Source organism: Canis aureus, chromosome 12, assembly GCF_053574225.1.
Source record: "Canis aureus isolate CA01 chromosome 12, VMU_Caureus_v.1.0, whole genome shotgun sequence".
Classification (NCBI taxonomy): Eukaryota; Metazoa; Chordata; class Mammalia; order Carnivora; family Canidae; genus Canis; species Canis aureus.
This window is the reverse complement of record NC_135622.1, coordinates 55,110,479-55,182,567: the sequence shown is the minus strand read 5'-3', so window position 1 is coordinate 55,182,567 and position 72,089 is coordinate 55,110,479. Positions and strand designations below refer to the sequence as shown.

The window sequence follows — 72,089 nt, the reverse complement described above, 5'->3', positions numbered from 1 at the left end:
TGAATGCAAAATGTTCCAGCTACATTAGAAAATGTTTGACAGTTTTTCATAAATCTAAAAATACATTTACCATCCCTCTCGCATTTCCACTTCCAGCTATTTACTTAAAATGAAAACACAGGCTTACACCAAGACTTCAGGTGAATATCCAGGTTATTTTTGTTGTTGTTTTGTTTTTTTTTTTTTGTTTGTTTGTTTTGTTTTGTTTTTTATAGCCCCAAACTGGAAACAACCCAATAGTTCCTCACATAGGCAATGGTTAAATTTTGACATATTCATTCAATGGGCTAGACTCCACAATAAAAAGAAAAAAAAAAACAAACTAAGATATGCAGTAACAGGGATGATTTCCAAAGTGTGAAGGGTGAGAAGCAGACATGAAGGCTTCATATTATATAATTCCATTATATGAATTCTCCAAAAGTCAAAAATAAAAAAAAAAAGATGAAGATATAGATCATAGGTTGTTGTGGGCTCAGTCTAGAGGTAAGGGGCTTAGGGAACTTTGTGATGTGAAGGAAATGATCCATGTGCTGAGTTTAGCACTCACTGTATATATTTATTAAAAGTATTTGAATTGTTCACCTAAAAGATTCGATTTTATGGCATGTAAAGGATGACTTAAATTACTTAAGAATTTGCTTTAATATTAAAGAATTACTTTTATCCAGCCTACCATGGTTTTGAACAGAGTAATAGTTTTTATTGAGAAAAAGTTGTATTTACATCAATATTAGTAAGCACATCATAAGGACCATCTTAGAAGAGGATTCTGGAATGGAACAGGTGCCATGCAGGACCATAACTCCACCCCGGTTTTGATGGGTGCCAGTGATGACACTTTTCAGCCCAAAGGTGATTACTCCTGATCCAACCATTCTTTCATTAAATTTAAAATATATCCATATTCGATTAACTTATGAAAGTTCCTTTAATTACAGAAACCTCCAATGAGATAAAATTGTAATGCCTTCATAGGGGAATTTCAAAAGTACATTATCATAGTATATCATAAACAGAAGTCTGATTGGAGAACATGAAATGGTTTCGTATAATATTCAAATCCATACATCAATTTAAACTAAATAAAAATATTCTGTAAGTATACTTGGTGCTTTGTAAAAGAAAAAGAAAGGCTGAGATTTTTCCATTTCAATTTCACTTAGAAATTATATTGTAGGCCTATAAATAATGGCTCTTACTCAGCTGTTTCCAAAGTCTAACAGTAATGTTACTGGAAGCAAAGATAATTTATTTCATTTTTTATGATACACACTCAGGAATATGATTATATAAAAAACCCTCAAGTCTAATATAGTTATAAAAAGTTATTTTTCATCTGACATAATTTATGATGCTAGATGTTACCCCTGTATGTTTCGATGTAAATATGTTTTTACCTCTCTCATACTGTATTCAGTTAAATGCTTTAATTCCTTGATTTGATCTTGAATCAAATATATAACATATCATCTGTTTAATTTTACTCTCTCTAGATTATGAGAATTTATTAAATAAAGCACAGAAAAAAATGTCTTTTATTTTTATTCTTTCAATACTCATGCTGTCTAACTTGAAGGTTTATTTTCAGCTACTTAGGAAAATGCAAAATCACTCCAGAAAAGTCTTAAACCATGAAAGTTAATTGTGAGTCATCATGGAAAAAGGAAAATCACTTCTTGCTTTTGTAAAAGTGGGTAACTTAAAAATGTTAATCCTTAGTCTCATTCTCTAAAATTTTAAGAATTACACTTATCTCACCTACTTGGTATAAGGATGAAATAAACAACTATTAAAAACACCTAGCACAAGGCCTAGAATATATTTTTTCAAAGTTGTAGGAGCTGATTTGTATCTTTTTGGAAAACAGTAGACTTGGCATTTCCTCTAATATCATATGCTAACTATTATATGTGTTACTCATGGACCGGTTCCCTTCAGTTCACAAAAATGAATCATGGAATCCAAACTCTTTTCTACATCATAATCCAGGTCATACTTGTAACGACCCTTTGCAGTTTGGTGGCTCTACACCCGATTGGCTTTCTAATATCAGTTTTGGACAAAGCACTGGCTTTACAGGACAACCTGGTTCTTAATCTGGTGCTAATCCCAGACATAGTTTAAAAATAAAGTTCAGGAAGAGTCTCAAATTGCCAAGGGACAGGCTAGCTGCCAATAATTCTGGGACATTTTCAATGATCCTAATCCTTAGTAGCCTGCCCTAGCAAGGTGTGGCTGCTTCGTACTTGTCTAAATAGTCTTCAGTATCACCAGCTGATACCTCCACCCAGAGGTCAGTAAACAGGCCATACAATTGGGCAGTGGGGTTGGATTGCCTTCTATGCTCCTTAAACAAAGCATCTTGCTGACTGAGATGGCCTTATTACATGTAGGTATAATCTGGTACAGCAGGGGCTACAGTCTCCGCCCTCTCAAGCACCCCTACCCCGCCAAAGGGCATACTTGGGGCAGCCCCTGAGTGGCAGGCTACCAAAAGTGCTATGGTATAGACTCTGTGTGGGGCTGCTACCTACCACGCAGGTGGTCTATCCCAGTAGATGCTGGTAATTGGGAGTTTCTTGAGCTACTGCATCATGCCTGTGAGTACTGGATATCCAAACTCCTTTTCTCCTTCCTTATAAAACTCCAAGATTGTACACAGACTGGCTTGTATGCCTACTGCTCTGGAGATGCCTGGGATAATTAGGAGAGCATGTGGCATGGTATCTCTGGTCTTCAGTGGCTATTTAATCAGTCCAAAGCCAGGATCTATAACTTTATAATTGGGCCACTTGACATTAATAAGGTACTGTCTCAGTTTGTGCAGACAACATTGGAAATAAAATCATTATTAACTGTATGTGGAGTACAGTAGAAATCTTTGCTACATATATAATACCTTGCTTCTGATTTAGAATATTTTTTTTAAAATACAGTGACTTTTAGAGCCTGCATATTTGAAGCCTTAAGTAACTATGATTTAATGACATAAATATTAAGAGATACCCACTAACAAATATCCTGTTCTTTAATTCTATAAGAGAAGACTAATATCATCCATCCACCCACATGAAGAGACAAATGAGTTCAACAATAATAAAAATAACTAACTTAACAGGTAACAGATGGTATTTTGTCCCTTGGGGTAAACTCCGTAGCAATTCAGAACCTCAGCACTGCTGACCTGAATCATATTGCCACCTGTATATGCTATGCATTTGCTATTTGATTTAAAAACAATTACAGTCATACTTCTTTAGGACAAATTATTTTCTTCAGTGTTATATAGGCAAGTAGTTTTTATAATTTTATACTCATTGAATCTTATCATTGGAATGAATTAAAAAATGATCTGGTCCAAAGTCATGCTCATAACTGCAAAAAGTTGTGTTTGATCCTAACAGATGGAGACCCTGCCACTGTTGAAACTTTTCCAGGGTCAATGTGTTCTCTACCCCATACACCAACTTAGCTTCCTTTGGGAGTCATATTTAATTAATTTTTCACCATCTTTCTAACATGCTTTTCATCTAGACTTATACAAGAGAAGTCCTTTCCTTATTAAAAGTTTACCTATCCTGGGATCCCTGGGTAGCGCAGCGGTTTGGCGCCTGCCTTTGGCCCAGGGCGCGATCCTGGAGACCCGGGATCGAATCCCACATCGGGCTCCCGGTGCATGGAGCCTGTGTCTCTGCCTCTCTCTCTCTCTCTCTCTCTCTCTCTGTGTGACTATCATAAATAAATAAATAAATAAATAAATAAATAAATAAAATGTTTACCTATCCCAGAAAATGCTCCAGTGATTTTTAATAGTGGGAACTCCACTTTACAGTAAATTCTGAGGCCAATTAACATGTAATTCATTTTGGCTTTGAAAATGCATTTGAGGGCAGCCCCGGTGGTGCAGCGGTTTAACGCCGCCTGCAGCCCAGGGCGCGATCCTGAAGATCCAGAATTGAATACCACGTCGGGTTCCCTGCATGGACCCTGCTTCTCCCTCTGCCTGTGTCTCTGCCTCTCTCTCTCTCTCTCTCTCTCTGTCTCTGTCTCTCTCTCTCTCTGTGTGTCTCTATGAATAAATAAAATAAAAAATCTTAAAAAAATGCATTTGAAAATTCATTTAAAACTACTATTGAGCAAATCTGTGATAACCATGTGATTTTTTATGTGGTAAAATAAATCTGTGACCAGTTTTATAGGCTAATTACAACTGAGAATAAATTCCAGTTATTAGAAAAGGTCTAGGGCACCTGGGTGGCTCAGTTGGTTAAGCCTCAGACTCTCGATTTCAGCTCAGATCATGATTTTAGGGTCTTGAGATCAAGTCCTGTGTCAGGTGGCATACTATGTGTAAAGCCTGCTTAAGATTCCCTCTCTCCCTTCCCTTCTGCCCGTCTCTCCACCACTCACATGCTCTCTCTCTTAAAAATAAAAATTAAATTTAAAAAGTCTACATTTTAGCATATGTCACTTATTCTGGAAATTATATGGAATTTTGTTACACATAACTCTAGACTTTTTGTCAATAAAGAGTAAAAATTAAATTTGCTATCTTTATTAAGCAATAATCCTTCTGACAAGTAGTCTCTGTTAAAGACTCTTAACAAAACTGATCATTGAGTTCTCTCTAACATATCACTGAATGTCTTCACCTGATTGACTATTGCAATCAAGTTAGATTAAACACTCATATGTGCTAAAGACTATATTTAGAAATACAATATACCAAGCCCAAGTATTCATGGAGAATAATATTTAGATTGATAGCGAAACAACTAATTACATTATAATATTAAGCAAATACTAACAAAACGGGTAATTTAGAAGAAGGTATGAATTATTTTGTTGAGTTTCAACAATTACTTCAATGATAAACAGAGTAAAACTGAAATATTCTCTCACATACACAGAAAGATAAAAATCTCATCAGAGTATAAGACTGGCTACAATCCTTTTGACATTACTAAACTTATTCTACCAAGTAAGAAATCTCATTACATCTTGAGAAAATATGAACAAAATGAAAATGTGTTTGCTTTGTTAAAAAATGTTTATTATGGAACCCTTAGGTATTTTTCAAAAAAATTCAGAATGAATCATTCTGACTATATTTTCCAAGGTTGCTTTCATCCAATAGCCTAAGCATTTTTCTGGGATCTAGGTAGTACCTATAACCCCAAATATCAATACATAAGCATAGAGGCCATTTCTGGAATAGACTCTAGGAAATGGTGACTCATAAGCATCTTTCTTCCCTCTCATTCCCAGCTATAACCCAGCCAGTTTCTGGGTGCTGTGGACAACTGAGGGGGAAGGAGGGCTTTGGCTCTAGGAGAAGCCAACAGAACAAAAGTAGTACAAGGCTCTTGTGGCCATTGCAGGGGCTAGAAGCCACTTTAGGAGAACTATAAAGAAAAACACATAATGTCTATACATCATCTGTATCTTTACCTGTATCTTTATCTTCTAGAAAGAGCCTGGCCAACAGAAGTGTGACAACCATGTTGATCCTGTGTGACTTTGCCTGATCTGTTTGATCTCCAAGTACCCCAAGTATTTGGCCCTTCTACTCATGACTGGGAAAAAGAAGAGCATTCATACTTGGATGAGATTGTGTCCTTTACACAATGACAGGGCACCAACTATCTTTACCTTGCACCATTTACAGAGCCACCATTATTCAGAGCATTCTAACAAGACTTGGGCTCCAGTGAGCTGATAATACCACATATAAGATTCTCAAAGTCACATGTTAAAAAAAAATGAAGAGAAAAATCTTATAAACTCAGGATGGGGAAACATTTTCTTAATAAGGAAAAAGTCAGGGCAGAATTAGATTTCTCATTTGTAACTTCAGAAGCTAAAAGGTGATGGAAAAACTATCAAAAGAATATTATCTGATACAAAAATGTTATACCCAATAGAGCTGTCAATATCTTACTAGGGCAACAGAAGGATATCTGTAGATGTTGAAGAGTTTATCACCCATGAATCTCATTTAAAGGAGATATTTGAGTGAGGACTCTAACCAACATTTTTCTTTAAATCTCTACAATGAGAAAAATTTTGAAAAGAAAAAAATGATGAGTAATGAAGCATGTGAAATATATAGCAATACCTAATTTACATAAATATTTATGAATATACATATAAGCAAATATAAAATAATATTAGCAATATAATTTAATAAAATATAGATTAAGCATTATAAGGGAATTTTAACATTTTATTATTTTTATTCTTATATTTTCACTTTTTGATTATATATTTTTATTTGATTTTATACTTTTTATTTTTAATTGTTTTCATTTAATCAATATACTAGATAAAATATGATCTATGTAAATAAATGATGATAAAAGGAAAAAAGAAAAATAAAATAGAAGCATTTTAAGATCTCATTCTGGGAATAATGGGAAGTGATAGTAGAACATATTTATGGGGGAAAAATAGAGTTTTGATTTTTAATTAAACAAGAAAAACATGTGTTTTATTGTCAGAAATATAGACACTTCTCAGAATTTTCCCAAGCATCATGACTAATGAGACAGTCTTATCAATACACAATCCATTACCTGATTTGTTTTTGTCTTCATAGTACTTATTGTTTGACACTTTATTTTATATTTATTTGCTTTTTTCTTCCCTAGAATAGCTATAATGTAAACTTTACTATCTATTTTGTTCAATGTTTTATTCCCATGACAAGAAGAAACAGTAAATAGAGGGTAATCAATAAATATTCATTGAATAAATGCATGAATTCCAGGTTAAGAAAGTAAAAAATTAATGGAATGGAGAAACACGTTAAATTTTCCAAGTTGGCAATGGGAAATACAGAATCAATAGTAATTTGACCAAACCAGGAAAAAAAGAATCAAAATGCAAAAAAGGATATAACTAACATAAATTCAAATATAAAGTAAAACAACAATAAAAGCCATATTCTTCTTACAAAAAATACATTAGACTTTTGGTTTCCTTTCTAACATGTACAAATCCTGGAAGTTATCATTCTCATTCATTCTTACACTAAGAAATCCTGGACAAACTGAAAGTCAATAGGTATTCTAGAACATATAAGAGAATATAGGCTACAGGATAAATTGCCTCCTAGAAACCTGGACAGACAGGTGGACCCAGAACTGGGAAACCATAAACTGATAGGGACAGGCTTATGGAATTCTTGATCAATTGTTGTGACAAAGAAAAACCCTTGGGACCTCAGTCTTGGGGTGCCCACACTTTCATGGGCTTTATCTCCAGGATCTTACCATGTTCTCATGGTGAAGATCCTGAAGTTTCCATTGTGGATCTGGGGAGGGAGTGGGGATGAAAAGACAGATCACAGACTGGGAGAAAATATTTGCTAAACACATATACAGAACTCCTATCTAAAATATATGAAAAACACCTACAATTCAACAGTGAGTAAACAAATAGCTTACTTGAAACATGCATACAAAACCTGACAGACACCTCATCAAAAACATACGAATAACAAAAAAGCATATGCAAAGATGCTCAAAATTATTGTCCTTAAGGGAATTGCAAATTAAAACAGTGTGTTACCACAATACAACACTCACACAAAAAACAAATTCAAAAAAAAAAAAAGAAAAAACTACACAGCTAACTGCTGACCAGGATGTTAAACAACTATAACTTTCCTCACTGCTGGTGGGATTACGGCCCCTTCAGAATACAGTTTGGTAGTTTTATAAAAAGTTAAACATCATCTAACCATATAATCTAGAAGTCACTTTCCTAAATATTTAAACAATTAATTTGAAAACTTACAGTCACACACAAGAAAACACAAAAACATTGCACCTGAAAGTTTATAGCAGATTTATTTATAATTGTCCAAAACTGGAATCAACTAAGACATCCTTCAGTAGGTAAACAGATGAACTGTGTTATATCCATACCATGGAATGCCATTCAGGATGAAAAAGAATTGGTTCTCAAGCCATGAGAAGACAAGAATAAATCTTAACTGCATATTAGTTAGTGAAAGAAGCCAAGCTGAAAAGATTACATCCAACTATATGCCATTCTGGAAAAGCAAAATTGTAAGATAATAGTTCAGTGGTCGTCAGAGGATGAAGTGGGAGGTTTTTAGTGAGAGGACTGAACAAGTAGGGCACAGGGAACTTTTAGGGTAGTGAACCCTTACGTATGATACTAGAATAGCGGATACATGACACCATGCATTGTCAAAACTTATAGAACTCTATAGTTCAATATTGAATGTTGATGTACACTATGTAGACAAGAGACATTTCAGAGGTCAGGGGGTCTCAGGATGGAATATAGAGTGTGATAAGAGAATCTGTTTTACCAACGTACAAAACAGATGCCGATCTAAGTAACTTTGGAAATGTGCAATCTGTAAAAGTAAAAGTAAAAAGTCTTGTACAAAGCATTATACTTTGACAAAATTGTGTCTCACAGAGATATGGGTTAATAATTTTGGAAACACGCTACATGTGTATTTGTATTGAATAACTGTGGTTATAACTGCAGTTGGGCAGTGGATTGAGGTGCACAGTTTCTCACTGTTGAAGTGGAGTAAACAGGTAGAAATAGAAAACCAAGTAGAAGAGGACAGAATGATCCCTATGGTAATGTATTAGAGGTGGACATGAATATGAACCCTTGTTGAACCAAATATAGATGGCACACATAAGAATATTTATAGATATGTGCATATACATATTCATATCCTGATGGAAGGACAGAACCCATATGGAAGGAAGGAGAAATATATATCAAACTGTGTACCTTCTAAATTCATTGCTGATAATACCAAAACAGGTTCTTTTTTTTTTTTTTTTTTTAATTTATGATAGTCACACAGAGAGAGAGAGAGAGAGAGGCAGAGACACAGGCAGAGGGAGAAGCAGGCTCCATGCACCGGGAGCCCGACGTGGGATTCGATCCCGGGTCTCCAGGATCGCGCCCTGGGCCAAAGGCAGGCGCCAAACCGCTGCGCCACCCAGGGATCCCCCAAAACAGGTTCTGTGTGTGCTGTACACCAGGGAGGGATGAGACGATTTGAGAATTACAGGAGCGGGTATTAAAGTTAGGAAACCCAAAAGTGATTTCAAATCTAAAGGAACCTCAGGCAATAGAAAAGCACCATGCAAGACAGGTCCAGAAAAATGAATGATCGATGCATCCCCACAGAGAACTTCTCCAGGCTGGGTCATCTTAATAATTCTTATCAATACTCTCCTCCAGTGGACCACAGAACACTCAATAGTCAAGTTACATCCACTATTTTTCAAACCCAGTTAAGTCACACATAAGGTAACCAGGACCATGATGTTTGGTCCTAGATTCTCTGAATAAGGAAATCATCAAAATCTCAAAGTCCAAAGGAAAAAGACAAGTAATTGGTGGGGGTGGAGGCTTAATCACTGACATGATTGTGACTTTGCACAATTTTCTGCTTCTCTGTATCAGATTCTTCTTGAATACAATGAGAGCATTAATGCATACTGAAGGTCACCTATATTTAAATTTTTTTGCAAATAAAATAAATGGATACATTTTATGACCAGCTGTTTAAGAGAAATGGAACTTCAAATGGCCAATAACTAACATGAAAGGTACTCAACCTCTCTCGTAATTAAGTAAATAAAAATTAAAAGCAGAACAGAGAATGTTAAGACTCATAATATTGATATTTTTATAGCTTGACAATGTCAAGAGTTATCTAGTAAGTAGGAACACGGGAACTCCCATCTACCGACAGGAGTATTAACTGTTACAATAATTTTAGAGAACAACAGGGCAATTCTATTACAGTTTTGGGATATGCCTGCCCTGTGGCCCATCAATGCTAGTATTTGTATGCATCTAGGTGAAACTCTCACATGTCCATAGGGGTCATGAACAAGCATTAGCCAATGTAACAAAAACTGAAAACAAATCTGAATCTGTCTGCTGCCCAGTATAGTAGTTACTGACCACATGTGGCTATTCAAATTTAAATTTTAGGGGCAAGTGGGTGGCTCAGTTGGTTAAGTGTCCGACTTGATTTTGGTCATGTCTCAGGGTTGTGAGACTGAGCCCCACGCTGGGCTCTGAGCTCAGCACAATCTGCCTGTCCCTCTCTCTTTGCTCCTCCCTGTGCTCTCTCTGTCTCCCTCTTTCTCTTAAATAAAAAAATAAAATCTTTAGAAAATTTTTTTTAATTTTAGTTCACTAAATTAAAATAGAATAGAATCCATTACTGTGTTGCATCAACTACATTTAAAGCTCTCAATTAAAATATGTACATTTATATCATTGCAGAAAATGCTATTGGACATTGCTGATCTTAATTCCTATGAACAATTAAATGAATAAATTAGTTCCGACTCTGGTATACTTAAAAGATGAAATTGAAAAAAATTAGAGACATATGTGCCAATAAGTATAAATCTCATAAATATAATGTTGAATGATAAAGTAAGATTTGTGTAGATACATATGTAAATATGTATACATATGTTCATATATGATATCATTTATGTAAGGCTTCTTTTAAATAAGTTAAATTGGTATATATTGCTGAGTTGAAATATACAAAATAATAGGTAAGCAAGAAGATATATGAAATAGAATACTCAAATTTCAGAATATTGGCTATCGTCTAACAAAGAGGGAAGGTAGTAGAAGATAGAACTCAAGGCACTTCTAGTACATTTGTAAAAATTTTGTATTTTATCCTGGGTGATGGGTATATGAAATCTCTTTCTCTATATCTTCCTTTATAGATAAGATGATTCATTAGCCTGAAAGTAAACAGAATGACAGTAAATATCAAACGTAATATCAGTGAATTTAAAAACATTGTATAGATATAGACCATTTTGTAGTGATATCTCATTTAATTAAACAAAGTTATAATAATGTAAATGAATTAACGACTAAAGAAATAGATGGAGAAGAGATGGATCTCCCATGTAGAAGGATTCCAAGTGATTTGCATTAGATACTTCACCTTCAGGAAATGACATCTGACTCCTCATTCCCTAAGTGTAAGCTGTGCATAGTGACTCCCTTCCAAAGTGTACAGTATGGAAATGGGGAAAAAACAGTAAGTTTTAGTGAAGAAACCTGACAAACTCCTGTCCGGTGCTAAAGGTCAAATCGAGAGTATTAAGTCATATTGAGAGCATGCACACTTGACATGAAGTGATAAGAATGGCCTTTTACCTCTGTAACATCCCCCCTAACACATCATAACCCATTCGAATCATGAAAGAAAAATCCGATAAAGCCAAACTGAGGGTTTGGATACTACAAAGTATCCAGTATTCCTCAAACTTCTTAAGATCAATGATGATAAGAAATGTCAAGGAATCTGTCACAGTCAAGAGATGCCTAAGAAGACATGACAATGAAATGTAATGTGCCATCCTGGATATAATCCTGGAACAGAAATAGTAGGTAACAAATAAGGATATTTGAATAAAATATGGACTTTAGTTAATAATGTATCAGTAAATATATTCTACTATTCTAGTGTAAAATGTAAATAATAGAGGAAACTGGGTGTGAGTATATGGAAACTCTGTAGTATCTCTAATTTTTTATATGTTGAAAACTGTCCTAAAATAGTTTGTTTTCAAAAATAAAAATAACAGAGCAGCCCGGGTGGCTCAGCGGTTTAGCACTGCCTTCAGCCCAGGGTGTGATCTTGGAGACCCGGGATCGAGTCCCAGGTCGGGCTCCCTGCATGGAGCCTGCTTCTTCCTCTACCTGTGTCTCTGCCTCCCTCTCTGTGTGTGTGTGTGTGTGTGTGTGTGTGTCTCTTATGAATAAATAAATAAAAATTAAAAAAAAATAAAAATAACAAACAGTTCAAGATTTATGTGTTAACAGTGAACACTGGACTTAAGATAATTGAGGACATATGTGGGAGAATGTCACGGAAATTTTCTCAGAAGATAGAACTTCTGAGATGATTTAGCAAGGGTTGCAAGTAGTTTAACAGGAATGGCCATGGATTCCAAGCAAGAGGACAGTATATTGTATACACACACTGCCTGAGAAGTAAAAAATATCTGAAAATGTCTATTTAATAATAGAATGGATACACCATAAGGAAGAAAGTATTAGGGGCTGGGGAGTTGTGAGAAGGACAACAGGAGCAGAGATGACAACAGAGGGTATACATGCCATTCAAAGCAGTCCAGTAGTAATTAACCTTTGGGTCCTTTTAGCTGTTGTGAGAAACCTAGAGACCAGAAGGTCAAATTAAAGCTGATGAGTGGCTAGTCTTAAGGCAGCAGATGTGGGATAAAAAAAAAAACAAAAAAAACAAAAAACCCTCAGAAGCACAAGGGAATATAAAATAGTCTTTGTAACTATTCAAGTCATGATAACAGGATAGCATGTAGAAACAAAATGACATTTCTCACTGGCGGATGCAGCCAAGGCTAATAACTTATTAATGTTTTCATGTTTTTATACATCTCTAGAAGCTTGTTAAAGGTCAGAGCCAGAACTTCATAATTGAATTCAGAACAACAGGAGTATTTGCTCTAGCTTGAAATGTACAAATAAACCCCAATGTTGAGGAGTGGATTTTAATAGATTAATTCAAATATGAAATTTAATCTATGAAGTTTAAGATTTCAGCATTATGAAATGTATTAAAACAACATTAGCAAAGCCTAGAGCTAAAAAGGAGGTGAAGAGTCTCATTCCTGCTGGGCAGTAATGTGTGGTCCACTTCCTTACTGTTATCAGTGGAGAACACAGGAGAGCCTGAACTTCCACCTCCACCTGGGAATAGAGAGATATCCACACATCTTCTAGCTGGAGTGGTATGAGTAGAGGACTTGAGGAGAGTGGAGAGTCAGGATTTTCAATAGCACCCAGATATAACAAGGTCAGACACCCTTCATGTCAATGGAAGCTATATGGGAAATAGTAATCAGGCATTACTGTCCTTCTAGACAGGATAGTAGGGTAGACATCTAGTAAGCAGCTATACTCCCTTCCTCAATTGAGCAATAACAGAACTTTTCCCCTCTGGCATCAGTAGATATTGAATGGTAACATGATCTTCTACCTTATGTATCAGTAAGGAGTCAGTGCCCTGCTTTCCCCTAATGGGGCAGTGTCACAGAAGGTAAGTTAAAATAGAAGATTTAAATAATATTGAGAGATTCATAGCATGATGTGTAAAGCATCAGGGTTTCCATCAAAAATCACCTGTCATAACAAAAATCTGGAAAATCTCAACTTGAAGGAGGAAAACAGTCAATAGATACTAATACTAAGATAACAGAGATACTACCTGCGAGGATTTTAAGGTGGCTCTCACACAAATGTTTCAATGAGCTTTATGAACATACTTGGGAAAAAAATGGAAAAAAAAAAAAAGAATAGAGAACTTAAACAACAAAATAGAAAGTCTTAATAAAGAAGTGGAAGATGTAAAGAAAAACCAAATGGTAATTTTAGACCTTGGAATTGCAATATGTAAAGTAAAACTTTCAACGGAAGAATGAGAGTACTAGAAAGAAATCACTGAAATTGAAGATGAAAAAATAAAAATTACCCAAACCAAACAAAAGAGACAAAATAAACTAAAAATAAAAAAATCCCACTTGATATACAGATTTAATGTAATTCTTACACAAATCTCAGCAAGGTTTGTTTTGTTTTGTTTTTAAGATTTTATTTTTTTATTCATGAGAGACACAGAGAGTGGCAGAGACATAGGCAGAGGGAGAAACAGGCTCCATGCAGGGAGCCCAATGTGGGACTCAATCCCGGAACTGAAGGATCACACCCCAAGCCGAAGGCAGATACTCAACTTGAGCCACCCAGGCACCCCAGGTTTGTTTTGTTTTTAGAGATATAGACAGGCCTTTTCTAAAATGTATGTGGAGAAAAACAGATACCAGAATACTGAAAACAATCATTGCAAAGACTAGAGTAGAAGAAATCACGCTTCCTGATTTCAGGACTCATTATTTACCTACAATAATCAGGACTGTGTGTGTTCAGTGAGGGAAAAGACACATAGATTGACTGAACAGTAGAGTATCACAAAACAGCCCTGTACAGGTTGGGCATACTATTTTGGGGACAGTCATGAAAGCAATTCGGTAGAACAGGTACAGGTTTTTCAACAAGTAGTCCTGTTGGTTCACTCATCTTTAAGAATTTCCCAGGTCATATTTGAAACTGGCAACCTATAGAGGAGGGCAGAGACCGACGGAAGAAATAAGCAGGCCATTCCAGATTGGGAGTCTAGATTGGGAGATGGTAGTTTTAATAAGCAAGGGACCTTAGACATGAGGCTGGTCTTGTGTAGGCCCCAAGATGAGCAGATCCCTGCACCTGCCTGCTGGAGGCTCTGAGTGCAGGGACAATACACCATCCAGATGGCTCAACAACACCTCTTTCTCTCAAGGCTGCATCCTTGAAAATGGCTCCCATGGTGGGAATAGTGAGCAGAATGTATATCCCAGAGCACCCCTTTAATAGGGGGTGAGGAGCCACCTTCAATTGCCTGGATCCAGTACAAAGGTCAACTGACTGTCACATTTTCTTGATGACTTCTCTGCGTTTCCTAGAGCAATTAGAGATCAACAGGCAAAACAAAGAAACATTGATCTAAATCTTTCATGTCATACAAAAATTAATTCAAAATTGATGGGGCCCCTGGGTGGTTTAGTTAACCATCCAACTCAGTTTCTGCACAGGTCAGATCTCTCAGTCATGAGTTTGAGCCCCATGTGGACTCCACACTCAGCACAGTCTGCTTGAGATTCTCTCTCCCTCTGCTCCTCCCCGAGCTGGCGTTCTCTCTCACACTCTCTCCCTCAAATAAATTAATAAATATTTTTTAAAATGATCGTATGTTTAAATATAAAATGAAGGGCTGCCCTCGTGGCTCAGTGGTTTAGCACCGCATTCATCCTGGGGTTTGACCCCGAAGCCCTGGGATCGAGTCCCACATTGGGCTCCCCTCATGGAGCTTGTTTCTCCCTCTGCCTGTGTCTCTCCCTCTCTCTCTCTCTCTCTCTCTGCATCTCTCATGAATAAATAAATATAATCTTTAAAAAAATAAAAATAAATAAATATAAAATGAAACTAAGAATGTTTGAAGACAAAATAGAATAAAGTCTTGCAAATTTTGGGCATGATGAATAGCTTCCAGCCTGACATCAAAATCATGATCCATAAAATAAAATTTATAAAAAGCATTTTAAATTATAATTTGTGAAAATTAAAAACTTTTGCTTTGTGAAAATCATGCTGAGAGAATGAAAAGACAAGCCACGGACTGTGAGAATGTATTTGAAAACCACATATCTGGAAAAGGACATATATCTGGAATACATGATGATCCCTCAAAACTCAGCAGTAAAGCATAAAGAAATAACTATATAAAACAAGAGCCAAATCTATCCAATTAGAAAATGGGTAAAAATACTAGGGTTTCTCTTCAGAGTGAAAAAAATCTTTCACCCTTAACTTAAAAAAAAAAAAGAAAGGAAAACAAAATGGGTAAAAGACATGATTATATATTTCAATGAAGGGGATATTCAGATGGCAAATAAGTGCATAACAACATAGTCAGCATTCACTAGTTTAGGTCAATGGAGAGTAAGACCATGATAAGATATCACTCCCCAGGATTGCTAAAAACATAAAAACAAAGAAAAACACTGATACCCAAAAGTTGACAAAAATGTGGAGAAACTATATTACATATACATTGTTCATGGCAATGTAAAATAACACAATTATGCTAAAAATAGTTTTGTGGATTTTTTTAAATGTAAATATACACATATGATGCAGCAATCACACTTCTGGACATTTCCTCAGAGAAAATAAATACTTATGTCCTCATAAAATTCAATACAACAGTGTTCACAGAAGCTTTATTTGTACTATGCAAAATCTGGAAAAAAAATGTCCCATTAAAAAACTTCAGTAGATTCATACCATGAAATACTATGCAGTAGGAAACCAAAAATTAAGAAACTACTGTTATATCTAATGACCCAAAGGGATCAAAAGAAAATTATGCTGAATATAAAAATCTAATATGAAATAAGTCATGTATTTTACAATTCCATTCATATAATATATGAATATCATAAGTAGTAGGAAAGTGGAAAATGTCCCAGCATACATCCCTCCTTTTTCTGTTTTTCACAAACATGATTCTGTAAACTAATAATAAAATAAAAAGTTGCCTTTTACTTTCTGAACTACAGCATTCAGAAAGTCATAACTGCCTATTATTAAACATACCATATTTCTCACATAGTTCAGACTTCCTTTAATTGTGCACACCAGATATTAACTCCTACAGGGCTCTTTTCATTCTGGTTGTGAATAAGTTTCTCACTTTTATTTTTATGGGAATACCCTATGGCACTGGCAGAAAATGAAAAACCATCTTGTTGAAAACAAGGATTTAGGAAAGAAAAGAGTTCTGGTTCTACAGTAAAGATTGTACTAGTAAAGGGAGATGAGACTTCTTCAAGGACTTGTCTGGTGGATGGGGTTTTAGTGTTCTCATTGATAAATCAGATGTCAAAGGAAGAACTACTAAATACCTCATATACACTTTAAATGAAAGAAGTGTTTATGGGCTACCTAATATGTACCAGGGGATTTTACATATGGTTGAAGTCAGTCAACTCTACATTCTACACAACTGTCAATAGCTTCATTTTACAGACGAGGACACGGAGGTTCTCTGAAACCCACTGGTATAGGCAACATCATTGGAGATGATGGATAACTAATATCTTTTGCTTTTTTTCCCTCTATATACTGTTGCATTCTTAGAGTGAAACATATCCTTACACTTGCTGTAAGACCCAGCTTTCTTGGATATCAATGTCTCTCTGGCATATAGCACTATCATACTCATTTCCAGATAGAAAAAATAAGAATTATACTTAAAAGTCTAGATGCTCCTGAGTGGTGAGGGGAAATTCATGACACGAGGGAGGAAATGCAGACATTTGATAGAGTTGCCCTGGGGTCACTGTCCAGGCTGGCTCTGCCATGTTACATGTTTGCTTTTAGATCACGCTTATGATGGACCACGGCTGCTGTACAATGTACTCACTTTTCCTGAAAGTACATCTTTCATAGCAGACTTAGTTGGCAGCTGCAGAATGTAAAGTTTCTGCAGCAACAAGGCAGTGATTACTGACGAAGGAATGAACCTGCACAGACCACCAGAAATATGTTTTTTTTTTTAATATGGTTCAGACTGTGAATTATTCCTAGAATAGTGTTGGAAGTGGTTAATATCTGTTATTTGGAGTTGTGATTACTTTGAGAATAACTATTGTTTCTTAATGCTTTGTAACATTTAAGTCAGGCTATATAAAGTACTATTTAGGGCACCTGGGTGGCCCAGTGGTTGAGCGTCTGCCTTTTAGCTCACTCAGGTCATGATCCCAGGGTCCTGGAATTGAGTACCAAATGGAGCTCTCTGCAGGGAGGCTGCTTCTCCCTCTGCCTGTGTCTCTGCATCTCTCTCTATGTGACTTTCATGAATAAATAAATAAAATCGTTTTTTTTTTTTTTTAAGAAAAACTAACTCTAACATTTATGGGGAAAAGCAAAAGACCCAAATAGCCAAACAATAACAGAGAAGAACAAAGTTGGAGTATGGGCACCCCCCAACTTCAAGTTTTACCATAAAGCCACAATTATAAAGACAGTGTTGTATTGGTAGAAGAACAGATTGATGTCGTAGAACAGAGAGTCAACAAACAGACCCCCACAAATATAGTCAGTTGATCTTTGACAAATGAGTAAAGACGTGTCTTCTTAACAAATGGTGCTGCGACAACTGGCTGTCCACATGCAAAATAAAAGAGAATCTAGACACTGACTTTATATCTTTCACAAAAATTAACTTAAATGGATTATATATCCAAATGGAAAAGACAAAACCATAAAATTTCTAGAAGATAACAGAAGAAAATTTAGGTGACTCAGAGTATGGCAATGAGTTATTAGATACAATAGTAAAATCAAGATCCATGAAAGAAAAAAATTCAGACTTCATTAAAATTAAAAAATATTCCTCTGGGGGCTCCTGGGTGACTCAGTCTGTCAAGTGGCTAACTCTTGATTTCAGCTCAGGTCACAATCTCGGAATCCTAGGATTGAGCCCAGTGTTGGGCTCTGTGCTCAGCCCCCCCCCCGCCCCCCCCCCCTCCCCCCGCGCACTCAGCAGGAAGTCTGCTTGAGATCCTCTCTCTCCTTCTGCCCCTCCCCGCCTAAAATAAATAAATCTTACCAAAAAAAAAAAAAAAAACACTCCTCTGCAAGACTACAGGGAAAGTAAAAAGATCAATGGTTACCAGGGATCCGGGAGCAAGGAAAGTGTACAGGGATGAATAGGTACAGCACAGGGCAATTTTAGGGCCATGAAACTATTCTGCATGATACTATACTGGTGAATATGTAATATTTTGCGTTTGGAAAGAGACATAGAACTTTAAAATACAACTTTATCCAAATCTAAAACTGTTCTAAAAATAAAATCTATTAATAAAAATTACTGAATCTTAACTACCCATCTTTGAGTTAAAAATATGACTCATGGATGGCAGTTTGATAACATCTGATTTGCAAGATATGTAAATAGTTGAATTTGGAATTAAAAGTAGCTTATGCTGAAGATAATAGCTATGTCAATGGATACTTAAATATCTTAACATTTTGCCATTTAGGATTTTTTCCCCTAAAAGTTTTAAATTCCATGTATTCCTATATGTTTTAATTTCTTATCAATGTATGAGTAGTAACATTTTTTATCTGACTGGTAAGTGTATATAAATTGACATCCCATGTCAAATAGTTTAAATTATGATCTTGTGAAATCCAATAGTGGTGAGAACTGACAGTACATTAGAAGCATCCTTTGCTGAAGTATGCATTTCCTTATCAATATATTTTATTGTTGCCTTTAAAACAGAAGCCACTATCTTCTGGAGGAGTTATAAATGGCATCTACAAGAGAGTACTGTTGCAAGAAAATATCTGCATCTCACAACAAACCTCAAGTTAATATGAAGGACAATCATTTTGCTTATTGAAAACCCAATATTTAAAAAAAGTGTTGAAATCATCTTGTTGCCCAAGATGATTAAGAAGCCAGGAAAAAGGAAGAGGGAGCGTTCCCAATGGGCAAACTTCCGGTGAGGAGGAAGCCATAGAAGACAATGAGGGAAAATAAAAAGCTTCAGCAAAGTGTCACGGAACAAAGCCAACTGGATCACGAAACCACAGAAGGCATACTGGAAGAACTGAGGGGAAAACCAGAAATAAAAAAAAACCCAGAAAAACATTTGGCATTGTCAGAGATGGAAACAGGGAATTAAATCAGAAAACAGGCTTGTCAACATGAAATCCTGTCAAATGTTTAAAATTCTGCTTATGAATTCCAAAGTCTGTTCTACATAAGAAAGGGCTTTCTTTACCCTCATGGATGAAATTATTTACACAAAACTTGAAAACTGAAATGAAGGCTCTTGGTGATTCAGAAAGTGTACTTGACTTGTTTTCTAGAATGTGAGCTCTCTGAAGACAGGAGAGGCCGTCTTGCTTTATCTAGATGAAGCTGAGAATGTAGTAAGCTGTACTTCTTGAGGTAATTAATGAATAAAGTCTTTAAGAGTAGGAGCATCCCAGTGGCTTGCTCAGTTAAGCATCTGCCTTCAGCTCAGGTCATGATCCCAGAGTCTTGGGATCAAGCCCTACCTCATGCTCCCTGCTCGGTGGGGAGTCTGCTTCTCCCTCTGCCTCTGCCTCTTCTCCTGCTTGTGCTCTCTCTCAAATAAATAAAATCTTGAAAAAAAAAAGACTTAAAAAAAAAGACTAATTTTTATCTAAATGGGTTTCAGTGTGTTCCTGATTATAGCACCTAAGGTCATTGGAGAGAAAAATGTTCAAGAAACTACAATGTTACCAATTTTTGAAAGGCTAAATTGGTAACTAAATTTAAGAAGTTAATCAGATGCTGTTTGTAAAGGTGACAGATGTATTAGTAAGACTCTACATTATCAAAGAAAAATATATTTTTTAAATATTTTATTTATTTATTCATAAGAGACAGAGAGAGAGAGAGACAGAGACAGAGACAGAGACAGAGACACAGGCAGAAGGAGAAGCAGTCTCCATGCAGGGAGCCAGACATGGGACTCGATCCCAGGTCTCCAGGATCACACCTTGGGTGGAAGGCAGCACTAAACCACTGAACCACCCGGGCTGACCCAAGAAAAATATTTTTGGTGAAATAAAAAGTAGACTACTGCTATTTAGGGAAGCTTTTACTTCTATAAGTAAAAAATTGATTTTCAAAGGCCCCTGCTTGAATTTCAGTTAACCAGAAATTTAAGAACACCTCTTTCTTAAAGCTGTGGTTTATTTTCCATTTTTCCTTATTTTGTTTTGAGCAAAAACTCTGCCTGTGGTGTTACATAAATAAAATGATGGGATGCCTGAGTGGCTCAGTGGTTGAGTGTCTGCCTTTGACTTACGGTGTGATCAGGTTCTGGGATCCAGTCCCACATCAGGCTCCCTGCAGGGAAGCTTCTCCCTCTGCCTGTGTCTCTGCCTCTCTTTCTGTGTCTCTCATGAATAAATAAATAAAATTAAAAAAAAAAAAAAGAAAAAGGGAAAAAAATGCTTTTTTACTCTAGAAATGTTTTTATTAGGTAAATGTAATCTGTGCATTCTTATTTAGTGTAGGATGTTTTGAAATACTGTATTTACTTTAAATGAATTATATGATACATAATATCTTATAGAAATACATTTGATCATACTATTAAAAATCCATTTATTCTTTGTAATAAAACTTTCTGGCTCTATTTCCTCTACTCTAAGCCAGTATTAATCACCATATGAGTAGGTTCTGGGAACAAAAAGCGTCACGATCATGTCAAAGAAATCTTGGATACTGGTGAAATATGAATAGAGAAAAAGGCAACAATATGGCATGTTGCAGTGAGAGTGATGATGAGGGCTGCACTGGAAAAGAAACAGGCAGATTCGCCCCCATCAGGACCAACAGGGTGCATTAATTTGGTAAACTCACCATGCCCCAGGTTTGGTCATCAGACAGGGCTTTTTCATGCACCCAGAATTGCTCAGAGTCTTAGTTTAGCTTGAGGGTGACCTACATAAGAAGAAAACAAAACAGAATCTGTGTGCCAATAGAGTCACGTATATGAATATAGTTTTACAGAATCAATATCTACAGAAAGTCAAATGAATCATCTTAAATATGAGTTTCTTCAGATACAATTAGAGTAAAAGGAGACAGAGAGCTTTAATAAAAACATAGTAATAATAAGGGGCACCTGGGTGGCATCCAACTCTTGGTTTTGGCTCAGGTTATGATTTCAGAGTCATGAGATTGAGCCCTGAGTCAGGGTTCCTCACTGGGTGTGGAGTCCACTGGAGATTCTCTCTCTTTCTCCCTATGCCCCCCCCCAAAATAAACAAATAAATAAATCTTTTTAAAAATACTAATAACAACAATAGCTCTCAGTGACTGAGCACACACTAAGCAGCAATCCCTTTGTATCTCTTACCTTTTCCAATTACAACAGCAGTTCTGTGAGACAGAATTGTATTCCCTTCTTTGAGTTGGAAGAATGAAGCAATCCAGCCATGCTGTCTAATTCCAAGGCTATAGAATAATTTTCTTAATAGCTCATGGCTCTCTGTTCTCTCTTAATTATTTTACACACACCATCTGAATACTTTAATACTTCCAGGATGGAACACTCTGAGAGGGCAGATGCAAGTTCACCTGCTCTGGCGTGCAGGTGGAATTTTGAAAAGTGAACTTGTTTGGTACTTTTGCTTTAATGTAGTGTAATTTCTTTGGGTGATCTTTTCTGAGATAATGCTTTCTTGGTCCATGATACTCTTTTGCTTGCCTCCCTCATTCAGTTGGTGGATGGTAACTTCAAGTCAGCCTGCAGTTGGAATTTATTTTTTATTTTATTTATTTTATTTTTTAAAAATTTATTTATTTATCTATTCACGAGAGACACAGAGAGAAACAGAGAGGCAGAGACACAAGCAGAGAGAGAAGCAGGCTCCACACAGGGAGCCCGACGTGGGACTCGATCCCGCGTCTCCAGGATCATGCCCTGGGCAGAAGGCAGACGCCAAACCGCTGAGCCACCCAGGGATCCGTGCAGTTGGAATTTAAACCTTATCTTGTCCTTCCACTCCTTCTGCACATGATAGCTATTTCCTGGCATTAAATTCACCACTTAAAAGAAATAGCATTTCACTTGGTTTCCTGACTGGACACTGGCTGGTACACATACTACTGAGACATAACATGCAGAGAGAGCCAAATGAATGAGGGGTCAATGCAACATGGGGAGGAACAGAAAGCCTTGGCGGTAGAGATAGTACTAGAGCCAATGCTTGAGGACTGAATAAAATGATACTGGATAAAGCCTGGGTGGCTCAGTCAGTTAAGCATCTGCCTTCAGTTCAGGTCATGATCCCAGGGTTGTGGGATCAAGCCCCATGTCAGGCTCCCTGCTCAGCGGGGAGCCTGCTTCTCCCTCTCCCTCTGCCTGTAGCTCCCCCTTGTTTGTGCTCTCTGTCTCAATAAATAAATAAATAAATAAATAAATAAATAAATAAATAAATAAAATCGTTAAAATTATACAGGAAAAAAGTGTAGAAAAAAAGAAATCCACAAAAATGAAGAAAACCAAAACAGCTCAGCAAAGCAGAAACTGAATCACTCATTTCATGTCTAATCCCGCAAAATATGTTTATAAGATCATGAATCATGAATCATTTGGATGCCAACGATTAGAAGTTCTTGTATTACCAATAGCTATATTCTTTCTAGAAATTGCTTTTTCTCTTGTCGCTATTTTATTCAGTACCTTTGTTGTCAAATAATGGAAGGTTATTTTTATTCAGAGAGAGAGAGAGAGAGAAAGGCATAGTGCCTTAATAGATATTTTCTATTCCACAATGTTTTACTTAAGATCTTTGCATTTGTTTCCCAAATCATATCTTAATGACCGTTTATTGGAAATCATTCATTAATTTTAATTTTAAAAGGCAGACACTATGAATATCAATATATTCTTTTTGATTGACTACACCAGGAATGTGATGTCTAAACTGAATATTTATTCTCTCCAATCTTTATTTTATTTTTTTTTTTAATTTTTTTTTTTTAATTTTTATTTATTTATGATAGTCACACAGAGAGAGAGAGAGAGAGGCGCAGAGACACAGTCAGAGGGAGAAGCAGGCTCCATGCACCAGGAGCCCGACATGGGATTCGATCCTGGGTCTCCAGGATCGCGCCCTGGGCCAAAGGCAGGCGCCAAACCGCTGCGCCACCCAGGGATCCCCTCTCCAATCTTTAAAGATGACAATTTCCTGGTCCATGTATGATTTTTTATGGTGAGGACACTTCCCTATGTATAGTTACAGTTAACTGTAACTTCTTGCAAACAATAACCAAATATTTATATATATATTTTTTAATATGTGAAAGCACCCTGCATGTAGGATGCATAGAGCAAACCCTCAGTATCTAATTTACCACCAAGTCTCCCTTCTCACCATTGATTTGTCTCAAGAGAGGTCATCCTTGTCCATAGTCTTTACATCTACCTGCCCATTCACAGTTGTTCTGAGAAGCTGATTTGATTATATAGGCCTTCATCTAAAGCATAGCATTGTCATTCTTACTTCAGAAAAAAAAAATTTTTTTTCAACATCCACAGTTTTAAAAATGAAGTAAGATCCAAAGATGTTTAATGACTTCTCAGTCAATTGGTTAATGGCAAAGCAACAGTTACCACCCAGGTCCTGATTTTCTGTGACACTCACAATTCACTACACCTTTGGTCTGCTGCTATGCACACAAACAGAATCTCACTATTACTCTTTTTTTAATAATAAATTTATTTTTTGTTGGTGTTCAATTTGCCAACATACAGAATAACACCCAGTGCTCATCCCGTCAAGTGCCCCCCTCAGTGCCCGCCACCCAGTCACTCCCGCCCCCCACCCTCCTCCCCTTCCACCACCCCTAGTTCATTTCCCAGAGTTAGGAGTCTTCCATGTTCTGTCTCCCTTTCTGATATTTCCTACCCATTTCTTCTCCCTTCCCCTCTATTCCCTTTCACTATTATTTATATTCCCCAAATGAATGAGACCATATAATGTTTGTCCTTCTCCGATTGACTTATTTCACTCAGCATAATACCCTCCAGTTCCATCCATGTCGAAACAAATGGTGGGTATTTGTCGTTTCTAATGGCTGAGGAATATTCCATTGTATACCCAGACCACATCTTCTTTATCCATTCATCTTTCGATGGACACTGAGGCTCCTTCCACAGTTTGGCTATTGTGGACATTGCTGCTAGAAACATCGGGGGGCAGGTGTCCTGGCGTTTCACTGCATCTGTATCTTTGGGGTAAATCCCCAGCAGTGCAGTTGCTGGGTCGTAGGGCAGATCTATTTTTAACTCTTTGAGGAACCTGCACACAGTTTTCCAGAGTGGCTGCACCAGGTCACATTCCCACCAACAGTGTAAGAGGGTTCCCTTTTCTCCGCATCCTCTCCAACATTTTTGGTTTCCTGTCTTGCTAATTTTCCCCATTCTCACTGGTGTGAGGTGGTATCTCTTTGTGGTTTTGATTTGTATTTCTCTAACGGCAAGTGATGCAGAGCATCTTCTCATGTGAGTGTTGGCCATGTCTATGTCTTCCTCTGTGAGATTTCTGTTCATGTCTTTTGCCCATTTCATGATTGGATTGTTTGTTTCTTTGGTGTTGAGTTTAATAAGTTCTTTATAGATCTTGGAAACTAGCCCTTTATCTGATATGTCATTTGCAAATATCTTCTCCCATTCTGTAGGTTGTCTTTGAGTTTTGTTGACTGTATCCTTTGCTGTGCAAAAGCTTCTTATCTTGATGAAGTCCCAATAGTTCATTTTTGCTTTTGTTTCTTTTGCCTTAGTGGATGTATCTTGCAAGAAGTTACTGTGGCCGAGTTCAAAAAGGGGTGTTGCCTGTGTTCTCCTCTAGGATTTTGATGGAATCTTGTCTCACATTTAGATCTTTCATCCATTTTGAGTTTATCTTTGTGTATGGTGCAAGAGAGTGGTCTAGTTTCATTCTTCTGCATGTGGATGTCCAATTTTCCCAGCACCATTTATTGAAGAGACTGTCTTTTTTTCCAGTGGATAGTCTTCCCTCCTTTGTCGAATATTAGTTGAACAATAAGTTGAGGGTCCACTTCCGGATTCTCTATCCTGTTCCATTGATCTACGTGTCTGTCTTTGTGCCAGTACCATATTGTCTTGATGTACTCTTTCTTTTTTGTTATAGAAGGTGAGGGCAAGAGAGATGGGGGGAGTAGGGCAGAGAGAGAGGGAAAGAGAGAATCAAGCTCCATGCCCAGTTCATGAGCCTGATGCAGGACTCGATTTCATAACCCTGAGATCATGACCTGAGCTGAAATCAATAGTCAGATGGCCAGCCTACTGAGCCACTGGGTGCCCATCACTATTATCTCTTAAATACACATCCTCTTACACAGTTGAATTGAATTTATTCTTCTCAAGTACAAAACACCTGTTACCCTCAGAAATTATCCAATGGTTTCACTTTATACCTAAGAAAACTGGTAATATCTGATCTGAAATTCTATATTTTTTTCCTTTGGTTTCTAGAGTAGTTTGTATTTTCACCATAACTACTCCATCTCCTTTTGGAAAAAGGAACATTATATGGCTACTTTTACAAGATTAGTTCCTCTTCCATCAATTTGATGGTGCCTCCATCAATTTGTGTATTAATGTTTGCCTTCCTCTAATAGATTCAACTTTTCTTTCTGGCCTCCATTTTTAAAAAAATTTCTTTATAATAAGAAAAATTCTCAGGTCCCTGAAATCCTACAAAATGAAAACTACACTAAATTAAAAACTATCATGTGATAATAGGAGATCCTCTTAAAACTATGGGTTTCAGTTGCAAGCTTTTTAAAATATTCTCAGAGTTGGGCAACTGGTTGGTTGGTTGGTTAAGCGTCCAACTCTTGATTTTGCCTCAGGTCATGATCTCAGGGTTGTGAGACTGGGCCTCAGTGGGGAGTCTGCTTGAGAGCCTGTCTCTCCCTCTGCCCCTCCATCCACTCACTCTCTCTCTCAAATAATAAATCATATATATATATGGATATGGGGGGACTGCACCCCATTTCCAGCTCTGCTCTAGTAAGTAAAGTCATGCAATCAGTTTCCTGGGAATACTCTTCAAGGAAAAAAAAGGAGGTGGGGAATCATTAAGTGTAGAGTTCTTTATGACTTCTGAATTTCAAAGTTACAATAGCCTTCAACACTGTAATCAAAGCTTTCTTTTCTCTGCTTCCTAAGACATAAATGCAGATTCTCTAGTTCTTGAGGCTGTTTCTTATTTCTTTCTTCTTTATGTGCTCTCATAGAGAATTCCATCTCTCTATCCACAAACTGCTCCTGTTTTATTTTTCCCCTTTCCATCAGGGAGTTCCTCTTCTCTTCATCTAACACCAACAATTCCCAAATCTAGATCTCCAGCTTCTGAATTATCTTTACTCTTGCATATTGAATTTCCGGCTATCTACTAAACAAACAGCATATTTAAAAAACTAACTAATTATCTCTTTGCCATCAACTTCATTCTTTTCCTTTTGATGTCCTTATTTGAATCCTCATTAATGATGTGCTAGAAGAGGGTTATTTTTTTAATTTTTAAAATGAAAAGATCACTTAAACTGTTTTTCACAGTATTGTCATTTAAATGAATAGATGAGCATTGTATGGCTCATGAATAAGTCATCCTCACTCTCGATGCAGAGAATACACAGTCAGAGTGGTGTGGTTACAAGTACAACATGAAGCATAATACGTGTGTAATTAATTAGCACTGAAAAAAACTGGCTGATGAGGGAGTAAATGTCAAGGGTAGCTGCTCTTCTGCCTTTAACATCTCTGGCCATTAGACCTTACTGCAAAAGACAAATGGAGGCTGCCTTAAATAACAAGAAAAATGCTCAGGTCCTTGAAATCCTACAAAATGAAAACTACACTAAATTAAAAACTATCATATGATAATAGGAGATCCTCTTAAAACTATGGGTTTCAAGTGCAAGCTTTTCAGAATATTTTCAGTGTTGGGCAACTGGGTGGCTCAGTTGGATAAGCATCCAACTCTTGATTTTGGCTTGTCATGATCTCAGGGTTGTGAAACTAGGCCTCAGCAGGCCTAGATAATGGATCTACAGCCTGGATGGATATTTTTTACTTCATTAATGATGGGTATAAAAGAGCTCAGGGTCTGAAGTGAAATTTGCTTATAACCAATTATACAGAATATGCAGTCCTGTACTGTTACCCCTCTGGTGTCTATGGCACATCCCATCCGATGCAGCCATGGCAGGGGTGAACTGCTCTAAAGAGCTCAGATGCACCCCTCCCACCAAGGACTCACCTCAAATTCACTCTGGTCAGCTGCCTGCATTCTCTTCCAGGCTCTTCTCCAGTAATGATTGCCAATGTGAAGGGATAACATTCCCAGGGCAAGCTTTCATTCATGGGCACTGCAGCTAGTTGATAAAGGGTGCAGGTGGATGATTCTATCCTCTATGGCTGTCACGGGTCTCGTGGTGGCTACCGATGAAATATTTGTAACACACCTTTTACTGGTTTCTCTTCCTTTCTGGCTTCACTTGCTCCAATCTGTTACTCTTGCAATCACTTCACCAGGAAACTTCTAGCATCCAAGTTCTTGAGTCAGGTTGTTTTGGGTGATCCTAGGATAAGACCAGTGAACTTTGATACTACTTTTCATCCTAAACTCAGTAATAAACGTGTCATAACCTTTGTGCAAGAAATCCTTTCTTCTAAACTGATCTTGTTCATTCTCCTTCCAAATCCCAGAAATTTGCTCCTGTCCCGTGTTCAGTCTCCAGCATCTAGCTGAGACTGGGATTTTTTCCTCAGGGAGTATTATTTCGGTACCAGTTTATTCAGTTAAGGCAACTACAATGCAAATACTGAAAACTCTTCATTGAATCCCACAATATATTTTACTTCTCCACAATATCTTCTGCAACGTGTTGCTTCTTTTTCCTTAATTGATCTGTGGAACAAGTGAGTGGGACTCCATTTGCACATGAGTTTCTTCCTCTCTACACTAGGAGGCTTTTCAGGACACCCGCGTTCTCTCTTTTCAGGCTGCATTTGTCTCTGTCATAATCAGTACATTGCTCAAGCTGTGGAAATAAGAACAGAATTTTAAATATTACCTGGTAAGAAGAGTCACTTCTTCTGTGATCTGAGCTGAAATGCACTTCTCATTGTGTAACTGCTGTCTTTCCATGTGTAGAAGATTAATAACAGTTTCTTAGTAGTTGTATCTCCTAGACTCACCCCTCGACTCCACTAATGTGTAGTCTGCAGGAAATTGCTAGGCAGGGAAGGGACCTAAGGTATTATGCCTAATAAGCTCTGTGGTCTTGGGAATGTTATTAATCTTCTCTTGGTCTCTCTCTCTCTCTCTTTTTTTTTTTTTTTGCATTTTAAAAGTGAGATGGTTTAACTTATTGTGCAAGTGCCTTTCAGCTAGAAAAACTTGTACGTCCAACGGATGTCTTTTCTTTTACATTATTTTTTATTATCTAGAAAACAGAGGTGTTTGTTGTTGTTGTTGTTGTTGTTGTTGTTGTTGTTCTTTTTGTCTCTCAACCATAACCTCTCTTCCTCTTCAGGGCCAGACACCAAGATCAACTTTTTCCAAAATTCCAAAATTCTGTTGTCACACAAAGCCACAGAGTGTGCCTTCATGCACTGGAGGAGCTTGACTGTAAGGGTTTCAGCTGGCAGAGGGCCTTAGCCATCTGACTCTCTTGGTTTCGGCTCTCGTCATGATCCTGGGGTTGTGAGGTCAAAGCCCACTTCAAGCTCCACGCTCAGCACAGAATCTGCTGGAGATTCTCTCTCTGCTGGACCCACACTCCTACTTTCACTCTCTCACTCTCTCTTTCAAAATAAATAAGTCTTAAAAAAAAAAAAAAAAAAGGTTTCAGCTGGTGCCATGCATGCCACCTGGTATCCATCCTCCAAACTTGAGTTTGTTTATATAGTTTCCTATCTCAGCTATAATACCTATATTTAATTTTCAGTGTATGTTAGTTTAAATCTTAAAATTTAAATTAAATCTCAAAACACAATCTGATGTATTATTTCAGCAGCTTGCCAGAATGAATTATCAGTTTCTTTACCACATTAAATTAAATCTTCTGTCACTGAGAAATTTACTTTTATTTGAATATATATTAACTGAATATACTTATGTTCACTGAATATACTGAACCTCACTCAGGTTTTTCTGTTAGAGATCATCCCTTTTGGACAGTTGAAAAGTGAAGGGGTTTAATCCAAGTCTGGTTAGCCAGAGTTCAAAACTGAACTCCCATTCTTATGAACTCTGGACTTTTGTTCCCTGAATTTGGAATGCTCCCTTATAGGAAGCGTAGCATGTTTACTCAGAGGGCTTGAAAATAAAATGATACAGTGTTTATAAAATAGCTAACACAAGGCCTAGTACATGATATAGTCTCAGCAAATAAGGCTTCCTGTAGAAATGATAAATGGAGTCTAACTCTCAGGAATTCAAAAGATAAATACAGTGTTTCACACCAGTTACCAACAATCTAGAAACATGTAGTCTTAGAGCCATTGTACGGTGGGGAAAATAGTCCAGTCTGTGGAGTCAGAACTACTTTCATTCCCCATTCCTCCACTCCTGCCCCCACCAGCCCCCCAAAATTACTACATATATGCCAACTGGCAGGTTGTATAGTTTTACTTCAGCTTTCTATTTATCAGTAAAATAGATGCTTAAAGGATTGCAATCAAGATAAAACTAGAAGTATGGAATGCCAAACATGGCATCAGGCAAGGAGCTGGTACTCAACCAAAAGTGGTTAATAATAACTAAGTTACAACCACCTTCCAAGATATATTTTGATATCTGCCCTATTGAATGGCACCTGTCACAGAACATATCTAAGTTTGTAACCAGTGCAATATGGTCATTACCCAAATATATCTAATGTTGGTTCTAGTCTTAAATAGTTCTCTTCCTTGTGGAAGTATTATTTTAAAAACATGTAGGGGATCCCCGGGTGGCGCAGCGGTTTAGCACCTGCCTTTGGCCCAGGGCGCGATCCTGGAGACCCGGGATCGAATCCCACATCGGGCTCCCGGTGCATGGAGCCTGCTTCTCCCTCTGCCTGTGTCTCTGCCTCTCTCTCTGTCTCTCTGTGACTATCATAAATAAATAAAAAAATTAAAAAAAAAAACATGTAGGTTTGTAGGCTACAACAGAAAGTTTCCCATATCTGGGAGGGCTTTTCTAAATGAATCTATAGGTCTTGTTTGAAAAAAGAAGAGGTATCTTTGTCCTTCACAGAACCCCTTGGAATATTCCAATTTCTAACTTGTCTAAATTAATCAATTCCATTTGTAACTTTAAATGTCCTTCCCTCTATTGAGCCTTCTCTTACCCTAGGTGAGGTCTTCTACTTTGACGTCCTATAATTGCCCTTGAAAATTAAAATTGCTTAATTTTCACTACCACAATGCCTAAAGTTGGAAACAAATAAATATTTTCCAGATTCATAAATTATCTGTGATATCTTATAACTTAGTCTATGATATGCCCATTACCAAGGAGATACCATATTAAATACATGACAAATAATTTGGTCTCTCAGAAATACAACTTTGTGACTCTGTGGGAAAGAACTGCTAAATCTATTTGTGCAAAAACAACCAAAGAACCGAAGAGTTACTGTCAACTGTGGAAATATGTTTCAATATGATTTTTGTCAGGAAAATGGAAGCTATTCTATGTGTTCAAGGAATGAATGGTTGTAATACAAAGGATTCAAGATTTACACAACCATATAAATGCCTAGGGAAGCAAAGGTCCTAGGGGCTAGTGCCTAAGCTCTCTTCGGCACCAAGATTGGTGGATCTCAAGGATTCCTCCAGAAGCTACTTACCACCTTGCATGAACCCTCTGAGTATGTTAACTGCCCATAAGTTGTGCAACACAATTGTGACCTCTGACCTCTGTTTCTCTCCTATGTTTCAAATATCATAGTTTTTTTCCCTCAGAAGAAAGACCAAAATGGATAGACTACATTGTTCCTGGCTTTTCCTCAATAATGCAATGGACATCTTAGAAGGAGTTGGTGGTAGTAGAGTATTAATAATAATAGGCTTTGCCAGAAGTTAGGTAAAATAGTCTCTAAATTGTTAGATTTTCCTTACCAAATAACCAGAACTACTATTTTATACAAATTATGAAATGAAATTACCTAGACCACAATGTAAACATGTCTCCATGAGTTGTGCAAGACTCAAGTTATGCCAGCAACTGCTAAATTACTCTTCAGATGCTAGAACAAAAAGAAAAAACTGATGGACTGTGTACAGGACTCTAACTGCTCAGGGAAAATAGGTTCCATATTAAATCACTTAATTGTCATCCTGATTTATATATTAATATGAATTTATTAACAAATGACTAATCACTGAGGTTGTGGGATAATTAAGTATCTGTGTGGAATAAATAATATACTCAGATAAGCCAGTGCAAAAACATTTTTTAAAGAAGGAAGCTTACTAATTTAATCCACTCTGGGATCAGCAGTTAGATTAGAAATGACCTAATAAAAATTCTATAGGAAGGAATGATGACTGGAAGGTTTTCCTTTTTTTCTCTTCTTTTTCTTTCTTTATTTTCCTGTCTCCTTACTTTTTAAAAAAATAAATATTATTTTTTGAAACTGAGGTACAGCATTAGATGAAGTACACAGTACATGTAATTCAATAAATGTTATATTTACTACTCAGATTGAGATGCAGCATATTTCCATTGCCCCTAGGATGACCCCTCATGTCCCAGTGTGCTCAATACATTTAAGGTAACTTCTGCTCTCATTTCCATTATTAGAGATTAATTTTGCCTGTCTTTGAGACACACAGTTAATTATATAAATGTTCTCTTTTGTGTTTGTGTTTATTCATTCAATATAATGTCTGTGAAGTTCGGCAATATTGTGTGTTATCAATAGCTTGTTTTTTTTTCTTATTTCTGTCTGGTTTCCATTATTTAAATATATTTTGTTTTACTTAGATATTCCTTATTTGCCATTTACTTAAGCTGTTCTTTTGCCTCTTATGAGTAAAGCTACCATGAACATTCTTGCATATGCCTTTTGGTTGACATACACAGCTATTTCTCTTGGGTATATATCTAGTAGTAGGAATGTTGGGTTATATGGTTACCTTATGTTTAGCTTTAATAGATGTAGAACTATTTTCCCAACTGACTGAATCAATTTATATTTCTGTCAGAAACTACAAGAGTTCCACTTTCTCTTTGTTGTCCTCAGCATTTAAAATTATCATGTTTCAGAAACAATCATTGAATTAGTTGTGTATTGTTGTAACAACACAGCTACTTTTTATTAAATTTATATACAGTAAAATAGACTTTCTGGTGTATAGTTGTATGAGTTCAACACACAAATAGAATTTTGTAACCACCATCATAATCGGGATGCAGATGATCTCCATCATCAGAAAATGTTCCCATGTGTTGCCTTATAGAGCATTTAGAGCACCCATTGCCATCTCTAGCACTTTAATATCACTGATCTGTCCATCCTTATAGTTTTGATTATTCCAGAACATTATGTAAATGATATTGTACAGTAAGGAATCATTTGTGGCTGCATTCTTTCACTCAGTCTTTGAGATTCATTCATGCTGTAGATGGCTATCAAGAGTTAATTCCTTTCTATTGCCTGGAGAATAGTAGTTCATTTTATGGATGTATCACAGATTGTTTATCCATTCATCCACTGAAGTACATTTGGGTTGCCCCTAATTTGGGTGATTATGAGAATAATACAATTAATGTTATATATAAGACATTGCTAAACTGATTTCCAGAGTGGCTGTGTCATTTTGCATCACCACCAGTGATGCATGAGAGTTTTTGCTGCTCCTCACATGGCTTTATAAGGATTGTTTTATTTTAGCCATGCTAATAGGTCAACTATTATAATAGCATTCAACTGAGGTTTTATTTTGCATTTCTCAAAGGAATAATGACATTGAGCATCTTCTGGTTGAGATAACTTGTCATATGTTTTCTTTGGTAAAATGTCCAAGTCATTTGCCCTCTTCATTTTTTGGTGGTAGAGGGTTGTTTGTTTTGTACTCCTTAGTTCTGAGGGTTCTTTAATATTTTGCATCCATGTTATCTCTTCAATAGAAAAGCTTGCACTCATTCCCTTTGACCCAGAGGTCATTTTCTAATTAGTGTCTAAACTGAGAACAGGTTTCCTTTATTAATAATCATATTATTAGATGTACAGCCTGATAATAAAAAATCCCTAATTGCACAATTTCTTTCTACTATTTAACCCCTAAACCAATTATTGGATGATGATTATTATTTCAATTACAATAAAGCATTGTAATCATTTTCTTAGTGTATTTCTTTTTTTTAAGATTTTATTTATTTATTCATGAGAAAGAGAGAGAGAGAGAGAGAGAGAGGCAGCGACAGAGACACAGGCAGAGGGAAAAGCAGGCTCCCTATGGGGAGCCTGAAGTGGGACTAGATCCCAGGATCACAACCTGAGCCAAAGACAGATGCTCAACCACTGAGCCACCCAGGTACCCCTCCTAGTGTCTTTCTCACTACTAGATAGTGAGTTCCTTGAGGTAAGGGTTCATGTATTATTAAATTTTGAGTCATACTTTGAGTCAATAACAAATCTACAAAATGTTATTTTTACTGAGGGTGAATTTTTTCTTCTGAGTAGTGGCAATTAGTGTTTATTTTCTAATTTGTGCATTTTATACAAATTATTCTATATACATTTCTCATTATTTTATAGAACGTGTGTAATTAGAAAAGTTGTCAGTGATTTTTTAAAAATCAAACATTTATATTAGCAAAATGAGAGTCATTAAATTATCTTAAAGTATGAAAGAGTTATTTAGATTTCAAACTACCCAGTAAAATAAAGTATTTATTTCTATATGACCAATAACTCATGTAAGATTCACTCACATATAATAAGCTATAGTTTAAAGCAGACTAATTGTCATTCAGGACACTAATGATAAAATATATCAATTGAACATAATTATGTGACATTGGTTATACTATTTTTTTCAATTTAGATCTTAGATTTCTCAACTATAAAATAAGTTTTCCTTGATAATATCCAAGATTACTTTCAGCTACAATGTCTTTCCAGATCTCAAAACAGTTTCACTTATTTCTAAACATATAACAAAAAAGAAAAAGAAAACATTAGTTTTCAGCCTGAGTTTCCTTGGCTAATGGACTCTCAAAAATAGATGTTAACCAATATGTTAGCACATAATGCCTCAGGCTATTTTCCATAAAGACACCAAGTAAATCCCTATAGAATTCTATTGCAAATAAGAAAAATGTACTTTGCCACCACTGAGATGTTTTCAAAACATCTTATCACCAAGAAATTTTAACTCAGAGGAAAATAATTTGTATTTTTTTTAAATGGCACAGAAAAGTCTCTCACTCTTTCAAAATGGAAAATAAAAAATATGCATGTTGGGCCACAGACCCAGGCAACCCAGAAAACTTACATAGATATACAGAAACTTGATTTCCTTTCTTATTCAATGTGATCATTATTGCACTACCAACTCAATTTATATTACAACTTTGATGTTTCTTTTTGTTTATCAACTCTTCTGTCTGCCATGTCACTCCTAGACCTACAAAGCTCCTAGTCTCAAAAAACATAAGACAATAAAACATCTGAATCTGAATGAAGTCTTTATAACTCCCTGTTTAATAGCACTCCATTCTGCTGGGACAGAGAAGTTTAAAATACATAAATCTATTATTCTCTTTTAATCTTTTTCATATTTTTATGACCTTGACAACAGAATGCAAAACACTATAGCCTAGAAAGCCCTTGCCGAGATTACATTTTTTGACTTATCAATATTATTCTGCCTTCTGGATAGCCATTCTAAGTATATTGCAGGCTGTCCAATTTCTGGCTCTGCACACCCTATCATACCTCTCATTCCATAGATTCTTCACCTAAAATACTCCATGTTTCTAATATTCCAGGTTAAAGTTAAATTTGCTCAAAATTAGCATTAGAGAAACCAGAATCAAGATCCATATGATAAGAAAGTAATACAAAAATAATACTAATGTTAGAAGAAGTAGGAGTCATAAAAATAGCTATCAAGAGCTTATTTTGTGTTGGTTGCTTTAAATAATTATTCTATTAGTTCTTTAATATAATATTTTAAATGGGGAAGTGGTGGCCTCACTTTGACAGAGAGAATACTGAAAAACAGGAAAGTTCAGTGATTTGTTCAAGCCATCAAAGGTAGGAGAGAAGTCAATATTCAACAACAGTTATGTCCAACACAAATATTCTTGTTCCTTCCAGGAATAAAATACTAATTTCTATCTCTCTTTGCCAAGTAAAGCTATGTTATGCAGTTCAATTTATTAAATATCTTTGAAAATTACTTTACTCCTTTAAATATGAGGATATTATCTACATTAAGTGTTGTTTGAGAACAAAATATGAAAATATAACACCTCATTAAACTACATGTTATTAAAAAGCTATTCATCCAATAACATTTATTGAGAAGCAACTTTGTGGCAGACTCCATTCTCAGTGTCCTAAGTATAACAGCAATAAAGAAAGGTGGCACAAACTCTGGTCTTCAAGGCATTTTTAGTCTAGTAGGGAGAAACAGACATGTAAAATTAAAAAAAAAAAAAATCAAAACAAGTGAGTCCTTAGATCCTCAGTTTGCCTTGAATTGCAACATAAGCCTAGAAGTGACTGAGGTGATCAGGGTGTAGAAAGATTCGGGATAATGGTGCTACCATCCTAAGGATGAGAAAAACCACATAATCTACAAATCATGACTTTTCTCGACTTCATCAAAGAACGAAGGTCACAAAGCAGAACAGGGAACTGAATTCCAAAGAGTACCAAAAGTGCCTCTGAGGACAGCAGAGATATATCAACTGTTTCACCTTTGACAGGCATGGGAAGAAGAAGTAGTCTCCACAGCAGTGGGTAAGAATAAATCAGTTACAGTTTAACAAAATTTTAAAGGCCAAATGTACACTGCCATACCAGTTTAAAATAGATCTGGACGTGGGAGTGTTCACACTTACTCAGAAGCTCTTTTCCATGCATCTCTCCTGAGTACTCACAAAAAGAAGAGGGACAAGAGAGCCCTGAGACTTCCTTAATAGCATGGGAGATCAGCCATTGATATGTGATAGACACAAACACTTCCTAGACCCTGCTATTAAGCATTAATAATATTAGTAAATATTAATTACAAAAAGCTTCAAGCCACTTTACAAAAGGTCATCGAAGTCTCTTTGTACTCAAGGCACTGCTGGAAAATTAGAAGCAGAACCCTCTATTTTTAGAAAGCTTTCTCACCCCCAGGAACCCAAGTAAAGATCCAGGGATTTTCTTGTTATTGATGATGATGATGTATTTTAGAAGAAGAGTAGAAGTCAAGGCCACCTGCCACAAGGGGAAAGGCGAGAAATTTTTGCATGCCCAGGATCCATAACAGATGCAAGGAAGTACTGGCTACAATGAGGGAGGGAGGGTGGAATGCTTAACGGGCCTAACCTCTAGCCCAGGAGCACAACTCTTACCAAAAGAAGTTGGACCAGAGGATTAAGAAATTTTTCCTGCCTATACCACAAGCTTAACATGGAATAATAAGCAACAAAAGTCTTACTGAAGGAATGTAAAGTGTGTGGGGAAATAAGAATAACAATAATAACAACAAAGCCCAAATCCCGCTCAACCAAGTGAGTAGACTGACCTAACATTGCAAACTAATGACTTGATGGAAGAAAATGTCTGCTTACTTCCTGTTGTAAATTTCTTAATACGTACTATTCATTTATACACTAAATTTTGTACTCAGTTAAAAATAACAAATATAGGGCAGCCTGGGTGGCTCAGAGGTTTAGCGCCACCTTCAGCCCAGAGCGTGATCTTGGAGACCAGGGATGGAGTCCCACGTCGAGCTCCCTGCATGGAGCCTGCTTCTCCCTCTGCCTGTGTCTCTGCCTCTGTCTCTCTTTCTCTCTCTCTGTATCTCATGAATAAATAAATAAAATCTTTTAAAAATAATAAAAAATAAAAATAACAGATATATAAAAGATAACAAAAATGATCTATTGTTAAGAGATAAAGATCTCAGAGATGACCAACATGATGGAGCTATCCTACAGGGACTTTAAAAAAATCTATAATAACTACATAGTTTATAGTATGTTGTAGGTTGAATTGTATCCTCCAAAATGATATATTGATGTCCTGAGCCCTACCTAGAAATGTGTCCTTGTTCAGAAATGAGGTTTTAACAACTGTTATTATTTAAATTAAGGTGAAGTCTTATTGGATTTAGGTGGGCTCTAAATCCAATATGGTATATATTCTTAAAGGCTTAGGAGAAGACACAGAATCACACACGGAGACAATGCCATATGTAAGCAGAGGCAGAGATTAGAGTAATATATCTGCAAGGCAAGAAACACTAAGAATTAACATCCAGTGACAGAAGCTAGAAGAAAGAATTCTTCCTAGAGACTCTCAAGGAAGCTTGGCCTTGCTGTGTGAATCTGATCTCAAACTTGAAGTCTCCAGAATTGTGACAGAACACTTCTGTTGTTTTAATCCAGCCAATTTGTGGTGATTTATTACAGAATTCCTAAGGAATTAATATATAGTGTAAATGTCAATTAACAGGCATAAGTTGATACAGAATGGGGAATCTCAGCAGACACATGAAAAATTATTTTAAAAGTCATTTGAGAATGCTAGGAACAAAAATATGTTATCACAGATAAAATATTCCTTCAGTGGGTTTATCAGCAAAATAGAACTAATAAAAAATCAAATACCTTGAAAAGAGTTCAATAGTATTATCTAAAATGAAGCACAGAGGGCAGCTCCAGTGGTCCAGTGGTTTAGTGCTGCCTTCAGCCCAGGGTGTAATCGTGGAGACCCGGGATCGAGTCCCATGTCGGGCTCCCTGCATGGAGCCTGCTTCTCCCTCTGCCTGTGTCTCTGCCTCTGTCTCTCTCTCTGTCTGTCATGAATAAATAAAGAAAATAAATAAATAAATAAATAAATAAATAAATAAATAAATAAATAAATAAAATGAAGCACAGAGAAATAAAGAAAATCAGAACAAAGAATCCAAGAGGTATAGGTATAGGTCAATATGAAACATCTCGACCTCATTACATAATTGGAGACTCCTAAAGGAAAAAGATGCAGGTCAGAAGAAATATCTCCAAATATAGCAGGTGAGAACTTTCAAAAGAATGAAAGGAGAAAAGAAAAAACAAACACAGATTTATAAGCTCAAAGAAACACAAATATTATTAATAATAATTTTAAAATGTTATGCATATCACAGTTAAAATGCACAAAAGCCAACATTAAGAAAAAAATTTTGTAGGCAATATGAAGAAAAGAAAAAAAATATACATACACAGAGGAGCAAAGATAAGACATACTGTATAACATCTTTAAATATTGAAAGAAAATATAATCTTCCATTATAGAATTCTCTACCCAGTGAAAATATCCTTCAAAAATGAAGGTGAAATAAAGCATTCTTCAGACAAACAAAAACTGAGATGATTCATGCTGCTTGTAGACCTAATTATAACAAATGTTAAAGGAATTTGTTCAGGCAGAAGGAAAAGTGGTATCAGCTGTAAATCCGGGTCTACATAAAGAAAAAATGAGAAATCTATATGGTCAAAAGTGCAGGCACATAGACAATGTATTTTTCTTGTTTTTAATTACATTAAAATAATGGACTGTCTAAATCAAAGAGAGTAATAATGGATTGTGTGTTTTATAAGATATACACAATTAAGTTGAATAAAAAGGATAGTATAAAGGATAAGATGGAGTGAATAAAATATATTGTAAGATTCTTATATTCTACATGAAGTGGTAGGATATCATTTGATGGTTCAAAATGTTAACTTAAAGTCAATATTTTAAAATTCACAGGTAATAAATGTGTTTAAATGTGTAATAAGTAGAGATAAACTAATGCATAACAAAGCACAATTAATTTTTAAAAGACAGAACATTAAGATAAAAAATAAGAGATATGACAACAGAAGTCAAAAAGCAATGGTAGACTGAAATCCAACCATGATTGTACAAAAAAAAATTAATAGTTGAATTCATACAATATGAAATATGTATATACCAGCAACAGAACTTTAAAATTCATGAATCAACAAAGGATAGAACTCAAAGGAGTAATAGAAAAAGAATCACAACTCTTTTTGGAAATTTCATCATTCTTTTCTTAGTATTTGGTAGAACAAGTACACAGTTTCATAAGTAAGAATATATAGAAAATTAGTAACTTAAAATACTAATATTCAGTGTTGCCTAATTGACATTTATAGTACGCTATACCACAAAAAGAGCATAATACTTTCTTTTCATATGCACATGGAATATTCACTTATATTCTGGTTGATTAAAATAATAAAAAGTCAACAAATTTAAAATATTGAACTCATACAAAGCATATTCTTTAATCAAAATGGAATTAAATTAGAAACCAGTAACAGAGAGATCCCTAGAAATTCTCTGAGATTTTGGAAACTAAGCAATCTATTTCTAAATAATCCATAAATCAAGGAAGAAATTGACAGGGAAATAGGCATCTATTTTGAATTTAGTAAAAAGAAAAACACAACATAACACATTTTATAGGATGCAACCAAAGAGTTATTAGTGAGAATTTTATAAAATTAGAAGTCTATATTAAGAAACAAACAAACAAAAAAAAGGTCTTAAACTGGTACCAACATTCAAAAAAAAAAAAAAAAAAAAAGGAAAAAAGGAACGAATATAATCCAAAGCAAACAGAAGGAAGGAAATAAAGAGCAGAGGACAATTAAAAAAAAAAAAAAAAGATTTAAATATCAATGTAACTAAAAGTTCATTGAATTAGATCAATGAAATTGGATAAATTTCTAGCCAGGCTGTTCAAGTTAAACCAAAGAGAACACACAAACCACCAATATCAGGAATGAAAATGGTGATGTTACTATAGAGCCTACAGACATTAGTTAGCCTAAGAAAGGAGTGTTATGACAACTTTATGCCATATATTTCATAATATAGGAAAAATGGGACAATATTTTGACTCAAACTATTGAACTCTTTGAAGACAAAGTAGATAATCTTAATAGACTTATTAATAAATTGAATTTTTAAATACCTCTACCAAGATAGACTCATACCCAGGAAACTTAATTGGTAATTTATTTTAAAAACCTAAGGGAGAAATTATAACTATTCTACTAAACTAAGCCAGAAAATAAAAGGAGGGAACAATTTGCAACTCATTTTTTAGGTCACCATTACTTTAATCCCTAAACTAGACATGATAAGGAAACAAACTACAGACTAATATACCTTATGAACATAGATACAAACAATCTTCATCAAAATGTTAATAAATAAAATCTAAAAGTATATAAAATATATTTTCAAAATACATCATAAATAAGTGGGCATCATCATAGAAATGATTTTAAGGTTCTAAAATCAGTCATAATTTAACTTTCACAGGTTAAAATAAAGGTAGCCCACATAATCACCTCAATACAATTTACAAATTTCAATACCTAGTCATGATTCAAAATAAAAACAAAGAAGACAAAAGTAAAACTTTTAATACTTTAGGAATAGAATATTTCATCTAGATAAAGGTCATCTATAAAAATTCATAGCTAACATACTTTATCGGAATGTCTGAATGCTTTTTGTCTGAGATTGGGAGCCAGGAAAGGATATCCATCCTCACCACTTCTATTCAACTTTGCACTAAAGGTCAAACTAGGTCAATAGGGCTAAATAAGTATTTAAATAAATAAATAATTTTAGAGATTATAACATAGGAAAGAAAATGTTATTTGCAGACTGCCTGATCACCTATGAGGAAAATCTCAGCGATTAATAAGTAAAATAGCTATTACAATTCATAATTGAATTTAGTAAAGTCACAGGAAACAAAGAATAGAATGATGACTGAGGGAACAGGAGAATTATATTGGGGGTGATGGAACTGTCCTGCATCTTGATTCTGGTGGTTATATGACTTTATGAATTTGTCAAAATTGCAGATGTGCAACAAAAAGAGTGAATTTCTGTGTAGGTAAACTGGGATAAAAATAAACAAAACGTTACTTAAATAAAAAGAAACAGATGTAAATGTAGATTGGATGAAGAATCCTAATTCCTTTGCCCTACCAAAGTCTTTCTCTTACCTTCATCTCCAGTCTCATCTAGATTTCCTTTTTTTTTTTTTTAAGATTTTATTTATTAATTCATGAGAGACACAGAGAGAGAGAGAGAGAGAGAGGCAGAGACACAGGTAGAAGGAGAAGCAGGGAGGCCGACATGGTATTCGATCCTGGGTCTCCGGGTCTTCAGGATCAGGCCCTGGGCTGAAGGCAGCACTAAACCGCTGAACTGCCAGGGCTATCCTAGATTTCCTTTTCATGTGTGTTTCTATGTGTGTGTGTTCGGGGGGTGGGGGGAGTGACAGGAAGTATTAAAAGTATCTGAGCAGTTGATGTTTATAGTAATTTTTTTCTATGATCTTTTGGTGCCACTCACACTCGTTGGAAGTCATTGCTTTCTCAGAAAGTATTTTGAGGGACACCTGGGTGGCTCAGTGGTGGAGCATCTGCCTTTGGCTCAGGTTGTGATCCCGGGGTCCTGGGATAGAGACCTGCATCAGGCTTCCTCTGGGAGCCTGCTTATCCCTCTGCCTATGTCTCTGCCTCTCTGTGTCTCTCATAAATAAACGAATACAATCTTTTTAAAAAAAGTATTTTGAATTTCCTTTAGTTTTTTTTAATCATTAGGGATCAAGGAATACTTTCAAAATTAATTTTAGCAACTCCTCCCTGAGAAATTCCTAAGAGCCAAGGCTATTGATTGAACAAAATAATTATTTCGAAAGACAGACTTCTATTTAATTTTTACCACATTCCATCTTTTGGACTATACATATTGAGAGATCTTAAACTTGAGAAGGATTCATATTGAGAGATCTTAATGTTGAGAAGGATTAGAGAGAGCCTGGGCTTTAGTATTTAATCCAAATCCAAATTGAGCACTTCCTCTTCAATTTCCTTAACCTGTGGTCTCTGTTCTGCTTCTGTTCCAATATCACCAGTGGTGGGTTGTTTCTTGCCTTTTGTGGGTTTACCCATTCCATCAGTGAATTTTATTGCTTTTGTTGTTTTAGTTGTGCTATTTTCCCTTTAGTTTGAATGTTCTATTCTGTATTCTTCTGAGTCATTCTAATGCAGCCCTTAGGCAACAGAGAAGTCTTCAGTCCTCCTTCCACATGATAGCCCATGCAACTTGAGATCAGACAAATCTGATCTCAAATGTTCACCACAGACTAAAGTTAGTCCCAATTGCTTCTACCATTCTCATAACCAGAGTTCAAGATCTTTTGCCATCTTTTAAGTTTAAATTTATTTGTTCATATCCTTCTTGTGGAGAAGTAGCCAGAATTGAGCTCCCTTTTGGTGGGCCTACTATTGTGTCTGGACTTTTACTGACTTAGTAGTTATTTCAAATGATTCAAATGATTATTTCAAATGATCATATTTCATTGAAAATCCTCCCCTTTCAGTTTGTAGATTTTAGTCTTTGCCATTATTACGAAAACTATGATTTTTACATGATGTCATGCTAGTTACTCTATTATAGGGTATATAAGAATTTTTATTATGTTGAAAATAATTGGTGTTTTTACTCATGTATTATAATATACCCATCTGTTCAACCTCTTGAACAAGAAGATAGAAAGAAATTGCTGACATTAACCAAGCCTCTATTAAGTGCCAGGCACTGCGCCATAACTTGTGCATACATTTTCTCATTCATTCTCAAATTAGCCCTGTAAAGTAAGCATTATCATTTCCATATTAAATGGGAAAACCAGGCTCAAAGAATCTAATTAAACTGCCTAAATTTACACAACTTGTGAGAGAAGAATAAGAATGTGAATCAGTATCTGCTACCAGCTCAGCCCAGCAATACATACAACGAAATTTTCAGAGAACAGCAAGTCAAACAGTCTGAATACATTTTATACTATTATTTACAAAAAGGAACCATATATTTAGATGTTGTGTAATAACACATATGAAAGAATTTGTGAGTTTGTTTTCATGTTATCTAGGACAATGTATAATGGCTATTTAATACTCCATAATGGTTGTAGGAGCTAGGATTCACATGTTCTAGTGCCCTAAGGGCCAATGTGGTAGAAGCAGTTTATAATGATCAAATTATGAACACCACATATAGATGACTTGATTAATAACTTCTTTTAAATTAATTATTATACATTGTTGAAAATTAAGTAACTAAATACCATGGAAACCTCTGAATGTTTGCTCTATATCTGATTTGATATGTTAATTCAACCCTGTTAGGCCTCACATGCCAAATAGCATGCAAAGAACTGCAGTTTTTCCTGGGTCAGGGTTCATGGTACACACCCAAAAATATGTCCTTTGTGCTAACCATGTTCTCAGTTCTAGTTCTAGCTGATTTTTATCGTAGATAGGTAATTATTACCCTAGTTCCAGCCTTGTAGGATCCAATATGAACGACACATTCTCTTTTTTTCTATCCCTTTCCTTCCCCTCTAAAACTCCCTTCTTCTTTAACAAGTCATAACCTATCCATTTTTTAATTGACATATAACTGACATATCTGACAACATATTATTTTTTAAAAAATATTTTATTTATTCATGCGAGACACACACAGAGAGAGAGAGAGAGGCAGAGATACAGGCAGAGGGAAAAGTAGGCTCCATGCAGGAAGCCCGACGTGGGATTCAATCCTGGGACTCCAGGATCACGCCCCTGGCCAAAGGCAGGCGCCAAACTGCTGAGCCACGCAGGGATCCCTGAAAACATATTCTTGATCATTGCATTGGATTATAACTCAACACTGGCCATGACTGGATGACCAATTTCTTACTCTGTCCTCAAAATTCATGTGAGAAGCAGGTTTAGAGAACATTTAGGTTCAGCTAATTCAGCTAGGTTTTTAATTAGCTTCTACTCCTTATCCCCACGGAATAACAGCATTGGCTAAAACATCTTATCTCACTGGTCTAGTTATTTAATTGATGTCTTGGTCACTTCTGAAATATGGTATATGTGACCACATAATTTTTGGTACCAAGAGGAAATAGTAAAGCCATTCCTCCAATGTACATTCACTTCTGCACCTTAGAGTTTTTGAAAACAGGTAGACTTCATTTGTAATCCTTGCAAGAGCATTTGCCTGGACCCCCATGCTTATGATCCAGCTGTTAGGAATTGCATCTGGTAATTGTGACCATTCAAAGTGCACAAATCCCACTAAATGCAGGGGAATGGCAAAAACCATGAATGCTTTTGGAAAACCACATGATAATGAGTCTCTAAAACACCTAGAGGATCACTGTGTACATCTGAAAAAAAAATCCTAACTAATTATTATGCAGATGATTTTAAAGAAAGTAAGACCCAACTTCAAATGGAATTTTGAGGTCGCAGGTTAGCTTTTCGATAAATGAAAGCTTCTTAACTATTATGACTTGAGCTAAGCAATGGTAAGAAGCTCTTTGTTCCACATTTTAACAGATACATGAGAAAATAATCTTCAGCCATGATTTATTTCTTTATTGATACCACAAACTTGCGTCTTGTTTCTGAAGAGGTTTAAATAATTAGGGAGCCGACAAGTGACACTGGAAGGTTAATCTCATTACCCTGCACTTTGTCCATATCAGCTTGGCCTCCTGCATAGTAAGGAAGAATTATCTGTTGATAGTTCAGCAGTGATACGAAACTCTTTGTGAGCATTATCCAGAAAAAGGTAGTAATCCACTTTCATTTCCCCCAGAACACTAGTGTAATCATGATCTTTGAACTTTTAGTCCTTAAAGAAACACTATAAGAGAATATCTCTGGTAATCTTAACAGGGGTAAAGATGATTTTGCTTGTTGCCATAACTAAATGAAATAATCCATGTAAAGCATTTTGTACTGTTTTGGGCCCAGAAGCACTTGAATATTATATATTTATTTCCTAATAGGTTAAGGTGTTTATATTAACATGAATATTTATGTTTCTAATGCATACATAATACCTGGGTTGACCCAATCTTTCAGGTGGTCAGCATTTTAAAATATTGCCTCCTTTGAGTGCCATGCCCAATTCCTGCACAGCACTCCAGGGAATATTTGAAATGTGAAGTGGTCTCTGTGTCTATACCTTTCATTGCATAATTTGAATGAGAAAATTAGAATAGAAAAGCCACTAATAAGAGAGGGCATATCTAACACAATGTTTCAGAAGATGAGAGTCAGGATCGCATAATGATTAAGTGCAGGATCTCTGTCTAGTATAGGCTCTGAAACCTAGGAAAAGTGATGCTTTTTAAATAAGGTTTTGTGGGGAGTTTTGTATATAACAGCAATAGTGCTTAATACTTTAACGTTCTTAAAAGTTTTACTGTGATCATGTATATAAAGCATTTGCTCTTATGGAACATCAGTGACGTAAGGGCTCCCGTTACAAGTCCAGCCTATGAAGTCACAGGAATCTGATAACTGAAATGGTTGACCAGGCTTTCATCATAGCATCTCCTATCCCCTCCTTCCATCCTCACCACCTCCGACATACTGCATTCCCAATATGGTACCAATCCTGGGCTTTCCTCCTTAGCTGCTGGGAAATTCAACAAATCCACTTTAGAAAATATTGAAAAGAAAGAGAAGTTGTAGCTTCTTTCGCTGTGTGATGCCATCTTGTTTTCCTCTATGTGGCTGTCATCTGCATCACTGTCTTCATTTGCTTTCCATTGAATTATTTTGGTTCTTCCTAGAAGGCTCTTACCCAGTGATTTAGTTCACTTTCCTCCATGGGCTGCTTACTGTCACATTGTTTCCCATTAATTCAGTTATGGTCCTTACATAGAGTCTCCTTTATTCATTACACTAAAGCCTCAGCTTTAACAATGATTGGTCCGGTGCAATTTATTTCCAAAATAAAACCCAGAAAATGAGGTCAAAAAGCAAATATAACTGCAAATGCAGTTTGGATTGCATACTATACTGATAATGTAAGGCTTTTTATTCTATCATATATCATTTTGTATCTTCCATTTGACCCGCATTATGTGCTTATAGAAAAATTCCACAATATATTAAATTGAATAAAGTTGGTGAGAGGGGGATTTTACTCTATATCTGGCCTTTGCTTTGTCACTGAACCCTTACATTCCACATTTTCTCATTTAATTTTTCAGCAAAAAAGGTATTGAACAAATACTCATATAAAGGACTGCTATATGGTTTTGGGGGAAAAGGGAATATGAACAAGGCATGGGGTCTACTCTCTTACATTTCACCTTCTCGGGGCCTAGCTATGATTTATAAAGTCTAAGAATTCCCCTTTCTTTTCTAATTGCCTTAAAGTCAATTTATAAATATGTTTTGAACATTGAATAGTTCAAAATAAAAATAAAAACTCCAAGCATCACAGTCTATCAAAGCTGAATGTTGTCGTGTTTTGTTTTATTTTGTTTTGTTATTACCAGTTCCCATTTCTTGTTCTCACCCATAATTTTATCTCACAAAAGAAGGATACCCATAGAAAGGTGGAATCTTCTGAGATTTATAAAGAATGAGTAGAAAAAAAAGGATATCTAAGGAATTCTACCTAACAAGGTTGGATGTCAAGTTGAGAAGATTTATATAATACACAAATATTATATATATTGTTCTTTGGCTAAGCAAAAATCTCAAATTCACATTATGTAAAAGTGATGTTTTATTAAGGAAAAAGGCAAGACATGGAGTCATATATAACAGAATATAAATCTCAGCTGGACTCCTAATTAGCTCTATATTTGGACAAGTTTTAAAACTTTTATGGTCTTATTTTCTTTACTAAGTCATTGAGCATAATAATACTATATGTGCAACCAGCTTTTGAGTTCTAAATGAAAAATGTGATTTGATGCAAATATTAAATACTCAAAGAATATGAGGTTCCACCAACTAGGGACTTCTAAAAATGATACAGTGATACAGAAATATTTTCAGTACATTATTCATTATTTAATGTTAAGACATTGCTGCTCAAGCAAAGTGGACTACTGGCAAGTCTCTCAAGGATTTACAGCTTCAGATTTTGCCAATTATATTTCTACATGGCTCCTCAAAATTATTACCTCTTCTTTTATCACGGCAAAAAAATAATCCCTTATTTGAGGAGTTGTAAGAACTCTTTTCATTCCATAGTTTCTAAGAATACTAATGAGAATTCATTCATTCAGTTATTCATTTGTTCAAGAGATACTGATATAGTGCTTACTGTTTGCCAATTACTGGACCACATACAGAAGAGAGAATGTTAAAAAAGACAAATTCTCTGCCCTCATGGTATAATGTTAATAACTGTAATTTAAACAAGTCCCAAATGTTTTCACATACCCTATTCACCTGAATTCTGATATTGACCATGTAAGGTAAGTATTAGGAGTATTGAGACAATTTCACTGATTGGAACACTAATGATTGAAGGTACAAAAAGAGTTTCTTGACTTGCCTCATAATACCAAATCTGGAATCCTCTTAACAGAAGATTTTCAACTATCACTGCACAGTGCACCCAATTTGTGGATCTCCATGACAAAACTGTCAGCAAACATTGACTCTTTATTGTTTATAGGGCTCACATCAGAATATGCATTGTCCATTACCAAATTATATGTAATTTTTTTATGGATGTCATTTCAAATAGCCCGCATCATGCTTCCTCTTCCATCAGTGCATGTAATTGAGAGCTGGCTTGGAGTTAGAGAAAGCTTATAGTGAGCAATTTCCTCAATCTGAAAGAGTTTCTTTCACTATTATAATTTTCTGCTTATTGTTTGAGCTAGAGAATAATAAATGCTTGATTACTTGTTCTTTTATAGCTGCATGTATTGTCTGTTTCTAGAAAACAGGGCTGTTTGTATATTACATTTTACAAAAGATTAGATCTATCACCTCATTACCTGGGGAGTATGCCTCCATACATAATGTTTATCCCACAGTCTTTCTTCCATCCTACCTAGTTCAATTATCTTTCTCTCCTTCTTATTGCTTGGCATGCATTGCCTGAATTACTAGGCCATGAAATGTTCTTTTTCCTATAACTCAGTCTCTGACATTTCCAAATCTTCCTTGCGAGAGATATCAAAAAGAAGCACTTCATTTCTTTACAGAATTAATAAGATGAATGGTCTTAATTGCAACCTTTTAAGCTAATTAAAATGAAAGTAGAATGCATATGGTAGAGGTAAATGTCTCACTTTACTTCTGGAAATATTCATGACTTTTACATTTTATACTTTTAAAATTGTACTACTATTTGTTTATTCAAATATATACAAATATATTGAATCTTGTTGCACAAAACAATGAGAGTGGAAAAAATAATTTTATTGTTCATTGCTGTTTATGGCACTCTACCATAGTGATTTTAATTTGTGATTATTATTCATGAGGAACAAGAAAGATTTCTGATTTTTTTCTAAATTTGTTTTCATTTCATTTTACTTGAACAAAGGAAACTGCACCCTTAAAGCAGTAGCTCATGATTTCTGAGCATTAAAAACTAAGCTCAAATGCATAGGAACATCATACAAAGATATTTATCTATTTTTATTTTTATTTTTTATGTATTTATTTTTTTAATTTATCTATTTTTAAACAGCAACTTAAACTCTGTCCATATACAAAAATCAACTATGCATATTAAAAAGCAATTAGTTCAAAATAAGACTTAAATTACACATAATGTGAATTAATCCTGAATGTTTTCTTAGTATTACAAAGTTTGGAAATGTGAATATCTCTCATGGATACTCTCTACTATGCAATCATTCTTTCTGCTAATATTGACAGTTATGTTTATAAGTTTTTCTCCAAAATGTGTTTGAATGGTTATAAACAAGTATATAAACTCTATGAAACAACAGTATGCATTGCATAGGCAGATACCTGGTCTATCTACTCTCATTAGGCTTTCAAATTTCTGAAATTTTACTATCATCCTCACAGGTACTTTTTAGTGAATCTACTCTTTCCTTTTCTTCTTTTTCAAATGTAACAATGCGGGTGTTAGAACTTGAGAAAAGAAGAGCATGCCTTTTCAGGCAAAGGTGAGTACCCTATCTGCAAATATGTGCATTTAAGAAATATTTTCTTAGGAAGGAAACTAAGTCGGGAAAAATTAGAGAGGAAGACAAGCCATAAGACACTCCTAACTGGGAAACAAACAAAGGGTTGCAGAATGGGAGGGGTGGAGGAATGGGGTAGCTGTGTGACAGGCACTAAGGAAGGCACATGATGGGATGAGCACTGGGTGTTGTTATACTATATGTTGGCAAACTGAGTTTAAATATATTTTTTAAAAAGGGAAAATATTTTTAAGGGCTAAGCATAGGAGTTAGTTCCAAATATATTCTAGAATTGAGACAAATTAAAGGACTATATTGAGATAGAATATCTTAATCACTCAATAAAACATAAGAATTGGAACCTAAATTAGATACATTTAACTAAGAGGGAAAAGTAAGAAAATGACCCTTAAATGATCCTGTATTTACGGATACTGAAAAGTCCTTTATACTAAATCATTATTAATTTATTCTATATATTTTAATAAACCTTATTATATGTTCAACTCACGGTGGACTCATGGATCAAAAATTGAAAGAAAAAATATGTTTGCTTCCAAAGGGCTCCCTACTACATATTCTTATTAAGGGTGAAACAAACAAACAAGTACTATTCAACACGGAATCAACAAAAAAACAAGGTATTGTACTTATCACATTTTGAGTGAAGAGAAAAGTAACATGTTCTTCGAATAATATGTGTTAAAGCAACAGTGCGCGTAGCAATGATTTATGTTTAAATCTAGACAGATGCTTTTATGGCATGTGTTTGTATCGTTTCCTGAAATAAGGTAGAAGTAAGTAAAACAATTTTTCCCCTTTACTATAGGAAAGAATAAAGAAGAAAAATTAGTTGGGTGCTTGGACAGCTCTGTTGATTAAGCATCCAATTCTTGGGTTCTGCTCTAGTCATGATCTCATGGGTCATGAGATAGAGCCCTGCATAGAGACCCAAGTCCAGATTCAGGTTCAGTAGAGAGTCTTCTTAAGATTTCCTTCCCTCTGCCTGCTCCTTCATGTGTGTGTGCACATGCAAACACACTCACTCACCCAAATAAATAAATCTTTTTTTTTTTTTTTTTTTTTTTTTTAAAGAAGCAAGGTTAGAAATGTGGCTTTCAAAACTGTCCCTAACTTCCAGTTTCAGCCCTAGAGTGTAAAGTCAGCATTGGAAGTCAGCATTCCCATACCTACAACTAGAAAAATCTAGACAAACAGAAAATCAACACGTTTTCTGAATCATAAAACTGAGGAAACAGATGAAATCACAACCAAAACATGGTGTAGCTCAGCATACTTAAAGGAGAATCTGATCAATGAAATGGTAGACATACTTTAAATGCTAATTTTGGTGATTTGGTGGAGGCTCTATGTGGATTACCTTGAAAGTAAAATTCCTGGGCACCTGAGTGGCTCAGTCAGTTAAGCATCTGCCTTAAGCTCAGTTCATGATCCCTGAGTCCTGGGATCGAGCCTAAGGTCAGGCTCCACACTCTGTGGGAAGTCTGCTTCTCCCTTTCCCTGCTTCTTTCTCTCCCTCTGCCTCCCCCCACTGATGTCCTATTGAGCTTGTTCTCTCTCTCTCTCTCTCTCAAATAAATAAATAAAATCTTCAAAAAAAATAAGAAATTCTTGGGAACAGCAGCCTTAGGTCCTCAAACTTTTGAAGGTTATACCACCAGGAAACCCACCATATTCTCACTGTGAAGATTTGAAGAAGATTCACTGGTGGGTCTGGCAGGAGGAGAGGCAGCATAATCTTTGTGAAATACATCTGCAGCCTTCTGCATAATAAATGCCTTCTCTCCAAGAGAACAGGCTTCCCCAGAGCCTTCTTATCCCAGTTTTAGAGAAGAGATGTTTCTCTCACTCCAGGCTGCTCTGCTATTACTGTCTCATCCCAGGCGGAAATAACAGGGGTTGAAAGAGGGAATAGGGATACAGGGAGAAAAAACAATACCACTGGAGAAAGACTGTGAAGGTCAGAGCCCTAAAGTACAGTGCCACTAAAACACTGATATTTAATCAAACAAGTATAGAACACTCTCAATTCCCCACTCCTTACCACCACACCAACAAAGATCCAATGTAACAACAATGGATTACATCTGAAGGATGTGAAAGATACTGATTCTCTCCAAGGAAGAATACTTAGGGAAGCCCAAAATCAAGAAAGGAGATAAAAACAGAGACCATAGAGGAATTGGAAGCCTCTAGATACAATAACCATTAGCTATGACAACCTAGAGCTGTAACAAACATTAAATAGAATCTAATTCATAGCCAAATTAACATAATTCCCTACAATGAAGTCCTACTTAATTCAGTTCTTATGACTTGCTATAAAATATCTGATTTTTTAGTGGTAAAAAGGGCATACTAGAAGTCATATCAAAAAGTGAAAGCGTACAGATTATGACAAGAAAAGGCAATAATCAGAATTGGACTGTGATGTGTAGAAATTAACTGAGCACGAATTTAAAATAACTATGATTAATACATTAAGGGCTTTAATCAAAAGAGCAGACAACATGCAAGAGTAGATGGGCAATATAAACAGAAGGATGGAAGTTCCATAAGAAGGAAATGCTAGAATCAAAACCATTGCAACAGAAATGAGTAATGCCTTTAATGGGCTCATACAACATAGCTAAGAAAAAAAAAATCAATGGGCTTGATAATGAAGTGATATAAACATCATAAAATAAAATGAAAAGAGATAAACTAAAAAAAAAAAAAAAAAGGACAAAACAGAACATCTAAGAACTGTGGGGCAATTTCCAAAGATGCAGCATAGGTATAATTGGAATGTCAAAATGAAGCAGAAGAAATAATTGTGGAAATAATAGGTGAATTTTCCAAAATGGATGTTATGTAACAAGCCACAGTTCTAAGGTGCCCAGGAAACATCAGATAGAATAATCACCAAAACAACGAAACAAAAAATCCTGAGTAAAGCATATTCAACTTGCAGAATACCAAAGAGAAAGTCTTGAAACCCAAGGGGTTAGATTTGGGGAACATCTTACCTATAGTGGAACAAGAAGCAATCACAAGGGGATCCCTGGGTGGCTCAGCAGTTTAGCGCCTGCCTTTGGCCCGGGACGCGATCCTGGAGTCCCGAGATTGAGTCCCGCGTCGGACTCCCGGCATGGAGCCTGCTTCTCCCTCATGGAGCCTGCTTCTCCCTCTGCCTGTGTCTCTGCCTCTCTCTCTCTCTCTCTCTCTATGTCTATCATGAATAAATAAATAAAATCTTTAAAAAATAAAAAAGGAAGCAATTACAAAAAACTTCTCAGAAACCATACAAGTAATAAGGGAGTGTAAGTAAATAATTAAAATGTTGAAAGAAAAAGAAAAACAATCTAGAATTCTATACACAGCAAATTATTACTCTTCAAAAGTGAAGAAAAAGTAAATATTTTCCCAATTATCAAAAGCTGTGGTAATTCACTGCAACTAAATCTACCCTGCAGGAAAAAAGAAGTTTTTCAGACAGATGGGAAAATATACAGGTCAAACATTTAGATCTGCACAAAGAACAGAAGAGTATCTAAGAATAAATTAATGTAACATCAAATTTTTTTTAAATTAACTGATCTAAAACTTATTTTAAATGATTACATTAAAAATGTATTGGGCATTTATAGCATTTATAGTGATGACAGCAATATCACAAGGGGTTGTAGGTAGAAATTGGAAAGAGTTATAATTTCCTACCACACGTGAAATGGTATAGTATTTGAAAGTAAACTTACATAAGATAAAAATGCATATTACAAATTCTAGGGCAAGCACTATTTCTTTAATATAATGGATATTCTAATACAAGAGATAACATCAAATTATCTAAAATGCTTAACTAAAACCAGAAAAGGTAAAAAAAAAAAAAGTGGTAAAAAACTAAAAAAAAATCAATAAATATTAAATACTGACTAAAATTAGGAAACTGATATCAATCCAGCCATATCAATAATCATTTTAAATGTGAATGTCCTGAATATACCAAATAAAAGAGAGATTGTCAGAAAGTATGAAAAATCAGGAATAAACTATCTGTTGTCAAAAAAATAAAAATAAAAAAAAAATAAACTATCTGTTGTCTAAACAAAGCCCACTTTACATATAAAGACACTTTTAGGTTAAATGTAATGAAAAAAAAAAACTCAAAAACAAGAAAAACAGACCCTTAAAGACAGAAAACAAAGTGGTGGTTGTCAGAGGAAGGTGGGTGGAGTATGGGTGAAATAGATGGATTAAAAGGTATAAACTTCCAGCTATAGAAAAAATGAGTCACAAAGATGAAAAGCACAGCATAGGGAATACTGTCAACAATACTATAATAATATTGTATGGTGACTACACTTCTATGATGAGCACTGAGTAAGGAATGGAATTGTTGAATCAATATGTCCTATAACTGAAACTAATATAACATTGTATGTTAATTATACTTCAATAAAATAAATATCTTTAGGGAAAAAATTACTTCATCTCTAAGTCCCCATCCAACTCAAACATCATAGAACCTATTCTAAACTCTTACTTGGCAAAGGAGTCTTATTTTCTAAGACTATCTGGTAGCCACCCTGAGACCCAGGCCCAAACTTACAAATTAGCTTAAATCCCATTTTTAAAAAGATTTATTTATTTATTTGAAAAGGAGATGGGGGACAAGGGGGGCATGAGCTGGAGGTAGAGACAAAGGGATAAGGAGAGAGATCTCAAGCAGACTCTCTGCTAAGGGCAGAGCCTGACACCAGGCTTGATTCCAGGACCCTGAGATCATGACCTGAACTGAAATCAAGAGTCAGCCAGTTAATTGACTGAGTCACCCAGATGCTTCCCTATTTTTTTAAAACCTCTTTTGAAACATTAAAGCCCATATATATGTTTAAATAATCTTGTTATATTTGCTTTCCTTGCAGGGAGCTTTTTATTGTTTTCATTAAAATAAAAATCCCTCTGGTTCACTTTCTAAATGCGTTTTCACTAGGCCTCCAAAAAAATAAAGAAGAATGAAGAAAGACACACCATGCTAACACTTAACAGAGAAAAGCTGGAATAACTCTTATTATCTTCAGAAGAAGCGTTTTTTCAAAAAAATGATAATGGAAAGGGATAAAGAGGTGCAGTACATAATGATAAAGGTACCAATTCTCAAAGAAAATGCAACATTCTTATACATGGATGTAGGTAACAACCAGAAGGTCAAATAAAATATATCAGACAAAAACTGAGAACATCAAAGATAGATAACTCCACTATTCTTGTCAGAGACTTCAACAACCTCCATTAGTAATCCAGCAGGCAGAAAGTCAGTAAAGACAGAGCTGACTTGATTAACACTGTCAATCAACTTCATTGAACTGACATTTTTGGAACATGCCATGGAACAGCAGTAGAATATACATTCAGTTCAAGCTCACATGGACATTCAAGAGAGGCCATAGAACAAAGTTTAAAAACATGAAGAATAGAAATTATATAAAGTATGATTTCAGATCAAATGGAATTAAAATAGAATTCAAGAACAGAAAAATAGCAGAAAAATCCCTAAGTACTTGCAAATTAAACATCACAAACCCAAATTATAATAGGTCAATAAAGTTTTTTTAAAAAGTTAAAATGTTTTCAACTAAAACACAGAATATATAAAGAACTTCCAAAATTCAACACCCCCAAAATAAATAATATAATTAAAAATGGGTAGAGACATTAATAGACATTTTCCCAGACATACAGATGGCCAACAGACACATGAAAAGATGCTCAATATAATTTGTCATCAGGGAAATGCAGATCAAAACTTCAATTGGATATCACCTTGGACCTGTCGGCAAGGCTAAAGTTAACAACACAAGAAACAATAGGTGTTGGTGGATGTGGAGAAAGGGGAACTCTTAGACTGTTCACAGGAATGCAAACTAATACAGCCATTGTGGAAAAACAGTATGGATGTTCCTCAAAAAGTTAAAACTAGAACGACCCTATGATCCAGCAATTGCATTACTAGGTATTTACTCAAAAAATGCAAAAATAGTAACTCAAAGGAATACATGCAACCCAATATTGATAGCAGTATTATCAGTAATAGCCAAATTTTGAAAACAGCCCAAGTGTCCAATGATAGATGAATGGATAAATTAGATGTGGTATACATATACAATGGAATATTATTTAGACATAAACAAGAATGAAATCTTGCCATTTGCAAGGACATGGATAGAGCTAGAGAATATTATTTTAAGGGAAATAAGTCAGAGAAAGACAAATAGCATGATTTCACTCATATGTAGAATTTAAGAAACAAAGGAACAAAAAGAGAGAGGAAGGCAAGAAACAGACTTTTTTTTTTTTAAGATTATTCATTTATTTATTCATGAGAGAGGCAGAGACATAGGCAGAGAGAGAAGCAGGCTCTCTATAGGAAGCCCAATGAGGGACTTGATCCTGGACCCTGGGATCATGATCTGAGCCCAAGGCAGAAGTTTAACCACTGAGCCACCCAGGCATCCCAAGAAACATACTTTTAACTATAGAGAACAAACCAATGATTACCAGAAGGGTGGCGGGTGGGGGGATGGGTGAAATGTGATAAGGAAGAAGGAGGGCTCTTGTGATGAGCACCACATGAGGTATAGAAGTGCTGAACCACTAAATTGTACATCGGAAACTAATATTACAGTGTATGTTAACTAACTGGAATTTAAATAAAAAGTTGAAAATTTTTTTTCAACTAAAAAAATTAAAACACAAAAATCAAAATCTATGGCATTCAGCAGAAGTAGAGCTTAGGATAAGAATTTAACTCATATGTTAGAAAAAATATCTAAAAGTTAAACACGTTTCCCCTTTAGTAAACTAAAGGGAAAAAAAGAAATTTGGGGGGCATTTGGTTGGCTCAGTGGTTGAGCGTCTGCCTTTGGCTTAGGTCATGATCCTGGGGTCCTGGGATTGAGTCCCCCATCACATTCCCCACAGGGAGCCTGCTTCTCTCTCTGCCTATATCTCTGCTTCTCTCTGTGTGTCTCTCATGAATAAATAGAATCTTAAAAGAGAGAGAGAGAAATTTAAGCTAAAAAACAAACAAACAAACAAACAGCAACAGTGGAAGAACTTTTAAAATAAATACAACTTAGAAAAGATACCAGTGAAATTGAAGACATAAAAATCATACAAGAGAATCAACAAAACCCAAAGTAGGTTATTTGAAAAGATTAATAAAATTGATAAAACTATACCCAGTCTCAACAAGAAAAAAAAAAAAAAGACAGAAGACACAAATTACCAATATTAGTTATGCAAGAGAGGTTATCTTGACTTATGGATATTAAGTGGATATTAAAAGGGTAGTAATGGATACTATGAACAATTTCATGCTTATGCATTTGATTACTCAAAAACACTCATTCCTTGAAAGACATAAACTACAAAGCTCTATATTAAACAAACTGAATCAATAATAAATAAGGAAAGGAGGAAGAAAGTAGATGGAAGGAACGACAGATGAAGGAAGGAAGGAAGAAAGGAAGGATTCAATTGCGAAGAATTCTCATTCATTTTTGAGAGGAATGCAAAATCATATAGCAATTTTGGAAAAGAGTTTGGCAGTTTCTTATAAAGTTAAACATAGTCTTATATGATCTAGCAATGAATTCTTAGGTATTTGCTCAATTGTTTTGAGTAGTTAAGGCCACTCAAAAATCTGGAATTCGTGTTTATTACAACTTTATTAATAATCAACAAAACTAGAAGCAACCAAAATGCTCTCAACAGATGAATAGCTAAACACACTGTAGCACAACTATAAACTGCAATCATATTCATTGATAAAAAGGAATGTGCTGCTAATCCATGCAAAGTCACAGTGAGACTTAAAAGAACATTACTGAGTGATATTAGCCAGTAAATCGGCTCCATGCTATATGACCTCATTTATTTGACAATCTGGAAAGGGAAACTATAGCAACATTAAACATACCAGTGGTTGTCATGAGTTTAGATTTGGGGGAATTAATCCCTGGGTGGCGCAGCGGTTTGGCGCCTGCCTTTGGCCCAGGGCGTGATCCTGGAGACCTGGGATTGAATCCCACGTCGGGCTCCCGGTGCATGGAGCCTGCTTCCCCCTCTGCCTGTGTCTCTGCCTCTCTGTCTCTCTCTCTCTGTGACTATCATAAATAAATAAAAATTAAAAGAAAAAAAAGTTTTAGATTTGGGGGAATTAGGGCATCTGAGTGGCTCAGTAGTTTAGCATCTACCTTTGGCTCAATTTGTGATTCCAGAATCTTGGGATCCAGTCAATATTGGGCTCCCTGCAGGGAGCCTGCTTATCCCTCTACCTCTCTCTCTCTCTCTCTCTCTCTCTCTGTGTGTGTGTGTGTGTGTGTGTGTGTCTCATGAATAAATAAATAAAAACTTAAGAAAAGGTTTTGGGGAATTGAACAGGTGGAGCATAAGGGATGGTTAAGGCAGTGAAACTTTTTTTAGGATACTGTAATGGTTGCCACATGACACTATAAATTTGACAAATCTCATAGAACTTTACAGTATAAAGGGTGAAAACTAATATATGAAAATTAAATATAGACACAGAAATATACTTTATGTGATGTTTGGGGAATTCCTGAATGGGATGTGAGAAAAGAAACTGATTGAATTCAAAAATATGAATCAACCTCACTTAAGGGAGTGGGGGAAAGAGATGCTCACTTGTGAACTGCTGGAACGCAATGGAGTCTGTATAACTAAAGGTCAAAGAAAGAGTACATCAGCACTGTACTCTCATAGTGTGCCAGTGTGCACTGGGTCAGGCTAACAATTTCGAAACCACTACACATGTATACCAGGATTAAACAATTAAGAGCTGAGCGGTGGAAGATATGTTTCTCAGTCTTGGATTAGGAGACTACAAATAATTGAAGAGTTGAATGAGCCCTGGGGTAATGATGGTACTTGGTTAAAGTTCAAGACATCAGTAAGATGATGTGAAGTGAAAATATTTAAAACGTTGAAAGAAAAAAATTAAAATTCTGTATTCAACAACAACCCTGTAAATTAGGTACTGTTATCATCCACATTTTACAGATGAAGAAATTGAGGCATGATGAGAGTAAGTAACTTTTCCTAAAGTTACATAATTCGTGATAGAACTGGAGTCTGAACCCAGGCCTATGTCTGGAGTCCGTATTCTTCTCCATTATGCTACACTGGTTACCTTTCCACTTATTTTTTATCACAACATCTTTATGTTTTTACAGCACCTGGTTGTTTCTGTGGCTGTCTTGATGACTAGGAGTTGAGCAAAAGATCAGATAATCTTTATTAATTAATGAAAGAATGGATGAATACAGATACAATTTTGACATAATGATAGCTGTCCTTGGTTGCTTGGGAGCTGAAGTTACCACATGAGTTGTTAGAAACTAATTCAAATCCACCTAAAAAAATGATAGGATGATTTTTATGTCATCTAGCCTGTAGTTACTTAACAGTATACTAAAGGATTTTTTCAATCAAACCAGTAAGGTTTTGCTGAGCATTTGTTATGTAGCTCACATTGTACTCGGCACAGAGGGAAACATTTGATGATGACTCCATTGTAGTCCAACCATGAAGCTGTAGAAACAAGCTCTACTACTGGGAATCTGTGAGGTAAGAGGACAAGATAAAATTTGCTCTAAGTTGTACATCACTGACTGTAAATATGTGAAAAGGCAGGGAAACATTTACACATGATGAGTTTGTCTGGGGGAAATTCTCATACAGTATTCTTTGAGGGACAGACTTTCACCTATGATATATTCATCAGCTAGCCTACCCTTTCTAGGAGAACACATATGTCATTGTTGATTGATTTCATAAATGAGTGGAGTTGTTTTATGATTGAAAGTATTTCGGTCTGAAAAGCATTTCAGCAAATGGAAATGAGGAGGTCTTACCCTGGCCAGGAATTTGGGAGGTGATGGAAAAACAGAGATGAGCAAAGGTGGATTCCTTAGATTCAGAATGCTGATGGCCAACCCATGAATACAGACCCAAAGAAGGAAAAGAGAGTGTTCAAATTATTTACCATACTGTATTAGAGATGGGTAGGAGGTGTGGATTGAAAAGCAGATTTCCCTTGAAGGCTAAGCTTGAGGGTCTCTCATTTGAAAGTGTCACTTCTAAAGTTCAGCAGATTCTCCTCTAGGAACATGGGATAAAGCACTGCATTGTCCACTCACTAATAGCTTAGGGCTCCCTGAGCCCAGTTTTTACACTCTAGGCCAGTTGTTCTCAACTAAGCAAAGCCTGGAGACAGTTTTTAATAGAGTGACTGGGGCCAGAGGGTGGTCCTGGCATCTGGTGGTAGAGGCCAGTGATCCGCCACAAGATCCACAATACAAAGGACAGCCTCCTGGCCCAGGGCACAATCCTGGAGACCCGGGATCGAATCCCATGTCGGGCTCCCGGTGCATGGAGCCTGCTTCTCCCTCTGCCTGTGTCTCTGCCTTTCTCTCTCTCTGTGTGACTATCATAAATAAGTAAAAAAATTAAAAAAAAAAAAAAAAGGACAGCCTCCTGCAACAAAGAATTGTTGGATTCACAATGTCAGTAGTGCTCTGGTACAGGGATTGTGGGTGAGGGCAGCAGGCTGTCAACATACCCTCATTACCCAGAACCTAACTTTGATCCTGATAATAAGAATGTGAACAAACTCTGCTCAGCTCCTCAGAGGGGGAGAAGAAGGTAGGGTAATTTAGCAACTGTCAATGAAGAGAACCTGGCCACAGACCAGCTACTTGATGCAGCTGTCCTACCCCACCCCAAAAGAATGTGAGTCTATCTTTATTTTCTACCCAACTTTTTCCTTAATTCGATCTCTCTGATTTCACCTGTCCCTATTTACTTGATCCTCCATTCAATTCCACTACTCTATACCCTTCCTTCATTCCTTGTATTGACTCTGATATTCCAAATCCAATAAAATATATTCCAAAAATTTACATTGTTTTAGAAAAGGTAATTATTTTAGAGAAGGTAATTAATTTCTAGATAAATTCTCCTAATTCTCATTTGAAACATTCATCACTTTTACATATTTATTCGATTTAATAATCCATTTCATTGAAAATACAATTTTGTTAAACCAGAAATTCCTCTCTTGCTTTGGGTTAATGTCAAAGTATCAACCAACATTTGAACCTCCAAAGCAGATGAAAGCTATCTGTTGTTGAATAATTACTACTGCTTCAGCTGTATTAGCAAACCTTTCTTTTTATTTCTATGTTCACTTTTGAAACGTATTAGGTGTTTGAATTTTTAAAGAATTGAGTAGGCCTATAACCCAAGATTTTATGAGGATTTATAACTCTACATTTCATTAAATATATGTCTGGAACTAGTGCTTTAATAGGAAAAAATAGTCTTTAGAATTGTGAAAGGTAGCAATACATTTGATGGTCAAAATAAAGTAGGAAAGAAAAATGAATGAAAATTCTATTAACATATCAAAAATGTTTTTGAAAGCATAAAATAATAGAAGTACATTTTTTTTTAGCACCAAGGAATTGCTGTGTTAGTTTCAACTCCTTGAGAAATTTATCTTTAGGAGATAAATTACATCACTTCTAATAAGAAGAAGGACATATAACATGAATGAAATTGAAAAAAGAGGGAGAAGGTAAAAGAAGTAGTGATGAAAATGAGAAATGGGACAAATTAAGAGGGTTGAGAAGGTGGGGGAGGTGCAGGAGCAGCAGAGTGACCCCTGGGAACCCAACTGGCCTGCTGTTTTCAAAATCGACCAAAGCAGGCTTAGCGTACTATCTGAGATTTGTTAAATCTTGTTGAGAATAAGTTTTGTCTCTTCCTACTGAGTTAAGGCCTTCAAACCTATAATATAGTACAGATTAAGAATTAATGTTAGACATTTTCTTGTCTAGGAGCATTATTACACTTAATAGCTCTCATTAAGAAGCCAGAGCTGAGTCATTTGAGTACAGATCAGAATAACATTTATGCTTTTGCATCTAGACCTATTTCAGATTAAGTACTACTGACCAGCCCTCTAGGATATCATTTGGGCCTCATTTTTTTTTTCCTCAAGATGTACATTTATTTAGAGAGAAATTTTCCCATTGACATGTGAGAGTTGTATGTTTTTGTCTGTCTGTACTTACATTCTTTTTTTTTTTTAAGATTTATTTATTTATGAGAGACAGAGAGTTGAGGGAGAGGCAGAGAAAGGAGGAGACAAAGAGTCAGAAGCTTTAACCAACTGAGCTACTCAGGCACTGTTGTGCTTATATTCTTATTGGAAACCTTTCTATTGTCATGGTAAAGAGTTTTGAAATCTATAAACCCATATTGTCAAAACATTACTTTGAAGTTATTAATAAACTCAATGTAATTCTTAGAAATGATTGCCCTCAAAAGTTATCTTCCATATTAAGTATTTTCTTTGGAAAAATATTGTAAAATTCAATTTATTTTGAAATATAGACCACTATGTTAAAATAACTGTTTATCAAATAATCATCAAATAACTAACCAAAAAACAAACTAACAAACAAAACCCCAAATATGAGACTTTTAAAGTAAGCATTATCTCAGGAAAACCTTCCCAGATTAAATTTGCTGTTGCTGTTGCTTTTTTGGTTTTAAGTAATTCTCATAGGTTTAATTAAATATTTACTGCATGTTTATTTAACTAATGTCTGTATGCCCCTACCAGATAATACTTCCAGAAGGCAAAGTATGTGTCACTTTTATGTCTAGTGATTGACGTATCACAATGGCCTGATATATTTGTGAATATATTGTGAATGACAGGCAGGTCTAGCATGAACTCTGAGAAGGTGGACAGCTTGTGTTGTGTCACACAGCCTGCTATCCTGGCCATGGTGACCCAAGTATTAAATTCTGTACTGAAACATCTTCAAAGTTCTCACTCTCTATTTCACTTGATGATACCACAATAAATTTAGGACAGACATATTTATCACCCATATCCTCAGTCTCTCTCTTTCTACTAATGAGGAAGCATTACATGTAAATATAAAGTAATGATGTGTTTACAGTCAAACCTCCTTTGATTAAAATTAATAAAGAGAGAAGGCTGGCTATGAGGTAGGATTCTCACTAGCTTTTGTATTCCTTTTCTAAATGTATCTCCCCAGTGTTCAGCAGGCTTTATCTTGCTAAATGTTAGAAGATTATGCTAATTAATAAACAAGTGAAGACAGCAGAAGGGATGAACAGAACATTAATTTATCCTGCTTAAGGCTTTAAATAAAATCTTCTCAGACCATGAGGGGAAAAAATAACTTGGACAGCTTTTTAATAACACACAGCTATTAATTAATATTTTCTTATGAATTATCTTTCCCCAACTCCATGAGAAGAGCCATTTGAAATTTAATATTTTTCCAAAAAAGCCACAAGAAATTGCCATGCCCAGTTCTCCAGAACAAGAGCATTTTATGTTTTATTTTATTTCATCTTGTTTTAAGCTCGGTGGGTTAGAATTTGTTAGCTCATTGGATTGTAAAATATACCTCTGTAGCAAACTATTATTGAAGTGCTTTGTCATTGAAGCATAGAAGTTGGCATCCTGTAGGATTATCCTGCTAGTGATTTCATATGCAGGGCCCACTGGAGCTGTGTCTATTTGTTCTGCTGACAAGCCACAGAGTCTAAACTTTTAAAAGAATTGAGTTATGTTTAACAACATCCCTGCATTTTTCCTAAAAAGAAATGAAATATTTAGAGAAGGTCGACAGTTTTAGGAAGAAGAAAAGAACTGTCACTGGCGGCCACTGTTTTCCCAGCATGAGGTGCCCAGCTGAAGTGATACACTGTTTATCTAAGGGACCGTCAGCAGACATGTTGTGGATTCGATAAAATTTATAAAATCTATAGTGTTGACTTGCCAGAGAAAGAAGTCCTTTTACTTCCTTACAGAAACCTGCACAAGAATACAGATTGTTGCACAGCTGATTGCTATCTGTGCCACAGATGAACAAAAAGGATAGGGCCGACCGTGGGGAGCTTCTGGATACTCAGACACCCTGACAACAAGGTGGTTATGGGGGTCTGAGCCAGAGGCCACAGAGGAAAAACCAAGTGTTGAAAAGTCAGGGAATTATCCCCATTGAGAGAAAGAGAGAAAAACAGAATTCATTATAGCTTGAAAGAAAGAAGGTAGAATGGACACCTCATCTTCAAGGAGAAGCAATATTGCTTAGGGAAAAATGAGCAGTGGCCTTTTCTGTCAACTGAGAACGTTAGAGGTTTACCAAGAAGGATTTAGGTTAAGCCTTGAAAGGCCACTTATGCTGCCCAGTAGGAACTCGTGTCATCAAATACAACTTCAGATTTTCCTTGTCAAGATATTTATTATTCTGAAATATGTGCATTCATGAGCTCTACCCAAAACTACAAATTTGTTTTCAAGTGACTTTCAAGTCTTGAACTCTGTGTCCTAGATTCCCCGAGGAGAGGGCTTATGAATGGGGTCAAGCCAACAGCCTGTAATTTTCTATGCTTCCAAACACTTGCCTAAATTACAACTTCATGGAGTCAAAAATCCCAATAAAAAGTCATGACATTGGAGTCACTTGATGGGTGATACCCAGAGTTCTCAGAATAAAATAGGCACCTATGTATTTTAATACTTTCAGGACAAATCTCAAATTAATTTAATTACATTCAGTGTCTGTTTATAAAGAGCTCATTTCAAATTCTTGGTAAAGCTTTCCTTCAACAGTATACCACTAGTGGCTAAGTTTTGAAGGAGTCAAAAATTATCTGTGGACTTTCAACTGCGCAGGGCACCCCTCACCCTTGCATTGTTTGAAGATCAACTGTACTCAAAATACCCAAAGATGTGTTTTTTGAAATGCTTAATCAAATAGAAAAATCAGACTATGAATTCAAAATAAGAGAATTCATAACTTAATAATACTTCAATAGAAACAAGAGATTTCCAAGTGTAGTGATTTTAAAAATAAAGAAAAATGTGATCAATTGAAACTCACACTTAAATAACTTATATACTTAACATATCCAGTTGACTACACTGACACCTTCCCTGGTAATAACCAAAAAATAAAACCAACTAATACACATATTTCTTTCATCCGTGCATGACATAGTAGGGAAAGAAACAATTACTCTGGAAAGAAAACTAGCAATAACTGTATCATCGCCTTGATGCGAGAAATCCTTTCAGACACTTTGGCCCTGAGCAGTGAAGAAAAACAGAAGTTGATTTTCTTCTGGGATTTTTGCAACCACGCCCCAGCCCTGAAGGAAGTTTATAGCTCAACAGAAACTACTTCAACCCAAAGAGCTGCAAGACACTAGTTTAAAATTCTAAGTCATGGTTCTATTGTGATTGTGGAAACCTCTTGAAGAAGCAAAAAGAAACTTTTTTTTTAGGAGGAGTTTTTACCTGAGGTCAAATAGTTCAAGTAATTTCCATATATAAATGCCCACAAAAATGCACATTTCACATTAAAATAGAAAATACACAAAGTGATGCTATCATTAGTAATTACAAAAGTTAATGCGGGGGGCACCTTGGTGGCTCAGTGGGTTCAGGGCTCAACTCTTGATTTTGGTGCAGGTCATGATCTCAGAGTCCTGAGATGGAGCCCCACATAGGACTCCCTACTCAGCAGCCGGAGGGGGGGGGGGGGCGGTCAGCTTCTCTCCTTCTCCCTCTGCCCCTCCCCCTGGCTCAGGAGCTCATGCTCACTCTCTCTCTCTCTCAAATAAATAAATCTTTAAAAATTAATACAAGAATAAGCCTCAAAATCATTAAATTATGGTATGATAAAAATAGCACTTCAGATATTTTAATAGGTTCCTAGAAATACAGCAAAGGCATACAAATTTGAACAAGGAGGGATCCCTGGGTGGCGCAGCAGTTTGGCGCCTGCCTTTGGCCCAGGGCGCAATCCTGGAGACCCAGGATCGAATCCCACGTCGGGCTCCCAGTGCATGGAGCCTGCTTCTCCCTCTGTCTGTGTCTCTGCCTCTCTCTCTCTCTCTCTCTCTCTGTGACTATCATAAATAAATAAAAATTAAAAAAAAAACAAAAAAACAAAAAAACAAATTTGAACAAGGAAAATTTCAAATTCTTTCAAATAGAAAAAGGCTGGGGTGGGGGGACGAGTGTTTCTGTGTGCCACTACTGGCTCCTTGTTTGGGGAAAGAAAAGGGACAGAGAAATGGGGACTGATGAATTGCTGTGATGGTTAATTTTATGTGTTCACTTGGCCAGTCCACGGTACCCACATATTTGATCAAATACCAGTCTAGATGTTGCTGTGAAGGTATTTTTACATGAGATTCACATGTAATCTGATTATCCTCCATATGTGCCTGGACCTCATCCAACCATTTGAAGTCTATAGAGAAAAAGACTGAGGGACCCCAAGAAAGAGCCGGTCATGTCTCCACAGGACTTCTGACCTCCAGCTGTGGCATCAACACTTCCCTGAGTTTCTGGCCTGTCTGACCTGTAAGTTTGGATTTACCAATCCCCAAAATCATAAAAACCAATTTCTTAATATAAATCTCTCCCTCCTCCCCGGTTCCACATCTCCTTGTCCACTCCCGTCTCTCCCCCTGCATGCCTACAGAGTGACCACCCTGACAGCTCAAACGCTACCTCTAATACGACTGTTTATGTAAGGGACTGTCCTATTCACCTTACCCTGAAAAACTAAGAATTCAGAGAAGCTCAGCTTATCAGCCTACTTTCTACTCATTTAGAAAACATCAAAAGTTAAAGGTGAATCAGCATCTTAAAGGCAGAAAGGACCCAACAAAAATTGACTCCCTGAACTTAACTTGAAGAAAACAGGAGAGCAGGCAAGATCATAAAACAAATAATAACCATACAACAACTGTAACAATGATGACAACACAACTGTCTGGTATAACTGTACACTTAGAACCCAGGTGATGTTGTAAAGAGACATGACGGTTCCTAAAGAGAAGTGCTGCTACGTAAATGACTTAATGAGGATTGGCTGAATGAATGGTTCTGTGTGCAAGGGGGTTGTGTGTGTGGGGGGGTGTATGACTGTGTATGGGGGGTTGTGTGTGTGTGTGTGTGTGACTGTGGGGCATGTGCCTGGTTGTGTGTGGGTGTGGGTGTGTGGCTGTGGGGGGTGTGGCGATGTGTTGGAGTGTGAAGGGGGGCATGGGTGTGAAAGACAGACACACAGAGAAAAATAGGGCAGAGAAAGAGACAGTGAACGTGAGACAGAGACAGGGGAGATGTGCTGACAAATCACATGGAAGATCCTGAAAGCACTGATACCCTGGAGCATCAGCTGAATTAATGATTATGCCACAACCCAAAGTAAAAAGGAAATGAGGTAAGGATTTTAGTAAAATACTAATACTTTGAGAAACCTTAACTAGTGATTTGACGTTGCAACTGCTTCACAGCTAAAATTCTTACTGAATTTGAAATGTTCTTTGTTATTGTTGTCCTGATTCCAGTGTGATTCAGGGACTAGAGCAGGATTAAATGGCTTTACTCTGCCATCACTTGATTAGAAATTACGGACTGAAGATTCCATTCCCCTAATATATTAACATTATACAAATATTGATCTTACTCTATTCCATCAGTCTTTCTTTGTGTATCAGTATCACCATTTTGAAACCTATGATGCATTGTTTCACTTTTGCAGTTTGTCTTATTCTTTTTTTATTTTTTTAATTTTAATTTTAATTTAGTTCTTTTTTTTTTTTTTTTTAGTTTGTCTTAATCTTATTTTTTTTTTGGCAAAAAGTCTCTGATTATGCTCATACTGTACCCGAAGATGAATTTTATGATTCTTTTCACTACTCCACAAAACAGCCCTGCCTGCTGGGACATGGATGCAGAGTGACCGAATTGTTGCCATATCTATTTTTCTTTGAGGGGATGCCTAATAATTTCCATCTCTGGCTCAATTTAAGTGAAGATAATTCTGAATTTTTTCTTATACTTTTCAGGTTCACTTGAAGTAATTGGCCTTTGTCCTTTAAGTGTGTTTTTTAAAAGGCCACCCATTAGTTCATGAGTTAGTAAGTGTCACATGTTTGGCCTCTGTCTGGCCCTGTAGCTTTTCTGTCTTGCTTCTTTCCAAATGAAGTACTCTGCTCTCTAACTTGGTAATTCTGTGTTTGCCTCTCTGTTTTGTATTCTGCGGCAGGCTTGTGTTGGGAAAGTGTTACTATAATTTGCTCCTTTTGATAAAACTAACTTTCTTGTTGATGTTTAAGCTGAAAAAGCTTTCCTTTGCCGTGCCGAAGCAGAAATGCTTTTATCTTCATGTATGGCATCACTGAGCATCTCCTCTGACTGCAAGAGTTCAGAGATGTGCTTTATCATTTATCATTTCATACTCACCACTGAGAATCAGATTTATTTCCAATGACATTGACAGTAAACGAAAGGTAGCAAGGCCATGCAGTTTTAGGGTCATACTCCTCTGAACATTGATTTGGACAATTTCCTCTTGAGGCATACAGTTGGGTATTAGTGTTATGTTCATGTTACGTTTACCGTTCTTTTTTTTTTTTTTTTTAATTGAAGTTTGATTTGAACTTGTTCTTTCATTCCTACAAGTGTTCATTAATTAGCTATAACCTTCCAGGTGTTAGATCATTGCAAAAGATGGAAACATTTAGAAACTGTGGTTCTTATTCTGAAACAGCTCAGTCTATTATGATAATAGACAAATAAACCAGAATTTTAGAGCGTTGGGTAAACATTATGATATGTACTATGAAAGCAGGTAACATGGGAAGAGGTTGCATGGGGGAAAGGACCAAACTCTGATTAGTGTGTGTTCGGGGGAAGCATGCTTTCAAATACTGTGACTGAACCAAATCTTGCAGGATGAGAAATTAGTCAGCCAGTGCATGGGTAAAAGGCATTCCTACAGTGAAGATCACATGCATTTGGAAACAAATGGGAGGAAGCAGAATCCATTCAGATTTTCAGTGCATTTCTCTAAGACTTAAGTACATGGTATAAGGTAAATGAAGTAAGAACTGTGGCCGGTGAAGAAAATAGATCATAGAGTTACAAGCAAAACAGTTTACAAAATAAACTATATAACCTTTATGTAAAGGTTGCCATAAAGGACAAACGAGTGAAATACTTTTTACATTACAGTGGTTGGAATAAAAATTGGGATTGAGTGGGTTCTAGAAAGCAGGGTATTCAAATATATGGACACCAATCTATGGAAACAGTGTGAACTTCAAACAGCCAGTCAGGAAGTGCCCAGGTGGCTCAGTAGGCTAAGCATCTGCCTTCAGCTCAGGTCATGACTCTGGGGTCCTGCGATCAAACCCCACATGGGGTTCCCTGCTCAGTGGGAGACCTGCTTCTCCCTCTCCCTCTGCACTCCCCCTGCTTGTGCTCTCTCACACTCTCTGTCTCTCAAATAAATAAATAAAATCTTTTTTTTTTTTTTTTTTTTTTTTTTTAGCAAAACAAAAAACAAACAGCCAGTCAGGAGCAATATGCAAAGATTACAACGAGGCAGGCTGCCCCAAGAAAGAAGACTTCTAGTCTGCCAATAGACAAACGCTCAAGTAAAAGCCAAAATGAGGGAACTGAAAAAGCTGGATAAGATAGTGGCAGACCAGGGAAACATCTCAGCCCCCTCACAAGTAAAAGGCCTCAATGGATCCCACTGCCCTTTAATTCATGAACAAAATTAAAATAAAAATTCCTAAGAACTAAAACCATGGCTTGTTGATGATTGGGACTTAACTACCAGGCAGCAACAGATCTTTTATCTTCCTGCCAAGAAGAATATGGATCCCATGCCCTGCAAATTACCAGAAATCTCAAGAAACACAGATAATAAGGAGTAATGCAGTTAATGAGGTTGTGGCACATATAAAGAAATATTTCAGAGAACTTTTGGGCACTCAAATACTCTACAACCTTGAGAGACCACAGGACACGGAGATCCTTGCAGATCATCCAGATGTACCCCTGACCCAGGTGTATGGAGCACCACATCTACTGAGATTATTTTTACGAATTGGAGCAATGTTGGCCTACACAACTCTGGATGAGAAAAGCGTTGTGTTATTACTGAATTACCCTCATGATTTCCTAAAATACCTGGCACAGAATTCTGCAACCCAGTTTAGTGCCAGAGATTATGAAGTGGCTCTTCTTGTGTACCATCGGGAGGCTGTGTGAGGTGACGCCCTGACACTTCCTTTGTTTGGATCTCTGAATACACATTTTTGTTCTTAGTCCTTCTCTTGGACAAATGATGTACTTTCAAAATGTTAGTGTATAACAACTGATGTTTGTTTTCTGCTTGATTTTAAACAGAGAAAATAAGAAGGATTATAGCTCCAAAAACAAAACAAAACAAAACAAAATAAACTATACACATGATTTCTTGATTCCAGAAAAACTAAAAGCACTTCAATGGCCATTTATGACGTATTGACACTTAAATAATCTTGGGAAGATTATGTATAAAAAGAGGTTACAAAACCTGCCTAAGAGTAGAAAGTAGAAAAATATTTACTTCATTAACAGATTTAAGGAAAGTGATCTCTGGAGTCAACTGTTTACACCGATCCTTCTGACTTCCTTCTCATGGGAATTTTAAATCTGTCACTCTCCCATTTCAGTCAAGCAAGACTATCGGTGATGTCATTCCTCAGGCTATCACTCTCTGCCTTCATAACCCGAAATTCAAGCTGACTTTTAAGGACCAGTCCAGGACTTACTTGACACAAATCCTTCACTGAGTCTCAGAGCCATCTGTTTCTGTTCAGATCTGAAGTCTTATATCAGCCACTTCCTGTGACAGGGTTTTATTCATTTCTAGAAATCTTAACTTAAGCTTTGTTATAACTTGTTTGTTTTAAGGATTTATTTATTCAATTATTTATTTGAGAGAGAGAGAGAGAGAGAGAGCAAACAGAGGGAGAGGGTGAAGCAGACTCTCCGCTGAGCAGGGAGCCCAATGCGGAACTCAATCACAGGTCTCTGGGATCATAACCTGAGCCAAAGGCAGATGCTTAACCAAGTCACCCAGGCAACTCTGTTATAGCTTCTTTTGATTTCTTAAAAATGTTTTATCTATCTAACTTATCTTTGAACACCTTCAAGCTGCCTTCAGGATATGCCTTGTTCTGCTAGCACATCTGACTATGCAGGGAACCTAAGATTGATTTTGTAGTATTAGAGGTTATGATACCAAGTGATATTGTGAAGGAAGACCACAAACAAGACTACAACACTTGCCCTGTCGTACCACCTTCATCCAGGAAATGAAGTGATGTACACACTCGGTACTTTCAAACTTGGAAATACGTAACGGGTTGCCACTAGTCTTTTTTTTTTTTTTTTAACCACTTTATTGATGTATGATTGACATAAACAGTTGTACACATTTAATGTATACAACTTGATGAGTTTGCACATAAGTATACAACCGTAAAACCCACACCACAGTCTATGCCATAAACATATCCACCACCTCCAAAAGTTTCCTCCTGCTGTATGCTTTATTACTTTTTTGTGATAAGAACACTTGAGATCTGTCTCTGAACAAATTTTCAAGTATACAATGCAGTAGCATTGCCTACAGGCTCTATGCTGCCCAGCAGACCTCTAGGGCTTACACATCTTACATAACTGGCACTTTTATAAACTTTGATTGATACCTCTTCACTTCCTTCTCCCTCAAGCCCCTGGAAACCATGATTCGTACTCTCTGCCTCTATAGATTTAACTATTATAGATAACTCCTATTAATGATATCATGTCGTATTTTTCCTCCTATGTGCGACTCGTTTCCCTTAATGTACTGTTCTCCAGGTTTATCTATGTTGTAACAAGGGGCTGGATTTCCTTCTTTTTTAAGGCTGAATCATATTCCATTGTAAATGTATACCAGATTTTCTTTATCCACCTAATCACTGATGGATATTTAGGTTGCTTCCATGCATGGGCTGTTATAAATATTGCAGCAACCAACATGACAGCACATATATCTTGATGGGAAAATTCAATATTGCAGTTTTCTAAGTTTTCCAAAATGAATTTGACACAACTGCTGTTAGAAGTTCAATCGTTTCCTTCCAAAATTTATGTTGAAGTTCTCACTACCCTGCCCCTCCCAGACCTCGGAATGTGATTTCATTTGGAGGTAGGGTATTTAAAGAGGTATTAAGGTAAAGTGAGGCCATAGGGGCTGGCTCTCATCCAATATGACTGGTTTTCTGAGGAAATTAGGACACAGACACATACAGTGAGAAGACCATAAGAAGATAGAGAGAGATGATGGCCACCTATAAGCCAAGTAGAAAGACCTCAGAAGAAACCAACCCTGCCAACACCTTGATCCTAGACTTCTAGCTCCCAGGACTGTGAGAAAATAAATTTCTGTTAGATAAACTAGCAGTCTCTGGTCCTTTGTTATGGCAACTCTAGAAAACTAATACAACTGCCTTCAAAACTCCAAAATTCTAAAACTTATTTCTAATATTTGTCAGGAAAAATAATATGGTAATCATCTGTTT

General features: G+C 36.1%; 1 pseudogene; it reads left to right on the top strand.

Annotated features, from left to right (window-relative positions):
- The first annotated feature begins 49,455 nt into the window (after positions 1 to 49,455).
- On the top strand, positions 49,456 to 69,744 carry LOC144324563 (mortality factor 4-like protein 1; annotated as a pseudogene).
- Positions 69,745 to 72,089: the final 2,345 nt, after the last annotated feature.